Source organism: Pan troglodytes, chromosome 8 (genome assembly GCF_028858775.2).
Source record: "Pan troglodytes isolate AG18354 chromosome 8, NHGRI_mPanTro3-v2.0_pri, whole genome shotgun sequence".
Taxonomy (NCBI): domain Eukaryota; kingdom Metazoa; phylum Chordata; class Mammalia; order Primates; family Hominidae; genus Pan; species Pan troglodytes.
Genome location: NC_072406.2, coordinates 107,342,060 through 107,413,604, shown reverse-complemented (window position 1 = coordinate 107,413,604; position 71,545 = coordinate 107,342,060). Strand labels below are relative to the sequence as shown.

The 71,545-nt window shown below is 44.2% G+C and overlaps 1 protein-coding gene across 3 annotated transcripts; it reads left to right on the top strand.

Annotated features, from left to right (window-relative positions):
* The first annotated feature begins 11,787 nt into the window (after nt 1-11,787).
* PDLIM1 (PDZ and LIM domain 1) lies at nt 11,788-69,493 on the top strand. Of its 3 annotated transcripts, none has more exons than XM_063782029.1 (7): nt 11,788-12,385; nt 35,326-35,477; nt 38,245-38,329; nt 43,033-43,232; nt 59,681-59,832; nt 68,380-68,497; nt 68,954-69,493. In XM_063782029.1, the coding sequence occupies exons 1-7, from the start codon at nt 12,374-12,376 to the stop codon at nt 69,138-69,140; spliced, it is 906 nt and encodes a 301-aa protein (XP_063638099.1). In that variant the 5' UTR covers nt 11,788-12,373; the 3' UTR covers nt 69,141-69,493. The 3 variants fall into 3 exon arrangements, with proteins under 3 accessions (XP_063638099.1, XP_016774390.1, XP_063638100.1); XM_016918901.4 differs by lacking the exon at nt 11,788-12,385 and adding an exon at nt 15,897-16,312; XM_063782030.1 differs by lacking the exon at nt 11,788-12,385 and adding an exon at nt 18,400-18,622.
* Nucleotides 69,494-71,545: the final 2,052 nt, after the last annotated feature.

Sequence of the window (71,545 nt, the reverse complement as noted above, 5' to 3'; positions counted from 1 at the left end):
ACAGGTGAGGGAACTGAGACTCAAAGGAGTTCAGCCCCAGGGTATATGTGCAAGTACATGGCTTCAGTCTGACTCCAAAGCCAGTGTCCTTTCCATTGATCACACTCTAGTGCCTGCAAGGCATAGAGCTGGGACAAGACTGTGGACCAGTATACCTCTGGATCACCTAAAGTTTACCAAAAGACTATAACATCTTCAAAAGCAACCTCATTGAATAATAGTGATAACCATTAGATGAGCACCTACTACGTGCTTGAACATTGAAAGTTGCATTAAAGGTCTGTGTCCCTCCTTGGTCAGTCTTCTGCCAGAGCCGAGACAGCAGCAATGGCATAGAAGAAATCTGCCAATTTCATGTCATCTTATTCTCCAGCACTCACAAACCTCTCAGAAGTGTGGTCTGGCCTCGAACCTGTATTGCCTGACCACTAGTCTGAACCCTTTGTCACCTGCACTGTGGCTCCCATATGTGGTGTTATAGATCTGCAAAGCTAAAAGTGAACAAAAATTTGCACTCTTATTTTCTGTGTCAATTAAGACTAACTACAGCTGCAGTAACATATGGCCCAATAAATGCCAGCTTATGTGACGCAGATGTGTCTCATTATCTCGTGGAAAAGAAGACAGGGCTCTGGGTTAGTATGTCCCCTGGCCTTTCTCTCATAATGGCAATCTGGCTACTATGGCAGTTCCAAGCACCACATCCTCATACAACTGCTTTTGAAGGTTGGAAGCAGGGAGCAACAACACAGGACAGAGGTTTTATCTTTGCAAGTTTTCCCTCATCAGGGAAGAAAAATCTTTTCCAAAAGCACCCCCCACCAACCCACCCCGCATCTCATTGGCTAGAGGTGACCATGGGGCTACTCCTAACTACTAAGAAATTGCTTCGAGGAAGTGGACCAGGCAGAGAGGACTGGGAGTGGCTTTGAAGTAGCCAACCAGGGGTGGGTTTTGTAAGCAAGTCCTTTCTGTATCTTTTTCTTAGGTTTCTGTGAGATCTTCCTGCCTCTTCCCTCAGTTTCTTTGAGTTCTTTCCTGGCTTCTCACCTTCTTCTCACTCCCTAAATATGAATGTTTCCAAGTTTCTCTCTCTAATCTGTTAGCTGCGCAATCTTATCTATTCCCTTTGTTTCAAATATCACCTCTCTGCAAATTACTTGTTTCCACTTTTTAAATTAAACAAAACAAAGTTATTAGCTAAACTTTAAGAAGTAAAACAAACTGAAAACTTGTATAATCAGCCAGGCGCGGTGGCTCACGTCTGTAATCACAGCACTTTGGGAGGCCAAGGCGGGTGGATCACTTAAGGCCAGGAATTCCAGACCAGCCTGGCCAACATGGTGAAACCCTGTCTCTACTAAAAAATACAAAAATTAGCTGGGAGTGGTGGCACATGCCTGTAATCCCAGATATTCGGGAAGCTGAGGTAGGAGAATCACTTGAACCTGGGAGGCAGAGGCTGCGGTGAGCTGAGATGGTGCCACTGCATTCTAGCCTGGGTGGCAGTGAGACTCCATCTAAAAAATAAATAAATTGTATAATCACCACTGCTGAGACATAACCTTTTTAAAGTGCTCTACCAAACATATATATAGGTGATATGTGTATAAACTGCTTTTTTTACTTACTAGATTAAAAAGTCCTTTCTTGACAACATATACTCATGTCTGCATCATCATTGTAATGATTACATGATATTCTGTAGTATGAACATGACATGGTATATTTAGCAATCCTCTATTATTGATACTTGGGATGTTTTCAATATTTTGCCATTATGGAGAATTCTATAATGAACATCCTTTTCCATACTCTTGACACTTTGAATGGCTACTTTTTTTCCAGATAAATTCCTAGAGTGGAATTGCTAGATCAAAGAGTATGCTGTATTTAAGAATTTCGACACCTACATTTTTGTCATCTGACTGTTGACAAGACCTGTCGGTTCTTCCTTGAAAATTATCTTGGGTTTGTCCTGCCTCTCTGTCTCTGATAATCACCTTACACCCTCCCTCAACTGATACCATTGCCTGAAATCTCTTCTTCTATGATAAAATTCTTCCTACTCACAAAATGGTTGTGGATTTAGAGGTGCCCTTGTCACCTTCAGTTTGGGAGTCCAATTACAGGTGAACAAAACTTTAGTATTTTTGAAAAGTTTCCAGAGAATTGAAGAGCGGGTCCTTAACACAGGGCATTGGGAGTCAAGGAAGGCAGCTGTGGTAAAGGGGGCATGCTTAGCAAATTATGGGAGAAAAAGCCCAGATGGGACCAAGGAAAGAGGAGGAATCAAGGAAGAGAGAGAAGCTTTCCAGAAGAGCTGCAAAAAGAAACGTGACAGGTAGGAAGTTAAGCTTTAATCCTCTGGGCATTGTAAGGTCAACCCAGGGCAGGGTCAGGCCATAAAGGAGAGTAACAATAGTGCCCCATTTACCTAAGAACAATGAAGGGCCCTGTATACAATTACAGCAGCCTTTCTATGACCCTGCTGAGAAGGTCTACACCCCTCTTTTTCAGTTAAGGAAAAACCTCTCTCATTCCTTCTCCTCCTCCAGCTCCTGCCTCATTTCTCTCATTCCCTTTAAGGTAAAACACCTCAGAAAAGCTGTCGATGCTGGCTATCTCCAATTCTGGTCCTCTCATCCTCTCTTGAACCACTCTGTTTAGGATTTTGACCTCTTGCCTTAACAAAACCATTCTCTTAGGACACTCAATGACCTTCCCAGTATTAAACCCCGTGCTTGACTTTCAGTTCTCAACTTCCTTGACTTTTCAGCAGCATTTAGGACACTTGACTTTTCCTGCCTCCTGCAGAGGCTTTCTTCACCTGCTTGCAGATGCACCCTCTCTAGGTTCTCCCTGCTCCTTCTCAGTGTCCTTTGTTAGTTCCTCCTCATTTCCCAGGCTCCACCCTTGGCCTCCACCTTTTTTCCCTACTCCCTGGTGCCCTCATCCACTCTTGTGTCTGAATGTCCTCTATATGCTGATCTCTTGCCTGGACTCTCCCCTGGAATCCAGACTCCTATATACAACTGCCTGCTCTACATCTCCACTGAAATATCTCATGGGTGCCTGAAACTTAAATATATCCAAAACTAAATTCCTAAACTCAGCAGTATCCCCAAAAGCTGCTGCTTCCCCCTTTCAGTTAATGGCAATTCCATCCTGTAGCTGCTGTTCAGGCCAAAAAACATGACTCATCCTCAAACATCCCTCCTATACCTTACCTCCTATCCCTCAGCAGATGCTTTAAAATATAGCCAGGATCCGAGCACTGCTGCAAACTCCTTGACTCCCACCCTGGGCCCAAGCCAGTCATCAGCTCTTGCCTGGACGATGACAACAGCCGGTTACTGCTCCCCTGCTTCTGCGGCTTGCCTCCTCCATCTGTTTTCAACACAGCAATCAGAGTGCTGAAAATGTAAGTCAGGCCATGTTCATCTTCTGCACAAAGCCCTCATGACCTTCCCTCCTACTCCTGGTGCTTCTCAAATGCCCACGAGGCGCTGCCCATTCAGACTCTCTGTTATTTCTCTGACTTCATCTTCCCCACTCTTTCCCTCACTCCCTCAGCTCCTGCCCCACTGGCCATCTTGCTGGTGAATGCTCCAGGCTTGTTCCTGTCTTTGAGCTTATTATTTCCTGCACATGGACTGCTCGTCTTCCAGATATCTCCATGGATTGCTCATTCACCTTATTCAGTCTTTCCTTAAATCACTTTCCTGGAGAAGTCTTCTTTCATTACTCTTATTGTTGGCATTTGCTTTATTTTTGACCCTGCTTCCATAGAACATAACAGCATCTGTTGTACCATATATATATGTACATAGTTTTATACACACACACACATATATATACACACACACACATATATAGAGAGAGAGAGTTTTTTCTTTTCTTTTTTTTTTTAGAAAACATTTTATTTGAGCCAGGCATGGTGGCATGCACCTGCAGTCCTACCTGAGGCAGGAGGATCACTTGAGCCTAGGAGGTTGAGGCTGCAGCTGCAGTGAGCCAAGATTGTGCCAATGCACTCCAGCCTGGGTGACACAGCTAGATTCTGTCTCTAATAATTATATATGATAACATTATATATGTTTTATATATAATATATATATATAATCGACCAAGTGTGGTGGCTCATGCCTGTAATCCCAGCACTTTGGGAGGCCGAGGTGGGTGGATCACCTGAGGTCAGGAGTTCGAGAGCAGCCTGACCAATATGGTGAAACCCTGTCTCTACTAAAATTACAAAAATTAGCCAGGCGTGGTGGTACGTGCCTGTAATCCCAGCTACTTGGGAGGCTGAGGCGGGAGAATTGCTTGAACCCGGGAGGCGGAGGTTGCAGTGAACCAAGATTGTACCACTGCACTCCAGCCTGGGCAACACAGAGAGACTCGGTCTCAAAAAAAAAAATATATATATATATTTATTTATATATACATAAAATATATATTTATATATTTATAATATATATTTATATATTTTATATATGTTTATATATTTTATATATGTATATATATGCCCAGACTATTTATTTATTATCTGTATGGATTGCGGATTTTTATTTTCTCCAGTGGGTTATAATTCCTTTCATAATTATATATAATTCCTTTCATAACTATATTATATAATGTATATAATATATTATATTGTATATATAACATATATTATATATAATGCATATTATATGAATATATAAAATATATACTATATAATACATAAATATATATTATATATTATATACTTAATATATATTATATATATAAAATATATCATGGTTGCAAAATGATATTTTTGAAACTCTTGCACTTCCCCTACATTTATCAGTTGGTATTTATAGTTCTACTGTAAGCAAGAATCCTTGCTTCCCATCCATCCAACCACCCACTCATGCATCCATCCATTTATTTATTTATTTATATTTTTTGAGACAGAGTCTTGCCCTGTCGCCCAGGCTGGAGTGCGGTGGCATGATCTTGGCTCACTACAACCTCTGCCTCAGAGGTTCAAGTGATTCTCCTGCCTCATCCTCCCAAGTAGCTGGGACTACAGGCTCATACCACCACGTCTGGCTAATCTTTTGTATTTTTAGTAGAGACGGGGTTTCATCATGTTAGCCAGGATGGTCTTGATCTCCTGACTTCGTGATTCACCTGCTTCAGCCTCCCAAAGTGCTGGGATTACAGTCGTAAGCCACTGCGCCTGGCCTATTTATTTATTATCTGTATGCATTACGGATTTTTATTTTCTCCAGTGGGTTATAATTCCTTTTATAATTATATATATGTATATAAATAATGGGCTGGGCGCAGTGTCTATGAGGCAGGTGGATCACTTGAGGTCAGGGGTACGATACCAGCCTGGCCAACATGGCAAAACCTTATCTCTACTAAAAATACAAAAATTAGCCAGGCATTGTGGTGTACACCTGTAGGTCCCAGCTACTTGGGAGGCTGAGGCACGAGAATTGCTTGAACCTGGGAGGTGGAGGTTGCAGTAAGCCAAGATTGTACCACTGTACTCCAGCATGGGAGAGAGTGAGACTCTGCCTCAAAAAAATAAAAAATAATAAAAAACATTTTGTTTGGGAATAAATTCAAGACTACAGAAAAGTTACAAGAATAAGGACGGTACAAAGAGCATCCATATGTCCTTTACCAAGATCCCCCTTTTGTTAACATTTTATCCCATTTGCTTCATTTACTCCCTATGCCCATCCTGACCTCAACACACACACTCGCATACACAAACATTTTTCTGAACCATTTGAGAATAAATTATACATATTGTGGCACTTTATCTCTAAATACTTCAGTGTGAATTTCCTAAGGATAGAGATACTATCTTACATAACCACAGTCCAGTTATCAACCAGTAAATTTAACATTGATACAATACTTTTATCTAATCCTCCATCTGTTTCCAATTTCATCAATTGATCCAATAACGTCTGTTTTTTTGTTTTTTGAGATGGAGTCTTGCTCTGTCACCCAGGCTGGAGTGTAGTTGGGAGATCTCAGCTCACTGCAACCTCCGTCTCCCAGGTTCAAGCAATTCTCCTGCCTCAGCCTCCTAAGTAGCCAGGACTACAGCCCCTGCTACCACTCCTGACTAATTTTCGTATTTTCAGTAGAGACAGGGTTTCACCATGCTGGCCAGGCTGGTCTCGAACTCCTGAACTTAAGCAATGCTTGGCACGATTTCTGCTCATTGCTGCCTCAACCTCCTAGGCTCAAGTGATCCTCCCACCTCAGCCTCCTGAGTAGCTGGGACTACAGGTATGTGCCACCACATCCAGCTCATTTTTGTATTTTTAGTGGAGACAGGGTTTTGCCAAGTTGGTCAGGCTGGCCTTGAACTCCTGGGCTCAAGTGATCTGCCTGCCTTGGCCTCCCAAAGTGCTGGGATCACAGGACTAAGCCACTGTGCCCAGCCTATTCTCCTTTAATCTGAAACATAGCTACAGCCTTTCTTTGTCTCAGGACATTGTCTTTTTGAAGACTATAGTTCCACCCACACTCAGTTTTATTAATAGGGGGTTGTCTGATATTTCCCTATGATTAGATTCAGGTTATGCATTCCTTCCTGGAAGGTAACGTATGAGGTGTGTCCTTATCAAAGTATCATATCTGAGTTACACGATGTTCTTCTGCCCCTCACTGGGGATGTTAATTTTGATCTCCTGGTAAGGTACTGTTGGAATTTGCCATGTATCATACTATAGTCCATGCTATGGTTTGAATGTGTCCCCTCCCAAACTCAGGTGTTGAAACTTAATGGCCAGTGTGACAGTATTAAGAGATGGGGCCTTTAATAAGTGATTAGGTTATGAGGCGCCTTCCCTCATGAATGAGATTAAGGCCCTTATAAAAGAGGCTTCACACAGAGTGTGGTTCTCTTGGCCTTCTGCCATGTAAGGACATAGTGTTTCTCCCCCTCAGCCTTCAGAACTGTGAGAAAATAAATTTCTGTTCTTTATAAATTACCTAGTCTCAGGTATTGTGCTATAGCAGTACAAACAGACTAAGACAGAAAGAATGTTGTGTCCCCCCTCAAAGTTCATATGTTGAAATCTAACCCCCCAAGTGGGGCCTTTGGGAGATGATTAGATCATAAAGGCTCCATCCATTTTTTTTTCTTTTTTCTTTTTTTTTTTTTTTTTTGAGATGGAGTCTCGCTCTGTCACCCAGGTTGGAGTGCAGTGACGTGATCTCAGCTCACTGCAACCTCCATCTCCCGGGTTCAAGCGATTCTCCTGCCTCAGCCTCCTGAGCTGGGATTACAGGTGTGCACCACCATGCCTGGCAAATTTTTGGATTTTTAGTAGAGATGGGGTTTCAACATGTTGGTCAGGTTGGTCTCGAACTCCTGACCTCGTGATCCGCCTGCCTCAGCCTCCCAAAGTGGTGGAATTACAGGTGTGAGCCACCACGCCTGGCAGCTCCATCCTTATCATGGAATTAGTGCCCTTGTAAAAGAGGCCCAAGGGAGCTTGTTCGCCTCTTCCACCATTTGAGGACACGGCAAGAAGATGCTATGTATGAGAAAGTGGACCCTTACATGATAATCCCCTAGTGCCTTGATCTTGGACTACTCAGCCTCCAGAACTGTGAAAAATAAATTTCCTTTGTTTATAAGCTAAACAGTCTATGGTATTTTTGTTAGAGCAGCCCCAACAGACTAAGACACATCATTGTTGTTTTTTCCTTTGCATCAAATAAGCAATCTGTAGGGAGATATTTAAGACCATACAAGAATCCAGCTCATCATCAAACTCACCCTAGATTTTGCATCCAGTGATGATTCCTGCCTAAATAATCTTTACTACTATGGTTGCAAAATGATGTTTTTGAAACTCCTGCACTCCCCCTACATTTATTAGTTGGCATATTGGTTCTACTGTAATCAAGAACCTTTGCTTTTCACTCATCCACCCATCCATTCATCAATTTATTATCTGTGTGGACTTGTGGATTCTTATTTTCTCTAATGGGTTATAATTTCTTCTTGTTCTTATTATTATTTGAGATGGAGTCTCGCTCTGTTGCCCAGGCTGGAGTGCAGTGGCATGATTTCGGCTCACTGCAACCTCTGCCGACCGGGGTTCAAGCAATTCTCCTGCCTCAGCTTCCCAAGTAGCTGGGATTACAGACATGTGCTACCATACCCGGCTAATTTTTGAATTTTTGGTAGAGACAGGGTTTCACCATGTTGGCCAAGCTGGTCTCAAACTCCTGACCTCAGGTGATCTGCCTGCCTTGGCCTCCCAAAGTGCTGGGATTACAGGTGTGAGCCACCGCGCCTGGCCAATTCTTTATTATTTTAGTGCTCAAATTGCTGCGCGTGTCGCCAGTGGGAGCCCCCTGAAGCAGGCTTCTGTGTCCTTTAACATGCCCCCATCACTTTTTACTTTTCTAAGTTATGTTTTACTTTATGCATAATAAGTTATTTCAGGTGCATCTTATACCTATCCTGCCACAGCTACCTATTCTGGAATTTATCTGAGGGGTCATGGTTCCTTTTCATTTAGAAACCAAGGTATGGGTACTGGGTGTGTATATTGCTCTGGAGTATTTTTCCTTTTAGGCCTTTGGGGCAGAAAAACATATGCATGCAAATACACATACCTATACATATGTATATTCATGTACATACTTATATAAACACATACGCGCCTACATAAACATACATATACAAAACATACCATATAGTTTACTTATTTATTTTATTGTTTGCCCTTTACACTAAAATGTAAGCTCCACAAGGGAGGACATTTTTGTCAGTTTTGTTTGCTGTTGATTTTCTAATACATAGAACAGTGTATAGCCAATGGAAAGCATTCAATAAAGAGTTGTTGACTAAAAGACAATCAAGAAATACCTCTAGTAGGCTAAAGGACTTGTCAAATCCTCATAGCTGACAAATGGAAGAACTCTTTTTTTTTTTTAACCATGCTTTGAAGACTCCAAATAGGAGCTAAGTTTGACTAGGATAGTATTAATGGATATCTTCATTGTGATTTTCCCACCTTTATTGTTTTTTCTGTCCTCTTCTATCTCCAGACCTCTGTCATTTGTATCTCTTCTCTTTCTACCCTCTGGGATTCACAACTTCAGGCGGTCAGTAGGTAGGAGTTGAAGGCAGAGGCTAGGTGGGAGGGCCTGGGGGTAGAAGAGGACCCCAGGCCCACATTACCCAGTAGTGATGGCTGAGCCCCAGCCTGGTATGTGCCCTAATGTGAAGATGGGAGGACAGGGGGAAATGGTGGTGGTACCTGGAGCCAGCATTGTCACTGCTAGCTGGTCTCCTGCTGTGTTCTCACCTAGCAGCAGCCCTGATGCTACCCAAGGAATAACACTGGAAGCAGTGTTGGAGATAACTGGAGAGAAGGTGGACCCAGAGGAGATGGGTGGGGACCCAGCAGAGAGGAAGTCACCCTCTAGGAGCCCTGCTGTCATGGAAACTGGCCCTGCCATTCTATCTGTCCTCAAATGCTATAAATAGTCAGCTTCAGTATCAGTTATGGCCAGACCAGGCCAGCAGCACAGGCAAACCCTGAGAGGAAATGGATTGGTGGGGGAGGATGGAGTTATAGAGACAGAGTGTATGGGTGGAATGAGAGGGGCTGACGGGAAGCCTTTGCCTGTCCCTACCGCATCCACATCAGATCACTGACATTCAAAGCCCTCCCGAACAAAATTTCCAGCCTGCGTATCATCAATAATGTTATTCCACCAGGCCATCCCGCTTCCCTCCCACTACCTTGTTCATTCTGTCCCTGCTGCCTGTATGGCCTTTCTGCCTCCACAGTTGCTTGTACTTTTAAAGTATGTTTCAAATTCCACTTCTTCCATGGAGGAAACTGAAAAAGCCATTCCTGAAAGGATCTAGTCTAGTTCCTAGATGGTGACACTTGGGCTGTGGGCATCCGTGTTAGTATAGGAGGAAGATTTAGCCCTTTGGATTTCCATGAATTGTGGACCTAAAGGGTCTCCTGGGGTCCTAGGAACCTCTGAATAACCTTCTGCTCTGTTACAAGGCCCTTCACATCCAAGAGCTCTTCCCTTGCCTCTCTAGCCCTTTTCCTGCCTCCTTTGCCCTGTTCCTTGGTTACTGAGTGATTTTAGGGAAGTCTCTTAGTCTCTCTGGACCTGTTGCAGGCTGAATTCCCTGGTCCCAGAGACAGTTTATCATGCAGGATGTTAATTAAAGAAGGTCCTCAGGCTCAACACCTGTGGAAGAAAGCAGGGAGGGGGATGGATTGGGCAGAGGAAGAAGAGCCGCCATGTCGGCCTGACAGCCTTCACTGATTCCATGGGGAGCTCTGGAGTCAAAATGTCCCATCAGAGTTGTCCCATGTTAGGCCCAAATGGCCAGTCTTTCACCCCTACCTAGATGATGTGTGACCCTGGGCAGGCAGCGTAGGGAAGGTGTGCTTTTGGGAAAAGCTGCTCTGTAGTAGAGATAGTCCCTAAAATAACTAAATGCTGAAGGGTGTCCACCTCCTGGCACCTGGGACAGGTCCTTTCATGAAGGGGTTCTGGATGGTGCCTCAGTGCCTCAGCCTTCTCCTTTGTGAAAAGTGCATGATGACACTTCACTGGACTCTTGTTCCGCTATAGAACTATATGTATATACATACATATATGGTCTCGCTCTATAGTCCAAGCTGGAGTGCAGTGGCACAGGAACTGCTCACTGCAGCCTCAACTTCCTGGGCTCAAGCAATCCCCCTACCTCGACTCCTGAGTAGCCCTGACGACAGTCATGTGCCACCACACCCAGCTACTTTTGTATTTTTTGTAGGAACAGGGTCTTGCTATGTTGTGCAGGCTGGTCTCGAACTCTAGAACTCAAGCGATCCTCCTGCCTCGGCCTCCCAAAGTGCTGGGATTACAGGTGTAAGCCACCGTGCCTGGCCTAATTCATTAGTACTAATATAATACATTGTCTTTTTGTTTTAATTTTTCAATATAAGCATTTAATATGAGCCACGCTATCTATTACCCTGTTTTGGAATTTCTTCTTCTCCTTTTGATATTCAAGGATGCTTGAGACATTATCGCCCAAGTTTCTCTCTGCTTTTGAGAACACCAGTGCCATCTGTCCAGGTGGAATGGGAACCAGGAGGCAGGTGGGTGACATAGCTGTGGTCCTTGGGCTCGCCCCTCAGTTCTTTGTCTACTAGGCACTCGGCAGGCCTCAGATCTGGCAGTTCATCTACTCACACCTCACCAGCCCTGAGGGAACGCCAGCCAGTTCTGTGCCCAGGTAGGTAGGTGTCTTTATATCCAGACGCCCACGAAGCATGCTTTGTGCAACTGGAATCCGAGAGGCACCCAATCCCCAGTGGACACTTCTAGATTTCCCGAGCTGGAGCAGAAAGCAGGAGAAAAGGATTGGGAGCTCAATTCCCTGCCCAGTCGCTAGCGCGGCCGGGAGAACGTCTCCCCGCCGGGTCTCGCATGCAGCCAGCTGCCTGGAGCGGCGCCGCCACGAGTTGCGCGTGGGGCTCCATCAAAGACGCGCAGACCCTGGGAGGGGGGTGACACAGGATAGCACTGGGCGGGTAAAGATGTCTTTGTTTTGCGAGGCTCTGAGCCTGAGTTTCGGTTCTTTTCACAGCAAAGGGAAGCAAGTTGCTTGTTTGATCAGGGCGCCCGCGGCAGGCAGTTGCACGTTTGCAGACGTGAGAACCGGTGCGCGATCTGCGCTCAGCCGCGGTGAAACCAGAGCTTCCGGCGGTTCTTTGCTTGGCTGCGCAGAGCCTGGCCTCACTTAGATAGCAGAGCGGACCTCCCAGTCAGGAGTCACACGCTTTCGCTTGGTCCCAGCTAGAAGCCTAGCCCCACAGAGGGCTCTTGAGTTACCTGGGCAAGTCCAGGACTTGTTCTGCAGAGTCAACGAGACTTATTGTAAAGCTGAGCACAATCCTAGACTTACTGTCTTTAGGAAATGGGGCTGTTGTTCCAGGAAGTAGTCTCCACACAGTGGCTCTAAAAGGTCCTGGTAATTGCACCCTGGGTGTGGGAGTTGCCAGCTCTGCAGAGGCCAAGCTGGGGGAGCCAGGGCATCAACCATTTCCCACCCAGGTCACATTGTAAAACTGGACTGAGAGCTGGAGAGAGCACTGTCCCACCCCTTGCACTTTCCACCCTCCTTGCTTCCTCTTCTCATTCTCCCCGCTTGCCCTAGAACACCCAGATGTTGAATTTAGGCTGTTTAGGTTAACAAACTTTCATGGAATGTGTTATAATAATAAAAATAAGGCAAACTGAAGTTTGGAGAGGTTGCTTAAGGCCATTCAACTAGCACTGGGCAGGAGTCGAGGGTCTGAGGGAACTGGAAAGCATGAATAAATAAGTAATGGTGTTTAAGGTAAGAGAAGATTGTTTATGTTTTGGGGTGAGGGCCGTCAATCTGTTTCTGGGTATTTTCTGAGTATATATGCTGTGTGCCCAGTTCAGAGCTAGCTGGTTGGGGGAGAGAAGAGGAGATAAAAAAGATAAATGGAGGCCGGGCACGGTGGCTCACGCTGTAATTCCAGCACTTTGGGAGGCCGAGGTGGGTGTATCACTTGAGGTCAGGAGTTCGAGACCAGCCTGGCCAACATGGTGAAACCCCATCTCTACTAAAAAGACAAAAATTAGCCAGGCGTGGTGGCAGGTGCCTGTAATCCCAGCTACTTGGAAGGCTGAGGCAGGAGAATCACTTGAACCTGGGAGGCAGAGGTTGCGGTGAGCGGAGATCGTGCCACTACACTCCAGCCTGGGAAACAGAGTGAGACTCTGTCTCAAAAAAAAAAAAAAAAAAAAAAAAAAAGGATAAATGATCAGGTCTCTATCCTGAGAAAGACTAGCATTTAGTCTCCATCCAAGGAGCTGGGACCATTTTGATGTTTATTATGAAAATTTTACATCATCATTAGAGGCAATTATTAAAAAAAATTCTCATTCTGTCTGCCAGTAGTTTTCCTACTTTCTCTTAATTTCAATAGGTAGATAAGCTTTTATTTTTTAACATGGTATACGAATAATTTTGTTGCACTCTTTTTACATATTTTGAAAACACATTTCCCTGTCTCTTCACAGTCTTCATGGTTATTTTCATGCTGCATACTCTTCCCTCTTACGGCCATACCATATTTAGCCACTTTTCTGTTACTGGTTGATTCCAGTTTTTTGTCATTATAAATAATGCAGCTATAAATATCTGTATACATACAGCATTTTTCTTTTTAAAAATTATGTCCTTGGAATGGTTGCCCAGAAAGTGGATGACTGGGTCAAAGGGCTGACTGCTTTATAGCTCTTGCTATGTAGAGCCAGACTACAACCGAGGACATTTAAAAACAAAGCAACTGAGGACTCAAGTCTCACAGACATTTTGCTAACACATTAGTGCACTATGTCTGTATAGACTATTGTACGGAATAAACACTTATTGACACCTACCGTGATTGAGGTCCATGCTAGCAGGGCACTTGGAATGAATGAAAGGCAGTCTCTGCCCTCAGAAGCACAGAAGCTGTGACTTTTCAACCCTTTTCTCCTTCTAGGACAGAAAATATTCAAGATGGTTACACATCTAGGGACAGATTCAGAATTCGGTGATTCCTGCAAATTCTGCAGGGACTTGAAACACAGTCATGCTTTCTAATCAACAGAATCTTAAACAAAGAGAATGTATTTTTGGTGTTCATAAAGCAGGTGGCTGGTTACTGGCTATAACACCATTCTTTTTCTCAGGTTCAGGAAAGAATATCAGGTTGCAAGAGGTTGAGAGGGATGTATAATCATATGACTCCACTTTCATTTCCTTTTTTTTTTTTTTTTTTTAAGACCGAGTTTCGCTCTTGTTGCCCAGGCTGGGGTGCAATGGTGTGATCTCGGCTCACCACAACCTCCACCTCCCGGGTTCAAGTGATTCTCCTGCCTCAGACTCCTGAGCAGCTGGGATTACAGGCATGCGCCACCACGCCCGGCTAATTTTTGGTATTTTCAGTAGAGATGGGTTTCTCTATGTTGGTCAGGCTGGTCTCGAACTCCAGACCTCAGGTGATCTGCCCACCTTGGCCTCCCAAAGTGTTGGGATTACAGGTGTGAGCCACCGTGCCCGGCCCTCCACTTGGATTTCTAAAAGCAAACAAACTATTCCCAAACATAGGCATTTGTGCTGTCACACAATTGGACAAGCAAGATAATCTTTTTATGTGTAAATCTGTGCACAGGGCTCCTCAGTAGGTAGGCCAGGATCACAGGGAGACAGAGCTGTGCAGGGAACAAACTCATTGAGCATGGGCTCTATGCCAAGCACTGTGCTGGGGCCTGGGTACCAGGATGAATGGGTGCCAAGAAAACTGCGAAGAAACTGGGCCCAGAGAGGGTAAGTGGTCCTGAGGATGGCCAATGTGTTATATACATTAAGTACTATGTGCCAGGCACTATTCTAGGCACTGGGGCACAGCAGTGATCTAAACAGATAAAAAACCCCTGTCCTTATGGAATTAATGCTTAAGAGTGGGGGTGGAACAAATAAGTATACAAAATATAGAGAATGCCAGATGGTGATACATACAAAGGAAAAAAATAAGGCAGGGGAAGGTAATAGAGCATTCTAGAGAGGATATCTTAAATGATGCTCAGAGATGACCTCAGAAAATGACATTTGCATTTTTTTTATTTTTTAGTTTTTTGAGATAGGGTCTCACTCTGTCACCCAGGCTGGAGTACAGTTGCACGACCACAGCTCACTGCAGCCTTGACCTCTCCGGCTCAAGCCATCCTCCCACCTCAGTCTCCCTAGAAGCTGGGACAGGCGTGCCCCACCAATCCCGGTTAATTTTTATTTTTTTAAATTTTTTTGTAGAGACAGGGTCTTGCCGTGTTGCTGGGGCTGGTCTAGAATTCCTGGGCTCAACTGATCCTCCTGACTCAGCCTCCCAAAGTGCCGGGATTCCAGGCGTGAGCCACGTGTCCGGCCCCTAGAAAATGACAGAGAGTGGTGGGGATGTCTGGGAGAACAGCATTGCAGACAGGGCCCTGAGGCAAGGCCCTGAGTTAGGAGCAAGGAGCACAGCCTGGCAGACTGGGGGGCAGGTGAGGAAAGGGCAGGAGGAGTTGGGGTCAGAGAGGGAGTTGGGGCCATTCTAGGGGTGGCCTTGTAGGCATTGTAAGGATCTGGGTTTTCACTGGTGGTGAGGTGGGGACGCCATGGACAGCATGAGAAATGGTCTGGTCCGGTGTGGAGAATGCACTCCACCGGGAGGGCGTCAGGGGGAGCCTGGCTAGGAAGCTGGTGGGAGGCTGGGAATCCAGGTCTCCGGACTCAGCTCTTTTTTTGCATTGACTTGGCCCTTGGCCCGCCCCAAACTTGAGGTTTGAACTGTTGAGGTCAGAACCTACCATGAACTCCAGCCTGGAGGAAAGATTTCTAGGAAGGCCTTGAAGTTCAGTTATAACCTGAGTGATGGTCTCATTAGCATTATAAAAGTTCCAGGATGGGGTTCTGTAGCACTGGGCCCGGGCAGTGGTCCAGATGCTGACGAGTGGTGTAGCCTCGGGCAAGTCTTCTCACCTACTGAGCAGACTCAGTTACTTCATCTGTAAAATGGGACTAAACGTCCCGGTTGCCTCAGCATCAAATGAGATCGTTCGAAAGCACCTTTTAAACATCATTACCGATTACAAAAAGCAAATGGGAAGTCGGAGCCGACCTCAGAGGGCTGACTTGGCACAGCACTTCAAATTTCTCGTTTTACAAAGCACGAGGCGCGAGTTTGTCTCGCTGTCGGGACCTGCTTCCCTCTCACCTAGCACCCGCCCCGGGCCCGAGAGCCGCGGTGCGGCCGTGCGTACAGGAGGGAGGGAGGCGGTGTGGGGTCCCGGGCAGAGCTGCTGAGAGACCCGGCCCCGCATCTGACTCGCGCTCTCTCGGCGGGACTCCGGGCCGGGGCCCCCAGGCCGGCGCGCAGGGCGGGGAGCGGCTGCGGGCGGGAGGACGGGCGGGGCGGCGGGCGGCGACGCAGCCTGGGCGGAGCCGCCCCCGCCCTGGCCATCGCGGTTGCCCTGCCCCCGCCAGCCCCAGGCTCCCCGGGCCCGCGCCGCGCCGCGCCGCTCTTTCTCCGACAGCCGCCGGGGGTGCCCTGCAAGCTGTTCCGCGCGTCCTGCCCGTCTGTCCCCGCGGGTCGTCGCCCGCCACAGCCGCGCCATGACCACCCAGCAGATAGTCCTCCAGGGCCCGGGGCCGTGGGGCTTCCGCCTCGTGGGCGGCAAGGACTTCGAGCAGCCTCTCGCCATTTCCCGGGTAAGAGCAGCTGGGACGTGCGTGGAAGCGGGGCGCTATGGGAGGTGATACGCGGAGACTGGGGCCCCGCGGGCGCGGTCGGGGACGGAGTCGGAACCGCAGCCGGGCGCGTCCAGGTGCGCTGTTAGTTGAGCGCTCTCCGCGCGCCCGGGCCCCGCCGCTCCCCGCCGCCCCTTCGCGGAGGCTGCGCTCCCGGGCTGGCCGGCCCGCCGCGGGCGCGCTCCGTGTCCGCCAGAAAAAAAGAAGGCAGTTTTCGTTCTTTGGCCCCGGAAGCGCGGCGGGGCGGGTGTTAGTTCTTTGTCAACCAGCGAGGGGACGAGGGTCCCCGCAGATCCCGCGCGCTGGGAGATGGCACTTCTCCCTTCTTCCCAGATCGCAGTGCAGCCGAACGCAACAGGAAAGACCTGGAAAGTGAGGTGGGGTGGGTGGGAAGTTTACTGGGGTGGGGGGCAAGTGGGATTAACCTAAAAAAACAACCGAAACACGCTCTTTGGACTTGACCCACGGCCGAGGCTCCCCCCTCGAATGCCTTTTGGAGAATGTGCTGGATTCGGGAAATAAACACAACAAACTCAAGTAAACCCTCTTGGTCATTCTTCTCCCCTCTGCAGAACGTGGCCCCGCCGTCATTCTTCCTAGCATTCCCAGATTATCTCTTTCCCCTCCCCGCACCAGCCCTTTTTTCTCAGGGCATGAGTAGATACTGCGATGGGGTGTCCACCTGGGGTGGGGTTGAGGTGCTTGAAATCTTAGAGGGGCTTCGGATCTTTAGAAGGACTCACGTTGAATCAGGGGCCACCAGAACCATTGCCCCCCTAATAAAGTGAAACCCCCAGGGAGACCCAGACTCAGTGTTCAGAGGTCTGGGCTTTGGCCATTTAATCTGGCCAAACACAGGTTGATGTCCCACTAAGAGATGTCACGTTCAGTGCTTGGGCACCAAGAAGAGACTCAGTAAGTACCTCGAATGAGGAAAGGGAGAAAAAGAAGTCCCCTTTCTCCCCACCCATGGCCACTCCTTGCCTGTAGGCGGCACATTCCATTCTTGGGCTCATCTGCCTGCTGAAGCTGCCCTTCAGCTTGTCTCCCAGACTTTCTAAACATCCTTCTTTTTCACTTGGGGTTGGGGGAAGGGTGGAGAAGAAAGGGAAATATCCTTATGGATCCTTTTGACTCAAGCTCCTGCGTCCAGCAGCTGAAGGAGTTTGGTGGGAGGGGCAGGAGAAGAATTGGTGGCCTCCTCTTGACTTGTCTGCCAGCCACAGTCCTACCCATGCTTCTTTCCCGGTTGGCCTGGCCCAGTGAGGAGGTCTTCTCTATCTCACCCCCCTAAAAGAGTAGGCGGGCCAGTTTTTGGGCCTTATCTTCCACCTGTTTGCCTCGTCCCACAGAGACCTCTGATTATTCTCAAAGGTACACACTGCCTTTCCAGCCACCAGCCTAATTCCTCAAGCGCAGGAACTGTGCCTTCCCCAGAATCGTCCCCGAGCTTGGTAGCAGACCTGTACCTGGCCGGGCTGGGTAAATCCTTGCAGGCTTATTAATAAATGCTTGTCCAGGGAGGACATTGTGTCTGCACATTTCAACTCGCTTACCTCATAGTCCATTTGTCCCTGTTCTTTGTGTCTATAATTAACCTGTCAGCCCTCTCCACTTCTGAGATTTATATATGACATGAAACCCTTTTTTAAGTAGTGGAGGATGTATTGGCAATCTGTTAAAAGGGCAGTTACTGCCTTTCACTTTAGCTGCTTTTAAAAGTCTTAATGCATGAGTGAATGATGGAATGGGGTGGAAAACACCACACTGTGAATTCATTGGTTTTTACCTTCATGTATTCACTCATTTATTATTTATATTATTTATTTATGGCGTGTGCACGTGTTTAATGAGCACGTATCATATTCCAGAAACTGTGCAAACGCCTCAGAAATGAGAGGGCACAGCTCCATTCTCAAGGTGTTCATGGTCTAGTGAGGGAAGCTAATCTTTATAATGCCCTTGGCAGGTGCTTTAATTGAAAAGTGGAAGTGACTCAGAAGAGGTAACATTTTCATGCTGACAATAATTTATTTGTTTCTCTTCAGCTCCTTATTAATACATGGAAAAATTGTGAGCCTGTTCACCTCATGGGAATGGGAAAGTCATTGTCATAAAAGGACCCTGGTGTGGCCATCTGAGATCTGGTGCTGGTCCAGTGTCTTCTTGCTTGAGCTGTACCTGGGGTGAATCTTCCATTGTCTGAGGCTACTTAAAAAAAAAAAAAACCTCTGCAGTGGGGATAGCACCAGCCCTTGGCTGTGAGTTAAGGTATGTGAGAGTGCTCCGTAAATAGTGATAGTGAGGAAATGTGAGCACTGACAAAGAGCTGTACACACTTTCTGATTGGTAGGTATGCTACATTATTTATCATCCTGGGCAATTTGCTGGTATAGTTTTGTATATGATAGACTTTGAGTCTCCACACCAAAGCAAACCATAAAATTAGGCTGGGAGAGGAGTGCCTTTTATTTAAATAACCATGTTTGCTTTCTCTTGCATGAATTATTGTGGTATTGGCTCCAGTCTTTTGCTAAACTGCTAAAGCTTCTTAATATAATGCTAATCTTATGTACTTGCAATTTTTTTTATTTTTTAACTTATTTTTTATTGTGGAATAAAAAATCATAAAATACAAATGCACAGCAAATGATTGTAAAGCAAGCATCTGTATAATCACTACCCAAGTCAAGAAATAGAATATTGCAGCACCCAAAAGTTCCCTAAATGTAACGCTATCCTGACCTATGGTAATCCCTTCCTTGCTTTTCTTCATAGTTTTACCACCTAAATTAGGTATCCCAAATACCATAGCTTAATTTTGCCTGTTTCTGAACAGACTCATACAGAACACGTGTGTGTGTGTGTGAACAGCCTCTTTAGCTCCTTAATGTTTTCATCTAGTATCGTTATCAACTTAAAATTTCAACCCAGGTTTCCAACTTTAAGTGGACATAGGCTAGCTTCTTTTACCCACATTCTCGTTTAGTGCTCTTGCCTTGTGTTCCCTGATGATCCAGCCACACATTTGCCACTGTTCTCTGATATTTTTTTCTGTCAGTTCCTGCTTCAAATCAACACTTGCCCATTTCCTTGAGGTATTTTTTTAATTAAAAAAATTTTCCATGTTAATTTCTCATTCCCTCTAGTTACTTTCAAGGGAAGCCTTCAGAGAAATACCCAGGCCAACATTGCAACTCAGTTTATGTTGACTGTTTTTCTCTCCCAGCAACTGATAAAAGACAGGAAAGGGTGAGGCCAAGATCAAGGGATGCCCTTAGTTGGAGGAGTTGCTCATTTGTCTCTGGAGTCCTGGGGAACCCTTTGCTAAGAGCTGAGCGGTTTTGTGGCAGATGCTTATGCTTTTTCTCAAGTATCCCAAGGGATGCTTAATAATGGTTACTGTGGCCAGAGGGTCATTTCTGATTTTTAAGAGTGGTATTTCCGGATTCAGATAGATTTTACATCATGTCGTAAAGATTGAAAGAGAAGGGTTTGTCTGTCAGATTATGAAAAGCAGGAAATGTCCAAAAAGGGTCATTATGTTTTAATGGCCATTGTGCTGCATGCCCTTGGTCTGTGAAATTGATACCTGGGAAATATTAGCGACTTCAGCTGCTCACAGCTGACTTAAGGAGAGAGGGGGAAGAGGACAAACCAAAGAGAATGACATGTAAGTGAATGCCTGAGCCCATACTACATTATCACCCTCTGACCAGATAGTCTCCCCTCCCTAAACTCCTGATGCCAACCTTGCTGGTTTGTTTGAGGAGGCAAGAGGGAAGAACAATGGCTTTAGGGTATTGCAGCCAGGTAGATGACTGAGAGGAGAGTGTCATCGAAGCATCTGGGTCATATTCTCCTAGGCTGACCAGGACTGGGAAAAGCACCAAGGAATTGCTGTGTACTGGGATCAGGATAGGACTGGCACATTCTTAGGCCATGCCTTAACTCTTGCTCCACAGAGGAGAGGAAAGCTAGCATTCTTTGCCTTTTGCAAACAGAAAAGCTCAGGTGCTCACAGGTTAGGTAATTTGGTTGAATTTACATAATTTCTCACTGGCTGACTTACTACTCAACTTCCTTGTAAAGGATAGGGTAGAGACTGGAGCAAAAGTGGTTGTGTCAGAAAACTAACTTTTAAAGGATTATTTCGCTTCCAGTAGGTCTCAGAGGAAAGCCTGGGGGAAGCTTCCAGGACTTTAATTGAGGGCCTGGTACAATGTCCAGGGCAGGGACTCAAGCTGAGCTCTAGTCCGGAGCACCTTGGTGGGTGATCCTGGGAAAATCATATGTCTTCTCCTGGGTTCAGTTCCCTGTAAAGATAAAATAAAATAATATTCCCTGTAAAGATAAAATAAAATAATAAGCAAGCAAACCCAGAGGTTTTCATACCCTTTGAATATGAGAGCTACTTTTTTTTTTTTTGAGACAGGGTGTCGCTCTGTTGCCCAGGCTAGAGTTCAGTGGCATGATCTCGGCTCACTGCAACCTCCACCCCCTGGGTTCAAGCGATTCTTGTGCCTCAGCCTCCTGAGTAGCTGGGATCACAGGCATGAGCCACCACATGTGGCTAATTTTTGTATTTTTAGTAGAGATGGGGTTTCGCCATGTTGGCCAGGCTTGTCTCAAACTCCTGGCCTCAAGTGACCTGCCCACCTTAGCCTCCCAAAGTGCTGGGATTACAGGCATGAGCCAAGAGCCCACTTTTTTATTGTTAGAGTGTCCTAGTCTCTCATGGCATTAGTTGTACCTTCAAGCATAAGTTGATTTAGAAAACACTGTGAATTCAGGAATGTTTCAGATGTATTTGTCTTCTGTTAATCACAGCAGCATCCATTTACATTTGAAAGATTTGTGTGAGAAATATTTATTTGATCTGCTTGCAGTAATAACCATAGTTAAAACATATATAGGACTTTTAATATGCCAGGCACCATTCTAAGACCATAATATATTCAGTGATCTTCACACGTATTTTGTGAGGTAGGATTAAGATCCCCATTTTACAGATGAGGGAACTGAGGCATGGAGACCTTAAGTACACTGCCTGCATCGTATAGCAGTGCGTGGTAGAGCTGGAGTTTGGCTGGGGAGTCCGGCTTCCAAGCCTGTAGTCTTAATCTCTATGCCATAGTAATATATTAATAGCAGCTAACATTTTTTGAGTGCCTGCTCTGTGCTAAGCGTGCACTTACATTATCTTCTTCTGTATTCCCCACAACCCATGACAGAGGGACACAGAACACAAAGTCAGACAATTGCAGAGCTGGGAAGTGAAGCCAGGCAGACTCACTTCCAGGCCAGCTTTAACCACTATATTCTGCCTCCTAATAAGCCATAACTGTCAATATTTCATTGCTAATGGTGTTAACCCAGCACACAGCTCTGAAAAGTGCTAAGGGTGGTGCAGGCTTCAACATGAGGGATAAGACACTCCTGGGCTCCACACCCTGGAGCCTCTCATTCTCCTGAGGTTGGTTGGGGTGGCTCTCCAGTTGCCTTGTGGCCTCAGCTCAGAGCACCTCAGAAAGCAGCACCTCCCTTCCCTGTCCCTCCTGAAAAACTGAAAGTCATGGCCCCACCTGGGAGAATTTACAGTCCAGTTATGAGGTTCCATGCCCACTTGGACAGTGAAGAACAAGAGCAGAGGAGTGGAAGGACTGGCTAGAGAAAGACCTGCTTGTGGGGGATAGGAGGGCATTTGGGAATGGTTCTTGTGGTAGATGAAGATGACCAGGCAGTGAACAGTTCCACCTTGCGGTAGCCAAGCTAAGTCCAAAACCGAATATACCCATGAAACCTAAGACAAAAAAGGTAATTCCTGTATGGCTGTTAGCACCCTGTGTGATTATTGATACTCTTGTTAGCCACATCCTGGGCAAATTGGGCTGCTCATCTGTGGCTGAGTTCTGTGGTGCACTTTCCCATATGTAATACACTGTCTCCTTGGTAAATGCCATAAATACTAAAAATGATTTTCTGAGGAACACAGCGGTCTTGTAGGAGGCCAGATTCCTTACTGAACACTCAGGGACTAATTTTTATAGACACGACCATTCATATCAAGTAAGACAATAAGAACATAGATAGGACCTAGTTTAGATAAAGATATTGAAAATGCATACAGAGGCTGGGCTTGGTGGCTTATGTCTGTAATCCCAGCACTTTGGGAGGCCAAGGTGGGTGAATCACCTGAGGTCAGGAGTTTGAGGCCAGCCTGGCCAACATGGTGAAACCCTGTCTCTACTAAAAATTCAAAAATTAGCCGGGCGTAGTGGCAGGCACCTGTAATCCCAGCTACTCAAGAGGCTGAGGCAGGAGAATTGCTCTAACTTGGGAGGCGGAGGTTGCAGTGAGTTGAAATCACACCGCTGTACTCCAGCCTGAGCAACAAGAGCGAAACTCCATCTAAAAAAAAAAAAAAAATGCATACAGATAGATGAAATATGGTTGATGCAGCAAATAGTTTGCACCCATTTCTTTAAAAAAATATAAAAAATACTTATGCTTCTGAAGCTGAGCATACCCATACCATATAACCCAACAGTTCTCCTAGTTAAATAGTCAATAGAAACTGGGTCCACATGAGTGCTAAAGGACAAGTTTGAGAATTTTCCAAGCAACACTATTCATAATAGCCCCAAATTTGAAACGATTCACATGTCTAACAGCAATAGAATAGATAAGTAGTGGGTGTAATTATATGGTATAAAACATCACAGCAACAAGAATGAAGAAATTACAACTATGCACAGTGACATGGAGGAGACACACACACACACACACTGAGAGAAAAAGGCCATACCTAAGAGTAAAGAGTAAATACTGTGTGATTCCGGTTACATAAAATTAGACAGAATTAATCTACAGTGTTAGCAGTCAGGATCATGGCAGACCTTTGCCAGAAGGTCAGTGACGGAAGGCGGGCACAGGGAGGTTTAGCAGTTCAGGTAATGTCCTCTTCTTTATCCCATGCTGTTTCCTTGGGTGTGCTCTGTATGTGAGAATTCAATCAGCTGTATCGTTACCATTTGTGCTGTGTACATGTCATCCTTCAGTAAAGGTTACGTAGAAGCCCGCGTAATTGTTTAAAAGATCGGACAATATAAACCTACAGAAAGCATAAGGTAAAAGGCTTCCCCAGTCTTACTTTACAGAGGTAAACACAGTGCACAGCTGGCTGCAAACCTTTCCAGACTTTTTCCGTGCACGTAGCATTTCTAAAACCAAATTACTATATCTCAGTGAACTATTGGGACTTCATTGCTTTGTGCTTTCTGCCTTATTTTTACTGTAACAAATCAAGAATTAAAGACATCTTAATGTCAAGGGAAAAATACATTTTTGATATCTGCTAGATCTAGTTCAAACCTTATCTTGTCCATTTACTAGCTTGTATGTTCTTGGACAGGTTAACCCCTGAAAATTCAGTGTCCTCATTTGCCATGTGGGAATAATAGCGCTTGTCTTCAAAGGTTGTGGTGAGGATTAAGATGATATATAGAGAGAGCCCAGTGGTACTATTAAACTATTAAATATTAAAAATATTAATGGTAGCTACTATATATTGAGTGTTTATTACGTGCCAGGCATTGTTCTGAACTCTTTACAAATGCAGTCTCATTTAAGCCTTCCAGCAACCTGATGAGGTTGATGCATTATAAATTTCATTTGATAAATGAAGATAACTGAGTCAGAGAGAGTAATTCCCTCAAGGTTTAGTGAGTGTTTAGGCTTTGGGTTATGGGTGGTAGCTGTTGGAGCTATTTAAAAGCACGTAGGGTTCATAGGAGCTTGTTTGGAAACTTTTGAGGAACTCGACGACTTCTTGACGGAGTCTCGCTCTGTCGCCTGGGCTGGAGTGCAGTGGCATGATCTCGGCTCATTGCAACCTCCATCTCCTGGGTTCAAGTGATCCTCCCACCTCAGCCTCCCAAGTAGCTGGGATTACAAGCGTGCGCCATCACACCTGGCTAATTTTTGTATTTTTAGTAGAGATGGGGTTTCACCATGTTGGTGAACAGGCTGGCCTTGAACTCCTGACTTCAAGTGATCCACCCATCTCGGCCTCCCAAAGTGCTGGGATTACCGGCATGAGCCACCACGCCTGGCCTCGATGACTTCTTAAGAATTTAGTCAGGGTATTCTATTCGGCTACCTGTTTTGTTATATTCCTGTCTGAGAAATGGTGGTCGGTCTTTCAGACTGAGAGAGCAGCACGTCTCTTTGAACTGTCACCCCTTAGCACTAATAACTTCTTTTTGCACCATGCATAGTGTGAAGCTGGATTAAGGTGCAATTTATCTACAAGCATCTACCCTATTTTATTGCCTCATTTCCCTGAGAAAATGGTTATAGACTAACCAAGAACATTTTAAAACAGTGTTATGTTTTCAGGTCACCCTGTGTAAATGCATACAGCTTCTGCAGCCATAATGTGGCTGTGAAGTCTGTGCCACAGCCTCGGCTCACAAACATACTGAGTCAGAAGATTCTGACTAAAGAGAGTTCAAATTCCACATCTAAATGGCATCCTACAGAGCTGGGTCCTGCTTTATCCCCAGTTTAGAATCTGTTAAATTTGTACCCAAATACCTTGACACAACTGTTAAATCAGCGGAGATTATGCTTAAAGGCATGTAGCATTGCGATTGAACTTGAATCTCACATTTCTTTATCCCAGTTGTATATAATTATTACTATCGTTATTTAGGCTGTCTCTTTCACTTACTTGCAGGCTTGTCTTAGGCTTGTCTTTCACTTACTTACACATTTACAATATTTAAAACACAAGAACACATATAAGATTTAACAAAAAATTGGAACATGGAAGAGGAAAGAGAGAGAAGTGCCAGGAACTTTAAATCAGTTGGTTCTGTAATTGCACACTACATTTAGCTGTGAGTTTTCTGGCCAAGGGAAAATAGGACCCACGTCGAGTTATTTAGATATCTTGTTTGGAGTTATTATACTTCTACTGGTTGGACGCAGTGGCTCATGCCTGTGAAACTAGCACTTTGGAAGGCCGAGGTGTGAGGATTGCTTGAGGCCAGGAGTTCAACACCACCTTGGCCAACACAGTGAGACCCCATCTCTATTTAAAAAAAACAACAAAATTACTTATGCAATGCTTCATTTGCATAGCATTTTCAGGGGTGTTAACCAACATTACAGGGGCTGTATTTTTTTGTTTGTTTTTTGTTTGAGACGGCATCCTGCTGTATTGCCCAAGCTGGAGTGTAGTGGTGCTATCATAGCTAACTGCAGCCTCCACTTCCTCCCAGTTTAAGCGATCCTTCCACCTCAGTCTCCTTGAGTAGCTGGGACTACATGCCTGGCTAATTTTAAATTTCTTGTTCAGACAGGGTCCCACTATGTTGCCCGGACTAGTTTCAAGATCCTGGGCTTAAGCAGTCTTCCTGCTGTGGCCTCCCAAAGTACTGGGATTATAGGCATGAGCCATCCCTGCCTGGCCTATTTTTTTTTTTTAAGTCTGTTTTGGTAAGAGATAGAGAAATACTATTCTAATGGATATTCCTTTCAAGGGCTTTCTATGTATTTTATAGGAGTATAAGTTCTGCCCTTGAAGGTGTTTCTGGAGGAGCTGAGATTTTAGGGTCTAATTACTTTTTGTCTACCTGATGACTTTAACTTCATTCAGGGAGAGAGTTTAAGGGGAAAAGATAGTCATAGTCATCATCTCTCTTGGTGTTTCCAAACCTGATGAGCATTAACATTTTCTGGGAAGCTTTAAAAAGGTATGGGTTCTTGGGTTTCACTGTATAGGCTGTCTTTGGTGGATCTGAGATGGGTTGTGGAGCTCTATCTATATTTTGAATCCCTGCCCCCATGGGATCTGATGACCAACCTGTTTGAAAACCATTGCCTCATCCTTGCAAATATCACAGTTGGCTGAGTATTGGTGAGTGGGGTTGATTTCTGGCCTGAGGTTTAGAGCCAACTCCAAGGGGCAAGGTTAACAATGTTCCATAAAGAGTCAGGAAATTGACCTGTAGTCCTGTCCACAAATAAACCTTCTGAATAGACACGGTTTTTCCCTCAAGAAAAAGAAAAAAATAAAACAAAGCAAAAACCTCTGCCTGAGAACCATTTAAACCATTTGACAAATATTTGGTTAAAACCCCCACCTCTGTCAAAAAGGCAACAGTACTGTTTATTATCCAGGCTGGAGTACTTCTGAGAATGAAATGGGGTGGTCTTGATAGTTAAGCTGTTTTGGGCAAATCAGGGCATTTGGTAAACCTAGTCATAAAGTATTTCTACATATAATCATGCTTTCCATAACTTTTAAACTGAGCCAGTGGTCACAAACTCATTTGTATCAAGGGGCTAGGAGGCAACACAAGAGTTTTTAAATTTTTTTTATTTTCTTGGAGATGGAATCTTGCTCTGTTGCCCAGGCTGGAGTGCAGTGGGGTGATCTTGGCTCATTGCAACCTCTGCCTCCCCGGTTCAAGTGATTCTCCTGCCTCAGCCTCCTGAGTAGCTGGGATTACAGGCACCTGCCACCACCTGGCTAATTTTTTGTATTTTTAGTAGAGACGGGGTTTTGCCATGTTGGCCAGGCTGGTCTTGAACTCCTGACCTCTAGTGATCCACCCGCCCTGGCCTCCCAGAGAGCTGGGATTACAGGTGTGAGCCACCATGCCTGGCCTAAAATTTGTTTTTTTAAAAAGAAAATTTACTAAAAAGGACTAATATGCTCATACTTACTCATTTTTGTTAAATTCTGTATGTTATATATGTAAAAGAACATTTTAAAAAATGCAACTTTTAAGAACTTGGCATTGGGTTTATGTTGCCTAGAATTGAAGCATATGGCCTGTTTGCAGCAGGAAGTTGCCTGGTAAATAATATTTTTCCTCATCGCTGAATCCCAGTGGGTCCCCAATGGGATCTCTGCTATCTTTTCTTTCTTTGCCCACCAAAACTGTTTCTTTGCCTATGAGAATTAAATAAGAATGTTGCTTGGCTTGTTTGAGAATCACATTTTCTTGCTGCATTCATTTCTGCTTTAGTAATTTTACAGAAGGCAAATTATAATCCCTAGTCCAAACCATTTCTAGCACAGGGACAACGTTTTGCTCCCCTGAGTAATCACAGTAAACTCTGACTCAGCCCAGTGTGTAGCATGCAGAGCTCAGCGTGTTGGTTGAATCAACAAATGATGTGTACCAGACCTCCAAAATGATTTCCCCTAAAAACTGGCACCCTTTAAGGCAGTAGAGAGGAAAAGCGTTAGAGTTGGGGTTTGAATTGCCTCACCCAGTAAGCTCTGCTCAATTATTTTTTCCCCATACTGTATTAGAAGAGTCAAGAAGGTAGTTATATTGTGGTATAAAGTATAATTATATGTGTATATTAGAATGGGAAAAAATGGCTAGAAACTTATATACCATAATAAATGAGTTTTGAGTAGGTGAGATAGTCAGAAAATTAATAGCTGCAAGAATGATCATAAATGGTAACAGGTACTGGGTTTCTGTGGCTGGGGCAGTAGAGCATGGTAGAGCCTGTGGCTAAATGGAGAGCATGTGTCTCATATAGAGGATCAGAGGCTCCTCATTTGGTGCTGATTGTTGCCATATGGGAATCTAGGCCCAGAATTGCCAGATTTTCTGATTTTTCTAAAGAAGCTGCGAATCTAGGGGTTTGAGTGATTTCGTTGATATATAAATATTGGCATGTAATTTAAATGTAAGAAAAAAAACAAGACTGTTGGCTGGGTCCATTTCACAGGCCTCTAGCTTTCAATCTTGAGCCAGAGAGTTAAAGGAACCCCCTCTAGCTGTCAGTAGAACATGTGATTTTTAAGTAGGACTGCCTTCTGAAAGACCTGCTAGGGAAAGCCAGCCACAGAATGGCTGACCTAGAGGCCCAAAACGGGTGACCCCTTGAATGGGTTTGCTTCTTTGAGTGTCGGTTAGAGTATCTGTCAAATGCAGTCACCTTAATCTCAGCAGAGCTAAGGCTCAGTGGTTGTTTCTTGGCAGTTGACTGGGCAGTCAATGTCAGACGCTATGTTTCAATTTCTTTGTTGGTCTCCTAGTCTGTGTTTACATCTACAGCCTCATCCTCTTCCTCTCCCTTCGCTTGCTAAATTTCTTTCTTTTCTTTTCTTTTTTTTTTTGAGACTTGGCATGCTCTTTCCTTTTGCTTTTTTCCTTTTGTGGCTTTGCACAGTTTTAAGCAGCACCTCCTCCAGGGAGTGTTCCATGATTCCACCTTTAGGCCCCTACTACCTTGTTGGTTCTAGCACAACACTCATCATCTGTTGTACATGCTTGTCTCCCCCCAGGAGACTGTGAGCTTCTTGATGGCAGGCACCACCCTTTTCACAGCTGAGTTCCAGTGCCTTGTGTGGTTCCTGGAATCTACAAACAATAGCTCACATTTCTGGAGCCCTGACAGTGGGGGCTCTGCCTGAATTGCCTAATGTAATCCTCGCAACAGCCTTCTGATGTCAAAGCTGTTCTTTTCATCCTTGGTGCATCCTTGTTTACACAGAGGTGAAATACCCTGCCCAAGGACACTTAGCTCACAAGCCAGGCAGGACTTGAACCCTGGCCATCTGACTCCAGAAACCACATCTTAATGAACAAGTTACACTGTCTTTCAGAATGTACATAAGGATGTCTGATAAGTGAATGAACAGAGAGAGAAGGAAGGAACAGGGGAGGGATGAAGCAGAAACATGCCATTATCACTGAGGAGGAGGGTTATCTTTTTATTTGTCATGGGTATGCATCCAGTTCTGTATGATGGTAGTGTCATTTAGGTATGTAGTTATTTAAATGTAAGTTGAAGAAAGTGGGAGAGCTACATCATCATCCTATTTTATTTACACCAGTTAGAAGTGCAGTTAAACTTCAAACACCTTCTTATGTGCTCAGGACTGGCAGCAGTGGACAGGTCTTAAAGATGCATTATGAACTTGGAGTGGAGAACATGTTGGCCTCTAAGCAAGCAGTGTCTGCCTGGGGTGCTGGTGGCGACAAAGAGTGAGGGACACAAGAATGAATTGAGCAGAAAATGATAGATTGTTCATTAGTGGAGATTGTTGTGCCTAAACCCGTTTACTGTTTTATTTTATTTTATTTTATTTTTAGACATTCTTACTCTGTTGCCCAGGCTGGAGTGCAGTGGTGTGATCTCGGCTCACTGCAACCTCCACCTCCTGGGTTCAAGCAATTCTCCTGTCTCAGCCCCCTGAGTAATTGGGATTACAGGCAGTGTGCATCACCACAGCTGGCTAATTTTTGTATTTTTAGTAGAGATAGGGTTTCACCATGTTGGCCAGGCTGGTCTTGAACTCCTCAGCTCATGTGATCTGCCTGCCATCTGACCTCCCAAAAGTGCTTGGCCTCTCGAAGTGCTGGGATTACAGGCATGAGCTACTGTGCCTGTCCCCATTTATTCTTATGCAGCAAGAGTTGTGTGATCTAGTTGTATGGTCTCTGGGGAAAAAGGCTGGCAATGGCATGTTCATTGAACTAATGGGAGTGAGTATATAATTTTTTTTTTTCTTGTTCTGAGACAAGTCTCACTGTATCACCCAGGCTGGAGTTCAGTGGCACAGTCTCAGCTCACTGCAGCCTCTACCTCCTGGGTACAAGCTATCCTCCCACCTCAGCCTCCTGAGTAGCTGGGACTACAGGCGTGTGCCACCACACCTGGCAAATTTTTTTTGTATTTTGTAGAGACAGGGTTACGCCATGTTGCCCAGGTTGGTCTCGAACTCCTGAGCTCAAGGTGAGCCACTTACCTTGGTCCCCCACAGTGCTGGGATTACAGGCGTAAGCCACCATGCCTGGCCCAGAAGTTTTTTTTTTTTTTTTTTAGGAAACTGAAGCTGACTCTATTATGAGCTGGTTCTGATGGAACTTGATGGTCAGGAGGAAATTAGAGCAGATAGTGTGGCCTAGTTGGTTAAGTGGGTGGACTCTGGAGCCTGCTGTGGCCTGCCGCTCACCAGCTGTGCAACCTCAGGCAAACTGCTTAACCCCTGTTCCTCCATTTCCTCATCTGTAATGATGCAGATAACATTGCCTGTCTGGTAGCATCACGTGAATATTGGTGAGTTAACCCTTGCTAAAGACTTTGTCATGCTTGGTACCTAAACGCTCATTAACTGATGGCTGTCATTTTGATTTTGATTGTGATAAATAGTGTTTGGCAAGCATTGGAATCCACCATTCAAGACAGGAACTATCCAGTGTTGGAGGCACAGGCCTTCTCTCCTGTAACCCTTGTCACTTCTGTGTTATGGTTTGTAAATTTTATAATGGGTGGGGTTACTGGGCCCCAGATCAGTACAGGGCAGGGGAGTGACTGTCCTGTGGTAGGGAGGCACTCAGCCAGCATCAGGACTTTGTGACACTCCAGGTCCTATGTAGAAGGCCACTGCAGATGAGTCTCCTGGATTTTTTTTTTGGCTTTGACAGTTGAGTTTGGAGCCTCTGCTTGTGGCAATGTGCTAAAGCAAAAAGGAATGGAATTTGCAATGAGAGAGCCTTTCAAGTTCAGGCTCAGCCTTTAGCTGTGTGAACTTGAACCACTCACAATTTTTCTGAATCTCAATTTCCTCATCTGTAAAGTTTATCTAATATGTTGGTGGTGAGGTAATCATATTATTATCTCAAATAGGAGATTGTATATGAAAAGGCTTTGGAAAGGCAAATCTCATTATTTGTTTAAATCAATTTTTTCCCCTAAAAAAGATAGCTCATAAAAGAATGTGAACTTAATCTGTATGTGTAATTTCTTTCAAGTCCTATCTGATGTTGCTTGTGACTTTCTGAGATTTCCTTTGGCTTCTTACCAGTTTGGCTTTAAAAAAAAAACAAAGAAATTATACTGAAAGATAGGATGACCAGACCTCAATTACTCAGGCTTGGGGCTCCTAAGACTGGTTCTAGCTTGTCCAGGACCTGTTGGGATATACTTAGCAGAAATGTCTCTCCCACAAAACAGTTGGAACCAAATGCTGGACATTCTGGACTTCTCAGCAGTTCACCGTAAAAAAGTGAAAGGAAACTTCTTTTTCATCTTCTCAACCTCTCCAGTTCCAATCTCATTTGAGTTTTGTGAGTGGTCATGCTTCAGGATAGCAGTGTAGAGGGAAATGATTATTTCATTTTTGAAATAAAAATATTTTTGATGTTTTTGAAATAATTCATTTTAAAGGATAAAATGAAGCAGGCTGATTACATATTTAACAACACTAGGTGTTTTAGAGCCAATCATTTATTATACAGATATTTATTGAGCACCTACTATGTTCCAGTTATTGGGTGTTGAGGATACTGTAACTGCCCAGTGGGTTCTTGCCCATTGCCCAGATAGAGCTGATTTATCAAGACAGGGGATTTGCAATACAGAAAGTTTAATACACGTAGAGCTGGCTAAATGGAAGACTAGAGTTTTATTATTACTCAAATCAGCCTCCATGAAAGTTGAAGGCTAGGGGTTTTCAAAGATAGTTCGGCAGGCAGGGGGCTAGGGAAGGTGAATGCTGATTGGTTGGGCATGCCATCACAGGGGTGTGGAAAACAGTGTGTTGAGTTCGCATCTTGGTCGGGGGGCATCCAGTAGGTAGTCAGAAATGCAAAAGCCTGAAAGGACATCGCAAAAGGCCAATCTTAGGTTCTACAATAGGGGTATTATTTACAGGAGTAACTGGGAAAGTTGCAAATATTGTGAGCTCTGGAATAATGGCTGGTAATCATTTAACTATGCCTACATCTTAGCAGAATTCAGGCCCCTCTCATCCTCCTAACCTGGTGGTCTTTCGTTAGTTTTTCAGACAGTTTAGTTTTGGAAAGTGCTACCATCATTTAAACTATACACTAAAATTTCTCCAGAAGTTAGCTTTGCTGATGTCCAGGAATGACCAAAGACGGTTTGGAGGTTAAAGGCAAGATGAAACTGGTTAGGCCAGATCTTTAACTGTCATAATTTTCTCACTGTTAAAATTTTTGCAATATCACAGCACAGAAGGCAGACAAAATCCTGCCCTCATGCACCTTACTGCTGAGTAGGCCTTTCAACATTAAACAAACTAACCCACCAAGGAGGTTTGCAAACATAAAGTGACCAGTGCCATGAAGAAGAACCAAGTGTATTAAAAGGATGACTGGGCTGGGCATGGTGGCTCACGCCTGTAATCCCAGCACTTTGGGAGGCCGAGGTGGGTGGATCACCTGAGGTCAGGAGTTCGAGACCAGCCTGGCCAACATGGTGAAAAAACCCCATCTCTTCTAAAAATACAAAAAATTAGCTGGGCATGGTGGTGCAGCCTGTAATCCCAGCTACTCAGGAGGCTGAGACAGGAGAATCGCTTGAACCCGGGAGGTGGAGGTTGCAGTGAGCCGAGACTGCGCCACTGTACACCAACCTGGTCAACAAGAGCGAAACTCCGTCTCAAAAAAAAAAAAAAAAAAGGATGACTGTGGGGGTATAGCTTAGATTGGAGGTGAGGGAAGGCCTCTTTGAGAAGAAGGGTTGTTTACACAGACACTTGGAAGATGAGAAGTTAATCAGGCAGAGGTAAAGGCAGGTGTGAAAGTCCTGAGGCCCTGTAGCTGGAGCCCAGTGGGGAAGAGGCATGATGTGGGTGGGGAGGGAGGCACTGGCTTTAGCGGCCTTGTTAAAGATTTTGGATTTCATCCTAAGGGGACTGCTCTTTGAAACTGCTAGATTTAGCTATGATAAATGAGTTCCATAAGGCATTATTCTCCTTGATTCAGGCTGCTCTCCTTGGAGTTAGAGTTTGTCAGTCAAGAACGCTTGCCAATCCCAAATAAAATGATGCTTAGAGCCATTTAAAAACTGAGCCTGCGTTGTCCTTTAGTAACAGTGAAGTGTGTATGAAGATGCACCAGATCAGTCTTCTCAGGACAACAGGTCGGAAAACGGAGGAATTTTTTTTTATTGCATGCACTGGATGACTCAGAAGCTAACTCTCATTGTTGACTGAAATGAGAGCGGCCTGTGCTTGCCTGGATAAAAAGTCCTGTCCCAGTGGCTGGATGAGGGGACGATCTGAACCTTGAATCAGGAGGCTGCTTTCGTTTCCTAAAACCCAGATCTCTGGTAAACAAATGATGGGAGAGCCAGAAAGGAAGGTTAGGAGGTCAGGATCTCGGTACTGGTTTCCACATCCTGCCACATTCCAGGAGAGTTTTGCCTGATAAAGTCATAGCATGTGCGGGCCAGAAGGGACCTCAAGGATCAACTTGTCCTCATTTTATGGGGTCAGGGTGCTGATGGGGAATGCACCATAATAGCGGCACCACACTAGCTGCGCTGAGGGCTAATCGGAAACTGTAGCTGCTGAAAACTGCATCAGATACTGAGGTTTAGGACCCAACTTGTGTGTCCTGGTTTGGTGCCTTGAAGAACCTGTTACCTGTGGTTCAGCCATAAGGAGACACCCAGGTGTTCATAAGATCTTCCTCAATCGGATCCCGAGAGTCAAGGGCCTTCTCCAAAGGGTGGCCAGAGCCCTGTGGGCACTGGGAGCCTGGGGGTGTTACTGCCACCCTGATCCTGCGGACTTGGAATTCCCATCCAGGAAGGTCTTGTAATGTGGAAAAAAAAAAGTTGTGAACTTACCCTGGGATGATGACAGTAATATTTTTAGAATACCTTAGTTTAGAAAATCTAACCAGATACCTTGGTTAGAGATAGTACTCTGAGGTGAGTACTATTTCAAAATGAGTTTGGATCTTGTTCATTCTAATAGCATCTGTATTCACTTGAAAAATGGTTGTACATCAGTGTAGGAGATGTGATATGTATTGAGTCCGCATGTATTGCTCTGTAGGCAGGTGAATTTAAGGACCTATTGCAGTAATTGATTGGCTTCCCCCAAGCATCAGTGATCTGTCAATTTGGAACCACTGGTTTTAGAAGCATCAGTCTGCAGAAAACCAGCCGTCTATAGGGAATGACCCTAGTCATTTTGGGAGATTAAACCAGTATAAACCTATACTACCATACTTTAGGATATCCTTGATTGCTTTTAACAATTATTTTTTAATTTTTATTTTATTATTATTATTATTTTTTGAGACAAAATCTTACTCTGTTGCCCAGGCTGGAGTACAGAGGCATGATCTTGGCTCACTGCAACCTCCACCTTCTGGGTTCAAGTGATCCTCCTGCCTCAGCCTCCTGAGTAGCTGAGATCACACCCGGCTAATTTTTTTGTATTTTTGGTAGAGACAGGGTTTCACCATGCTGGCCAGGCTGGTCTCAAACTCGTGGCCTCAGGTGATCCGCCTGCCTTGGCCTCCCAAAGTGCTGGGATTACAGGCATGAGCCACCATGCCTGGTCAACAATTTTTTAAATTAAAAAGTAATTCAATATTATTGTAAAAAACATTGCAAAACTGTGTAACTGTGAACAATTTAGTGTGCAGTGTTTCCACTTTCTTTTGTATATATAACATTATTAAGATTTTTAAAGAAATAGGGTGTTATAGTATATAATGTTCTCTAAATGTGTGTGTGTTTTTAAATGTAATTGTTAACTAATTTTAAGGAAGCAAATGTGGTTCAGTGGGAAGGACATCAGATCTGTTCGGGGTTTGTTTCCTGGCTCAGTAATACACTAGTTGGAGGACCAGTAATATAATAATATACTAGTTGGGTGATCCTGGGTAAGTCATAGGTCTTTCTAAGCCTCAGATCCTGGTCTTGGAAATGGGGACTGCTATTTGTCCTCCTTTCTCATAAGGTTGCTATAGGGATACAATGAGATCATATTAGAAAAGCCCTCTTTGTCAATGATAACATAATATAAATGATTGTTATTATTTAAGCTATGATTTCAGCCCTCTTTTCTTTTTCAGGGCTTTGCTCCATATCAGTGAATACTTAACTTGGTGGTAACTTAGTGGTTTGGAGACAAATAGTAACTAGCCTGCTGTCCCCTTTTTTTCTAGGTCACTCCTGGAAGCAAGGCGGCTCTAGCTAATTTATGTATCGGAGATGTAATCACAGCCATTGATGGGGAAAATACTAGCAATATGACACACTTGGAAGCTCAGAACAGAATCAAAGGCTGCACAGACAACTTGACTCTCACTGTAGCCAGGTGAAGCCTATGGAAACGTTTTGTTCATTTCTGATTGACTAGAAGCTGTTTGTGGGCAGGGACTGCCTTCCCTATCTCAGAATCCCCCAGACCTCCTAGCTCAGTGCCATGTATATACTATAGGCATGCCAAAAGGTCTGTGGAATTTGAACTTCAGATTGCTTATTTCCCCTCTATTTTTTTTTTTTTTTAGACGGAGTCTCACTCTGTTGCCCAGGCTGGAGTGCAGTGGTGCAATCTCAGCTCACTGCAACCTCTGCCTCCCGGGTTCAAGTGACTCTCCTGCCTTAGCCTCCTGAGTAGCTGGGATTACAGATGTGCACCACCACACCCAGCAAATTTTTGTATTTTTAGTAGAGATGGGGTTTCACCATGTTGGCCAGGCTGGCCTCGAACTCCTGACCTCAGGTGATCCACCTGCCTTGGCCTCCCAAAGTGCTAGGATTACAGGTGTGAGCCACCGTGCCCAGCCCCCCTCTGATTTTCATGGTGCTTATGATGTGGGCTTCTTTCAGTAAGATACTTGCATTTTCACTTGATCCAACTCAACCAAAATTTTGAGTAAGTAAAATGTCCTGGCCAGGTGCGGTGGCTCTCTTTGTAATCCCAGCACTTTGGGAGGCCGAGGCAGACAAATCACTTGAGGTCTGGAGTTTGAGACCAGCCTGGCCAACATGGTGAAACCCTATCTCCACTAAAAATTAAAAAATTAGCCAGGTGTGGTAGCGTGCACCTGTAGTTCCAGCTACTCGGGAGGCCGAGGCAGGAGAATCACTTGAACCCAGGAGGCAGAGTTTGCAGTGAGCTGAGATGGCGTCACTGCACTCCAGCCTGGGCGACAGAGCGAAACTCCATCTCAAAAAAAAAAGATGTCCTTAGGATGCTGCTGCTACTGCATTGTGCTGAGCAGTGGGTACCATGCCAGGAGATTGCAATAACAGAGAAAAACTTGAACACATTAGCAGCAGAGTACTGAGTGTAACTTTAAGTACATGACAAGCAGGGAGCGCTGGGGATAAAAGAATGAATGAGGGTAGCACCTTGGGAGCTGTAATTAGGGTAGAATTTCCATTCTTCTTTCATTTAGCCTTGGAAGGGGTCCTGCAAAGGCAGGATTTCGGAAGTGATTTGGTTCAACCCTCAGTTGGCTCCCTGTTTCCTACTGCATCAAATTCAGATGTTTCATTCTGATCACCTGTTATCTCACTAACCTTAGCTGCCACAGCTCTTTGTCATGAAGCCTTTGGTTAGATTCTCATCTGTGAAGTATGTTTTTTGCTTTTTTTTTTCGCTTTGTGGCACAGGACTGGCAGGTGGATCGAGTGTGGGGGAGTATATAAAAATATTTTGTACACTTCAGAGACCTACCCCATGAGAGGTACACTGTGTTATTACTACCCCCTCAAAAGCACATCTGCCCTTCATTCTCATCTCCATTTCTATCTTTGTCCAAATCCTCTCCTTCAAGCCCGAGTTCAGGACATTCATTCATTCATTGATTAATTGATTTTTTATTTGTTTACCGGCATGTTGAAAAGGGACATCTTGTATATCTGGCATAGACATTGTGACAAATATAAAGTTAAGTATGGCCAGGTATGGTGGCTCTAGTCTGTAATCCCAGCACTTTGGGAGGCCGAGGTGGGTAGATCACCTGAGGTTAGGAATTCAAGACCAGCCTGGCCAACATGATGAAACCCTGTTTCTACAAAAACACAAAAAAATTAGCTAGGGATGATGGCAGGTGCCTGTAATCTCAGCTACTCGGGAGACTGGGGTGGGAGAATCGCTTGAGCCTGGGAGGCGGAGGTTGCAGTGAGCCAAGATCACGCCATTCATTGCACTCCAGCCTGGGCGACAGAGCGGGACTCTGTCTCAAAAAATAAATAAATAAAATAAATAAAGATAAGTATAAATATTTTCTACCTGCAAGAGAGGAAACAACGACACTAATGAAAACTGAGACTAAAGTAAAATCATTGCTCTGTGGTTGGTACAAAGAAAATAGTTTATAAGAGCAAAAGAGGGGCGTTCTTCTCTTTTTTTTTTTTTTTTTTTGAGATGGAGTCTCACTCTGTCACCCAGGCTGAAGTGCAGTGGCGCTATCTCAGCTCACTGCAACCTCTGCCTCCTGGGTTTAAGCAAGTCTCCTGCCTCAGCCTCCCGAGTAGCTGGGATTATAGGCGTATGCCACCACACCCGGCTAATTTTTGTATTTTTAGTGGAGATGGGGTTTCACCATGTTGGCCAGGCTGATGTCAAACTCCAGACCTCAAGTGATTTCCCCACCTCAGCCTCCCAAAGTGCTGGGATTACAGGCGTGAGCCACCACGCCCGGCCAAGAGGCATTATTTTCATTTGGGTCAAACAGGCTTCACAGATAAGTTGGTTATTTGGTCTGGACCAAACACACTGGGTTGAGATAGAGGAGAAGCCCATTCTATCCTGAGCAGAGATAGGGCAGTGTGAGTCATGCTTAGGAACATGGAGGAGACCACACTGCTGGTGTCAGCTACCCAGAGTGTGGTGAGGGAGGATGAAGTGCTTGGGAAGCCCCCTGGGGCTATGCTGGGGAGCCATCAGCCATGGATGTTATCAGATTGGGGTGTTTAAAAGATCAACCTGGTGGCAAATGGAAGGTAGAGCTGATGGGAGGGTGCTAGTTCAGTGCCTAGTCCAGGAAAGAGGGGGCATTTTTCCAGTTTGTCTTTGGTATATATTATTTATTTTACATGAGTGAAACAGCAGCTTTGTTAATCTGTTGCAGATCTGAACATAAAGTCTGGTCTCCTCTGGTGACGGAGGAAGGGAAGCGTCATCCATACAAGATGAATTTAGCCTCTGAACCCCAGGTAAGTTCTTGCTCATCGTTGCCGCTGCTCTCACCACCCAGCACTTTGCCGTTTCTGACACTGCTCAGCACATTCCTGTTTTTCCTGCCCTGGAGGCCTGGGGATAAGACCCTTCACTGTCACTGCTGGTATCTGGCTCTTGTTCAGTTCTTCCCGTAAGGGAACTGCAGGAGGATAGGGCTGGAAAACCCCAGGGCAGTGACGCTGTGTCCTGGGCTGGAAGCAGGGGGTCGGAAGGCGATAAGGGAAGCCGGTGGAAGCCTTCCTGCGTGGGAAGAGTTGGCAGGATCACAGTGAAGTCAAGGAGCTATTCAGCTCGTTATGGATTTCAGCAACAAATGAATCATGACAGGGATGAAAATAAGTTTAGGTCTGGAGGCCTAGAGCCTAGAAGAAATCGGGGAATATGTAATAGGAAGCCCTGCTTCTCCCCACTGTATGCCCCTGTCTGGTTTCCATGAGCCATGGAGTGGAAATCTCTATTTTTGTTACAGTGAAACTTCTAGTGAGACTTTAAAATTACTAAAATAAAGCAGCAATTAATATAAAAAAAGCAGTACATAGTGTACAATTTGTCACCCAGATAGAATTTCTCAGGACAGTAGACTGCCCTAAGATCCCATATTTGTGAATAAATCTCTCAGTAGTTGGATTATTGGATTGTAGGTGATTTTATTTCTTTCTGCCTTATGTGCCTCTTCTAAATAATCTACAATGCATGGGTATTGTTTTTGAAATAAGGGACAAACTTAGAGATGTTTAGAACATCTTTTGTAAAATTCCTCACACCCAACATGCTACTTGTCTCAAAGTATGTGTCTGTTGGATACATTAATGAATTAGTAATGATAAACTAGGTATGTTGATAATGCCTTTTGAAAATTTTACACTGATTTGTGATGGTTATGCATTTGACCCAAGTTGAAGATTTGAAATTTAACTTATTTTTCTAAATTTGGGATACTATTTAGTTTTTATGGTGAATTAAGATGTAATTAAAATGCAATATATAGCTAGCTATCTTTTATACATAAAACAGAAACTTGTATGAAGTTGAACTCACTTGGTATATTAGTGTGTGTTAATTGGGTGGTTGGATATAAGTCATATTTTCTCAAATAGAATCCATTAAAATTTCAAAAACGAAGTCACATAAAATTTTTGCCATTAAGATAGTAAAAATAATTATTAAAAATCCCAAGAGTCATTTTAAGGATCATTTTGCATCATTTCAAAACTGATGTGAACATATTCTTCTATACAACTCCTCTCAGGAAAGTTCGTAAAATGGCACTTGGTCTATACACTGGCAGTTGTGCAAACTAATTTAAAACATGCCACAGTTAGTTTCAGTTTCCTTGGGAGTTCTCAGCTACTTCATTAAATTTACCATAAATGTTAAATTTTAATTGTTAAATTTTAATTTTTACATATTTTATAACACACAAGGAATGATTTCGTTTTAACTTGGTCTATCTGAAATCCTCATTTTCATGTAAATAAGGTAATTATGTAAATTTCAGTTATAGTTTTCATTTGTAATATATTTGAATTTTCATTTTAAATCTATAGTTACCTGTATTAATCTTTTGAAGGTAGTTCTCTTCAGATTACAAAAATTCTCAAATACTTTAAACCCTTGTATTTTTCTTGTGATTCTAGTAATGCTTTATTACTGTAAGAAAAACTTCTCACCCATCATTTTTCCAGTCTTTTACTTCCAGCCATTCTAAAGTAGAGGATAAATGAGTAAGAGCAGAGTTCATCTATAATAAAAAGATCTGTTGGTTCATGTAATGCCAACCAACACCCCAGCTTATCTGAGGTCAGCATAGTTACACACCTAGTTTGTACTTCCTCATTATTGAGTTTCCTTGGAGACTGATAAATACAAAGCCCAAACAATTACATCATCCCTTCTAAAAGGCAAGCCCTGAATCTGCCTGCTTTCTGGAAAGACCAGTCAGTATTCAGATGAGGGTAGAGATATTCCTTTTATGTACAAACCAGATGCATTCTTGAAAGATTCTTTAGAAAGTGAAATCATCCGAATTTTCAACCTGAATTTTCCATTGACTTCCATTCTAATTGGAAATGTGTTTCACCGGAGGGAGAAGGGAACAGACCCTGGTTGAATATGTGCCACGAGCCAGGCACTGTACTTGACACTCTAGTAACTCACACAAATCCTTGTAAAGAAGGCTTTATCTTCTTCATTTTAAAGATGAAAAATGGGCTTAGAGGGGTATTCCTTGCCAAACAGGAAATTGCAGGGAAAAATTGAGCCAAGGCGGAAAAATAAAGACCCTTCCTTGGGGCTCTGCATCCTCTGCTGCTCCTAGGAATTGCCATGGTGATGGAGAGAAGAAGAAAGAATGACCATCCTGGCTGCGGCACATGTAGGCAAGGGTACCAGGCCACCCATCTGTAAATCTCTGTCTTCATGACCATAGCCTTTAATTACTATATATTATTTATTTGGGTAGCTGTGCCATAAAATTTACTTAACTACTCTTTGATAACTGCTGAAGTTTTGTGTTGTTTTTTATTTTTTGTTATTTATTTTTATTTTTTATTTTTGAGATGGAGTCTTGCTCTGTCACCCAGGCTGGAGTGCAATGGTGCAGTCTTGGCTCACTGCAACCTCTGCCTCCTGAGTTCAAGTGATTTTCTTGCCTCAGCCTCTGAGTAACTGGGATTACAGGCAGGTGCCACCACGCCTAGCTAATTTTTATATTTTAGTAGAAACGAGGTTTCACCATGTTGGCCAGGCTGGTCTTGAATTCCTGACCTCAGGTGATCCTCTTGCGTTGGCTTTCCAAAGTGCTGCGATTACGGGAATGAGCCACCGTGCCTGGCCTGTTTTGTTTTTTTAGGGATGAGAGTCTTGCTCTGTCACCCAGGCTGATGTGCAGTGGCACGATATGGCACACTGCATCCTCCATCTCATGGGCTTACATGATCCTCCTGCCTCAGCCCTCTCAAGTAGCTGGGACTACAGACTACTTGACTGTCTAACTTTTTTTTACAGATGGGGTCTTACTATGTTGCCCAGGCTGGTTTCGAACTCCTGGGCTCAAGCAATCCTCCTGATTTGGACTCCCAAAGTGTTGGGATTACAGGCGTGAGCCACTGCACCCAGCCAAAAGAGAAATCTTTTTTTTTTTTTTTTGAGACAGAGTTCCACTCTCGTTGCCCAGGCTGGGGTGCAATGGTACAATCTCGGCTCACCGCAACCTCTGCCTCCTGGGTTCAAGAGATTCTCCTGCCTCAGCCTCCCGAGTAGCTGGGATTACAGGCATGCGCCACCATGTCTGGCTAATTTTTGTATTTTTAGTAGAGATGAGGTTTCTCCATGTTGGTCAGGCAGGTCTTGAACTCCGGACCTCAGGTGATCCGCCCGCCTCGGCCTCCCAAAGTGCTGGGATTACAGGCGTGAGCCACCACGCTCGGCCCAAAAGAGAAGTCTTAAACATAAAAATATTTTCAGGTTGTTTTCTTTTATTTTAAATTAGGTACTCAATAAAGCTTTTAGTTTTCATGATTTTTTTTTTTAAGAAAGCATAAAAGACTTGAAGATTTAACAAAAAAGGAGAGAAAAAAGGAAGTGCAACAGATGACAGGAACTCTTTTGGAGGCAGCTGTTCTGGGCCTGGGTGTTTTAAGAAAGAGACTAGAGTTCAGGAAGATTTTTCTGGAAAACACAGACACTAAGACACATTTTGAGTTCAGCTGGCTGCACAGAGCATGCATCACCTAGAAGCCATGGGTTGTCCAGACACCCATATAGAAAGGACCTTGCTGATTGGGCTATCAGAAAAGCTGTGATGCTGGCAGGAGGGAAAGAAAAAGTAGAAAAGCTGTAGTTTTAGAAAACAGGAATGTTAATTTCCAAAGTGGCTTTGCGGGTTTGTAAAGGAGCTCTGAGATGTTGTAGCTGTAGTAATTATTCACCTGACTCTTAACAAGTCTAGGGTGGGGGTGGAGGGAACTTTCTCAAATTACAGAAAGAGGGGAATGAGAACACAAGGAACTCAAAAGTCCTTTTCTGCAGCTCTGCTGGGTACCGCCCCTGTAACAGGTATCCCCGACCTTCTATCTGATTAGCCTTGTCTTTCTCCCAGAAGAAACAATAGATCCTTAATTTCCTTTACCCTTGCTCTGCAGGAGACTGAGACCATCTCTGCCTAGTCAGCAGCTGCTTCCCCTGTGACACCACACCCTCTTACCTTGCTTGTCTAACTTGCTCACTTCTGGAGAATTTATCTCCACCTTTTATCATCTCCTGCTTTTGCACTGACCAAAGTGACTGCATATTTCTCTTCACCTAGTGCTTTAATCTCTTTGGTATGTGCCCTGAAAGCGTGTTTTAGCTCTGACTTGAATCTTACAGCCCAAAGCATCAAGGGCTGTCCTGCCCGAGGGTGCCTTAGAGGGCAGGATTTGCTGGGCCTCAAGGAAGAATCAGAAGGTAGAGATGATTCAGGGGGTGTGAACTCGCACAGGTGCCCATTGTGGGAAACTTCCCCAGTCATTGCCCACGTGTCTCAGTGGGTGTGTCAGTGTCCCTCAGCTAAAGTTTGGGTTGAACTAGGGCCATCTTAGCAGCTGGAACACCTCTCCCTGGCGCTCAGCCTGCACTGCCCATCAAGGGGTTTGCATTGGATGCCCCCCTTGATTTCTCCTCTGATCACTGCCTGCAGGAGGTCCTGCACATAGGAAGCGCCCACAACCGAAGTGCCATGCCCTTTACCGCCTCGCCTGCCTCCAGCACTACTGCCAGGGTCATCACAAACCAGTACAACAACCCAGCTGGCCTCTACTCTTCTGAAAATATCTCCAACTTCAACAATGCCCTGGAGTCAAAGACTGCTGCCAGCGGGGTGGAGGCGAACAGCAGACCGTAAGTAGGCCAGGAGTCCTCCTCTGAGCCGCTCCTGGGAGGGGCTTTTCACATCAGGACCAGGGCTGCCCAGGCAGGTACAAGAGCCACTACTCCAGGGAGAAAAATGACTACATTAGCAGAACACTTCTGTGTTCATTTTCTTCATCTACACAAAGGGGACAATACCTCCTGCTTTATAGGGTGTCTGTAAAAGTATGAATTAACACGTAAAATGCCCAGCATTGTGTTAAGCACAAACAAATCACTTAATCCTCCAGAACTGTTTTTATTTGTGTTTTGATTTCTGTGGTCATCATCTTCTAATTGAACATAGTCCTTCCTTGACAGGCCTGCTGCTTCCCGAGAAATTCTTCAGTATTATTAGTCAGGGAGTGTTTGAGGGAATCTAGAGTAGCCTGTGCTTATGTTCACCATCTGAACTAAGCAAGGGAGAAATACTTCATGCTGCATAGTTTTGGTGAAGCAGTGTTTGCTTTTTCCCTAGAGTGGACCAGAGGTCATGAAAGAAGAGAGGTCCCTGAGGATATAAATGCTTGTCCTAGGAATAGGTTCTGATCTGGGGACAGAGGCAGGCTTAACTGGGGGAGAGGTAGGGCTGCAGGTGGAAAGGGGAGAGGTGTCTGAGGAAGTGCCTTGCTGGGGACTGAGGAGGCATGTCCTCTTCTGTCACAGATCATCTGGCTGCAGCTGCCTTTGAGTCTTTTTTTTTTTTTTTTGAGACAAGCTTTCGCTCTGTCACCCAGGCTGGAGTACAGTGGTTTGATCACAGCTCACTGCAGCCTCGACCTCCTGGGTTCAAGTGATCCTCCCACCTCAGCCTCCTGAGTAGCTGGTACTACAGGTGTGTGCCACCACACTTGGCTAAGTTTTACTTTTTTTTGTAGAGATTGGGGTCTCACTGTGTTGCCCAGGCTGGTCTCGAACTCCTGGGCCCAAGTGATCCTCCCACCTCAGACTCCCAAAGTTCCGGGATTACAGGCATGAGCCACCAAGCCCTTTGAGTCTTTATTGGAGTCTCCTGGATCTTGCCAGCAGAGGGGCCCAGTGTCTGCTCCATCTCAGGCTCTTTGAGGATGAATCCAGAAACACTGGGAATCCCAGCAAAGGAACTGGGTTTGAGGATGGGTTAAAGATGGGGCCAATTCTCTGTAGGTGTAAAGGGGGTGGACTAGGTTAGGAATTGCCCACTCAAATACCCAAAAGTGGCAGGCAGGATGAGGAACTGAGGCAGAGCTCTGAGTAAACAAGGGTGCTGGGTGGGGGTGGGGGTGGCAGCTGGAGCGTGCATTCCTGGTCCAGAGGGGACGCTGCTCCTTGGCTCCAGCCACGTGCCTCATGCAGGTCTCATTTCTGCTGATTATTTCCATTAAAACAGAAGTTGGAAAGCCTCTTTTTTTCGGAAATCTCCTGATTTTTAATTATTGGTGACATTTAAATTTTGTTGGAAAACACTGTGTGGTCCAAACTTGCCTTAGCTCTGAGAACCTTTCCCACTTGGAATCATCAATTTTTGTATTGCCTCTGAAGCCCGCTTTGCCATTCAGTTTCTCCCCAATTCACCTTTAACAAGAACCTGCTCAACTCTTAGGGTAATTAAATTGCAAACCAATGGCTTCAAATGCAGGTTGAGAGAGGTTAAGATACTAGAGGTTCCAAACTACTTAAATGTTTGGAAAGGGCTGTTGTAGCAACACCTCTCAAGGGCTCCTTGGCCATTCCGTGCGTATAGTCACCCCTCCCCTCCCCAGAGAGAGACAGATGTCATTGGACACCCATGACATGTGCATCCCTGTTCCCTGTGCCTGACACTGAGAGGACACTAAGATTTCTTTCTTTCTTTCTTTCTTTTTTTTTTTTGAGACGGAGTTTCACTCTTGTTGCCTAGGCTAGAGTGCGATGGAGTGATCTCTGCTCACCACAACCTCCGCCTCCCGGGTTCAAGCGATTCTTCTGCATCAGCCTCCCGAGTAGCTGGGATTACAGGCATGCGCCACCACACCCGGATAATTTTGTGTTTTTAGTAGAGATGGGGTTTCTCCATGTTGATCAGGCTGGTCTCAAACTCCCGACCTCAGGTGATCTGCCTGCCTCGGCCTCCCAAAGTGCTGGGCTTACAGACGTGAGCCACTGCGCCCAGCTGACACTAAGATTTCTTTTAACATTTCTTTGAGTCTAGTAGGGCAGACTTTTTTCTGTGTGACTTTGGCTTTAGAAGATGTTAAAGGTTACTGGCCATTTATCATAGTAACCAAGGCAGTCTCCACCAATGTTTCTTCTTCCCTCAAATTCTGGTTCTTGCAAGGGCTTACTGGCTTGAGATGATGATGCTCTTCTAGGTGGCTGTGGGGACATTTGAGATACCTGAGAAACGGTGTCATACTGGGCCCCCTAGGCTTTCCACAGACACACCCTGAGAGGAAGCTTCCAAGCAGCCCAGGAGTGGTGGAAACACTGGGGGCTGTGATCCCTGTTTTTAGCTGCTTTGGTGCTGGGGAGGCTGAGAACATGACCCTCTTTTACTGTCCCAGAGTGGAATATTCCATGATCTGGACTTAGTAACCCAGGAAATGACACATCCTTAATTGAAAGAGCTGCTATGCATTGGGAGAAATATGTGCCTGGGAAATATTTTTAGTATGGCCTTGGCTATTTTTCCTTCATTAATGTCTTTCTTCTTCTCTCATGTTCCCTGCCTGCTCCCTCCTCCGAGTCTGAAACTACCAGGTGGCTGTGTAAGCCTTTCCTCTAGCCCCTGGCCCAGACTCTTTGGCTGCAGTAGTTGCCGAGTATCAAAATTTGTCTCTTTGCAGATTTTCTCAGCAGAGAGGGTCCTGTTTCTGTTCCATCCCGCACTCTTTGAGGCTGAACCCAGAAACAGTGGGAAAACCAATAGCCTAAGGCAGAGGAGCTGCCTAACTGGCCATGCTGCTTGTATGGGGGGATCTCAGCTTGCTGGTGTATTTCTAGTGCATTCCCACAAAGAAAGATTCTCCTGTGAGCCCAGCAGTCACCCGGTAACTTTGCTTGCTCAGTCAGCACAAGTCCCAAGTGCTCGCTCCCTCCCACTGTTTAGTCTGTGAAATTCGCTGAAGTTCCAGAATTGGCTGACTACATACTTTGCATCTGAGGTCATCACCCATTCTCTGGGGCTTGCCCTGGATTTCTTTGTCCTATGCACTTGAAAGCATCGTGGTGTGTCTGTTGCTATCTGTCTTGTAGGTCTTTACAGAGCTGTGTCCCAGTCAGATAAGAACAGAGATAGCCTTGCCAACTGGTAAGGCAGGTGAGGGGGTTTCTCTGCTGCCCTTCCTCCCAGTGCACACAGTGGAGGGGGAGGTCCTCAGTGGCCTTTTTCCTCTAGGTCAGTTCAGCATAATAATCATTTATTGAGTGCCTACTGTGTACCAGGTGGGCGAAGAAAATGTCAGTTCAGCAGAAAGCTAGCACCTTTCCTCTGTTCTCTTTTAATTGAGTTGAGGGGACCCTGGTCAAAATCAGAAAATTCAGAGCCCAGATTTCATTGTTTATATGATACTGCCTGATACTTCCTAAAGGCTTGGTAGATAGAGGGGCCTGAGCCTTGAATTCCAGCTCTGCCTCTCACTAGCTGTGTGACCTTGGGAAAACCATGTAACATCTCTGAAACTCAGTCTCCTGAGATTTAAGGTGGAAATAATACTAACTTCTTTACCACCAGGTTGTTGAGACAATGCAATGGGATGTGCACAGAGCACTCAGCACAGTGCCTCGCCCCTGGTAGGTGCTCAGTAAATGCTAATTATTGCTAACTTTAGTTTCCATGAGGAACTCCATCCCCATCACTTCTGAGAACTGGGGGCTACAGAAGTGTGGAAGCACATAGACAAGTGTAATGGAGAAGACTTTGCTGTGGCTTATGGTACACTTCTTTCTTTCCCATTAAATTCAGCCAGCCCACACAGCTAATCAGCTTACTGATGGGGTGGTGGTGTTCTCTTCAAGGAATGATTGGAGAGCTCCTGTAACCAACATACTAGGCCCTAGATAATAGCTCTTCCAAATTGTGTTGTAAGGTGTTGCCCCCAAACATTCATGAGGGAGATTTCTAAGCAGCTGCCCTGGAAATAAAGGGATGCATCATTTTCTATTCAAATATTATCACAAGGATGATGTTAACCCTGGCTTCTTCAGAGCTGAATCAGAAGTACACCTCTATCATGAAGGCTGCTTGCCCCTCTAGCTAAACTTGCCTGCCACCCACAGAAAACTGGCTCTGGTGTGTGGGCATTCCTCTCTCTTCTCCTGGTGCCCACAATTACCCCTCTGGTTTCTTATTGCAGGACCAATATGTGTGCCTTTGAAGACCAAAACTTAGGAAGCACACAGGCCAGGCTTCCCTTCTGAAAATGATTACATAGAGTTTCCCTGAATGGCGTTTTTGGGTGAACATTGGGGTAATCAGGCTGGGACATCTCATTTCTTGGGATATGAGATAGGAAAGATTTTTCTGGGTCCGTCTACCTCCTTTCCCCCACCTACATAAAAAACAAGTATTCCTCTACATTATTTCCAGCTAGCACTTAACTTCCACCATTTGGGGAAAATATTTCTTAAAATTAATTAAAATTTTTATTTTGAGATAATTGTAGATTCACTTGCAGTTATAGGAAATAATACAGAGATCCCCTATACCCTTTACCAATTTCCCTCAATGGTAACATCTTGAAAACACAATAGTAACAAAACCAGGATATTGACATCAATACACTCAAGATACTGAACATTTCCATCTCTGCAAGGGTTTCTCATTTCGCTCTTTTATAGCCACACTCGCTTCCCTCCTTTTTCCTCACCCTCCTTAACCCCTGGCAACTTACTCATCTACTCTTTATATTTTTATTATTTCGAAAATGTTATATTAATGGAATCATACAGTATGTAACCTGGGATTAGCTTTTCTACTCAGTATATTGTCTGGAGATTTATTTAGGTTTTTGTATCGATAGGTTTATGTATCAATAGTTTGTTCCTTTTTTTTCTGTTCTATGGGTTTGTCTTTTTTTATTGTGTTAAAAAACATGAAATTTATGATCTTAAACGTTTTTAAGTGTATTGTAATGTTTACTATGTGTACATTGTTGTGCAACACATCTCTAGAACTTTTTTATCCTGAAAAACTGAAATTCTATACCCATTGAAAAACAACCTCACCTTAAAGTCCCCATCTCTCAAGCCCCTAGCAACCACTATAATACTTTCTAAGTTTGATTACTTTAGATATCTCATATAATTGGAGTCATGCATTTGTCTTTTTTCAATTACCATAATGTCCTCAAGGTTTTCCCATGTTGTAATATATGACAGGATTTCCTTCTTCTTTTCTTTTTTTTGAGACGGAGTCTCGCTCTGTCCCCCAGGCTGGAGTGCAGTGGCGCGATCTTGGCTTACTACAAACTCTGCCCCTCCAGGTTTAAGCAATTCTCTGCCTCAGCCTCCCGAGTAGCTGGGATTACAGGCGTGTGCCACCATGCCCGGCTAATTTTTTTGGTATTTTTTTAGTAGAGATGGGGCCTTCTTTTTTTAAGGCTGAATAATATCCCATTTTTTTTTCACATTTTCTTTATTCATGTTGATATGGTTTGTCTGTGTCCCCACCGAGATCCCATCTTGAATTCCACGTGTTGTGGGAGGGACGAAGTGTGAGGTAATTGAATCATGGGGTCAAATCTTTCCCATGTTGTTCTCATGATAGTGATTAAGTCTCACAGGATCTGATGGTTTTAAAAAGAGGAGCTCCCTTCACCAGCTCTCTCTCTCTTTGCCTGCTCCATCCATGTAAGATGTGACTTGCTCCTCCTTCCACCATGATTGTGAGGCCACCCCAGCCATGTGGAACTGTAAGTCCAGTTAAACCTCTTTCTTTGTAAATTGCCCAGTCTTGGGTATATCTTTATCTGTGGCATGAAAACACACGAATACACATGTTTTTATGGATGTTTAGGTTGCTTGCACCTCCTGGCTATTGTGAGTAATGCTGTAATGAACATGGGTGAGCAAATATCTCTTTGAGATCCTTCTTCATTTCTTTTGTTTATAATCAAAAGTGGGATTGCTGAATCATATGGTAAATTTTTAATTTTTTGAGTAATCTCCATACTGTTTTCCACAGCAGCTGCACCATTTTACATTCCCATCATCAATATGCAAGGGCTCCATTTTCTCCACAACCTTACCAACATTTGTTTTATGTCTTTTTGATAGTGGCCATCTTAACAGATGTGAGGTGATATCTCATTTTGGTTTTGATTTGCATTTCTTTAATGATTAGTGATGTTGAGTATCTTTTCATATGCTTGTTAATCATTTTTGGCTAAATGTCTATTCAAATCCTTTGATCATTTTTTAATCGAGCTATTTGTTTTTTGTTGAGTTGTAGGAGTTTTTTAATATATTCTGGATATTAATTATATGTATGTTTTGCAAATATTTTTTCTATTTCATAAGTTGCCTTTTCACTCTGTTGTTTCCTTTGTGGTGCAGAAGTTTTAAAGTTTGATGTAGTTCTATTTGTTTATTTTTGCTTTTGTTGCTTGTGTTTTTGTGTCATATTCAAGAAATCATCACCAAATTCAATGTTAGGAAGCTTTTTTTATTTTTATTTTTATTTTTTAATAGAGACAGGGTCTCAGGCTGATCTCGAACTTCTGGGCTCAAGTGATTCTCCTACCTTGGCCTCCCAAAGTGCTGGGATTACAGGTGTCAGCCACAGCACCTGACCCCCTATGTTTTCTTTTAGAAGTTTTATATTTATAGTTTCTGGTCTTATGTTGGTCTTTAATCTATTTTGAATTATTTTTTTCTTTCTTTCTTTTTTTTTTTTTTTTTTTAAAAGATGAAGTCTCATTCTGTTGCCTGGGCTGGAGTGCAATGGCATGATCTTGGCTCACTGCAACTTCTACCTCCTGGGTTCAAGTGATTCTTTGGTCTCAGCCTCCTGAGTATCTAGAACTACAGGCTTGTGTTGCCACTCCTGGCTAATTTTTTTGTAGTTTTTGGTAGAGATGGAGTTTCACTGTGTTGGCCAGGCTGGTCTTGAACTCCTGACCTCAAGTGATCTGCCTGCCTCAGCCTCCCAAAGTGCTGGGATTACAGGCATGAGCCACTGTCCCTGGCCAAATTATTTTTTTATGTGGTGTTAGGTAAGGGTCCAACTTCATTCTTTTACATGTGAATATCCAGTTTTTCCAACACCATTGAAGAAATTATTCTTTAACCATTGTGTAGCTGTGGCACCCTTGTTGAAGATCATTTGACAGTGTATGCAAAGGTTTATTTGTGGGCTCTCTATTCTATTTCATTGGTCTCTATATCTGTCTTATGCTAGTACCATACTGTTCTGATTACTGTAGCTTTGTAAAATGTTTTGAAATAAGGACGTATGAGGCCTCCATTTTTGTTTTTCCTTCTCAAGGTTGTTTTGGCTATTTAGGATCCTTCGAGATTTTATATAATTTTACAATGGTGTTTTTTTATTTGCAAAAAATGCCATTAGGGTTTTGATAGTGATTGCATTGAAGATGTAGATTGCTTTGGGTAGTACAGATATTTTAACAGTCTTAGGTCTTCCAGTCCATGAACATGAGATGTCTTTTTGTTTATTTGTGCATTCTTTGGTTTCTTTCAACAATGTTTTATATTTTTAAACATTTTAAAATGTTTTATAATTTTAAAATGTACTCTATTCAGTGTACAAGTCTTTCACCTCTTTGGTTAAGTTTATTAGGTGTTTTGTTCTTTTTGATGATTACACGAGATTGTTTTCTTAGTTTTCTTTTTGGATTATTCATTGGTAGTGTATAGAAACAACTGTTTTTTGTTTGTTGATTTTGTATTTTGCAACTATGCTGAATTCATTTATTAGTTCCAATTGTGTGTGTGTGTGTGTGTGTGTGTGTGTAGTTGGGGGGGATCTTTAGGGTTTTCTGTGTATTCGATCATCGCATCTTTGAACAGATACAATTTTACTTCTTCCTTCCCAATTTGGATGCCTTTTATTTCTTTGACTTGCCTAAGGTCTCTGATTAGGACCTCCAATGCTATGTTGAAAAGAGGTGGTAAAAGTTGACATTCTTGCCTTGCTGCTGATCTTAAAGGAACAGCTTTTGGTTTTTCATTTTGAGTGAGATGTTAGCTATGGGTTTTTCATACATGAACTTTATTATGTGGAGGTAATTTCCTTTCATTCCTGTTTTGTTGAGTATTTTTATCATGAAAGTTTGTTAAATTTTGTCAAATGCTTTTTCTGCGTTCAGATGACTAGTTTTTGTCCTTCATTCTGTTAATGTGATGTGTTACACTGATTGATTGTTATATGTTAAAACATCCTTGCATTACAGGATTAAATTCCACTTGGTCATGGTGTTTAATCCTTTTAATATGCTGTTGAATTTGGTTTGCTAGTATTTTGTTGAGTATTTTTGCATCAATATTCATTAGTAGTATCAGTCTGTAGCTTTTTTTTTTTTTTTGTAGTATCTTTGGTTTTGGTATCAGGGTAATACTGGCCTCATAGAATGAGTTTGGAAGCATTCTCTCCTCTTCAGTTTTTTGGAAGAGTTTGAGAAGGATTAGTTTTAATTCTTTTAAAATTGTTTGATAGAATTCACCAGTGAAGCCATCTGGTTCTGGGCTTTTCTTTGTTGGGATGTTTTTGATTACTGATTGAACCTCCTTACTAGTTATAGGTCTGTTTAGATATTTTTAATTTTTGTATGACTCAGTCTTGGTAGGTTGTGTTTTTGGGAATTTATCTATTTCTTCTAGGTTTTCTAATTTGTTAATATATAATTGTTCATAGTAGTCTGTTATTATCCTTATTTCTGTGGTATTAGTTGTAATGTCTCTTTCATTTCTGATTTATTTATTTACTTACTTACTTAGAGGCAGTCTCTCTCTCTTGCCCAGGTTGGAGTGCAGTGGCTCACTGCAACCTCTGCCTCCTGGGCTCAAGTGATCTTCTTACCTCAGCTTCCTGAGTAGCTGAGACTACAAGTATGTGTCACTATGTCTGGTTAATTTTTTTTGTAATTTTTGTAGAGACAGGGTTTCACCATGTTTCCCAGGCTGGTCTTGAACTTCTGAGCTGAGCTCAAGCAATCCTCCTGCACTGACCTCCCAAAGTACTGGGATTATAGTTGTGAGCCACCGTGCCTGGCATGATAGTATTGTTGAATTTTTCTCTATCCTCTCTGATTATCTGTCTAGTTGATCTATCAGTTGTTAAGAGAGGGGTATAGAAGTCTTCAACTAAAATTGTGAATGTGTCTCTTTTCCTTTCAGTTCTATCAGTTTTTGCTTTACATATTTTGAAGCTCTGTTGTTTGATGCACACACATTTAACATTGCTATAGCTGTTGGTGAGTTAACCCTTTTGTGATTATATAATGTCCATTTCCATCTCTGGTAAATTTACTTGTTCAGAGGTATACTTATCAGATATTATTAATAATATAGCCACTCCTGTTTTCTTTTGATTAATATTGGCATGATATATTGTTCTCTACCATTTTACTTTTAGCCTGCTTATATATTAATATTGGAAATGAGTTTTATGTTGATAGCATATATTTGGGTCATGTTTTAAAATGTACTGTTTTGTATCTACCCTGTTCGTTTCTGTCTTTCAGTCGGTTTATTTAGATGATGAACATTAATGCGATGATTGATATGTTAGGGCTTAAGTCTGGTATTTTATTTTGTTTTCTGTTTTCCATTTCTCTGTTTTCTTTTTCCTGTTTTCCTGTGGGTTATTTGACATCATTTTTTTTAGAATAACATTTTTATTTGTAGTGTTTTTTATTCTATGTCTTTGTATAACCTTTTCAGTAGTTATCTGGGTATTACATTGTATATATATAACTTATCACAGTTTACTGGTGTCATCATTTCAGGAGTTCAAAGAAGTATAGAAACTTTGCTTCTCTTTGTGAACCTTTGCCCTCCCCTGCTTACAATATAGTTAAAATAGATCCTTTTATACACTTAGAACCACATCAGACAGTGTTATAATTTTTGCTTTACTTGTCAACAAGAGTTAGAATATATTGAGAGGGAAAGTATTTTTTAAACCCATATTTTTGCTTATGGGTTCTTTTTTCATTCTCGATATTCCAAGATTCCTTCTTTTTTTTTTTTTAAGACAGAGTCTCGCTCTTGTCACCCAGGTTGGACTACTGTGGTGCGATCTCCGCTTACTGCCACCTCCACCTCCCGGGTTCAGGTGATTCTCATGCCTCAGCTTCTTGAGTAGCTGGAATTAACGGGCATCCGCCACTACGCCCAGCTAATTTTTGTATTTTTAGTAGTGACAGGTTTTTGCCATGTTGGCCAGGCTGCTTTTGAACTCCTCACCTCAGGTGAGCCACCATGCCTGGCCGGTTCCTTCTTTTATTTTTTTTCGTCTATTTAGAGAACTTCCTTTAAACATTATTAGGGTAGCTTTGCTAGAGATAAATGCTCTCAGTTTCCCTGTATCTGAGAATGTCTTGATTTCTCCTTCATTCTTGAAGGATATTTCCACTGGATACAGAATGCTAGGCTGGCAGTTTTTTTTCCTTTCAGCAGCTGAAAGCATTGTGCTACTTCCTTGTTTTCTTTATGGATTCTGATAAGAAATCTGCTGTCTTTTGAATTGGTTTTCCCCTCTAGATAAGGCGTCATTTTTCTCCTACTGCTTTGGAAATTCTTTCTTTGTTGTAGTTTTCAGAAATTTACTATGATGTGTTTTGGTATGGATTTTTTTAGGTTTATCCTGTTTCCTGTTCACTTCACTTCTTTATGTCTTTTGCCAAATTTAGGACACCTTTAGACATGATTTCTTCTAGTATTTTTCTAGTTCCACCTTTTTTCTCTTCTTCCAAGACTCCATTGACATGAATTTTTGATCTTTTATATATTCCCATAGGTTTGTGAGGCTCTTCATTTCTTTTTTTTCTCCTCATTCTATTTTTCTATGATCTTGAAATTGTATAATTTCTAATATTCACCTTCCAGTTCACTGATTCTTTCCTTTGTCTCCTTCATGCTGCTGCTGAGTGTATCCACTGTGGTTTTATTTCAGTTATTTTGTCAGTTCTAGAATTTCCATTTCATTCTTTGTATCTTCTGTTTGTTGAGACTTTATTTGTTTTAAATGTGCTCATAATTTTTCATTGAAACATTTTATGATGACTGTGTTACCATCTTTGTTAGATAATCCCAACATCTCTGTCATCTTGGTGTTGGCATCTCTTTATTGTCTTATTTACAGTGTGAGATCTTCCTCGTTCTTCTGAGAGATGTGATTTTTCAACTGAATCTTGAACATTCTTGTTACTATGTTATTAGATTCTGGATCGCATTAAAACCTTCTGTATTCACTGGCTTCCTCTCAGATATGGGGTTGGGGATGCTGCCTCATTACTGACAGGTGGGGGTAGAAAGTCCACTTTCCCTGTCACACCTGAGGTCATTGGGGCCACTCATTACTGCTGGATGGGGTGGGAGTTCTGGCTCCCCATATGGCTTCCACTGACACCTTATGGGTGAGTGGTGGCCTAGACACTGCTGAGCAGTGGTGAGAGTCCTGATTCTCTCCTAGGTTTTCTTCATTACAGCTGGGTAAGGATGAAATATGGACTCTCTATTGGGCTTTCTCGGAGTCTACCCCAGTGAGATAGTTGGGAAACCGCATCATAGCCTGGTGAGACTAGAAGTCTGGACCCCCCACTTGGCCTTTTCTGGCATTTGGCTGGAGAATAGTGTTGTTTCAACGTGTTGTGTTTTGCTGGGCTGCCCCTTTCTGGTTATTTGGTCAGATACAGCAGGCTCCTCTTGAGACTTCTTCTGTCTGTGCCCATTGCCCTTTCCAGGTTGCTGCCCTCAGCTCCATGTCTGGGATGTCCAAGGAAACAAGAACACCCTGGGAGCTCACCATCGTGGTCCTCAGGACGTGGGGTCCCTAGCCAGTGTGCCTTCCGTTGCCCTGTCAGAGTCTTCTCATGTTGTTTTATGTGTAATGTCCAGGGTTTTTGGTTTTACTGGGTGAAACAGGGAAAAATATGTCTACCTCATCTTCTCAGACAGGAAAAAGATTTTTATGAGGAGACCATCTTCTCCTGTCTGGATGCTTTCAATAATTCACATAATCCCCCTTTCTATTCCAATTTTTGTCTCACATACAGGTAGTTTTATTAAAGTATCAACATGTTCTTACTGTGTGAGAAAATGACCCTACTAAGGTTGTATCAGCAATGAGGATTTTTTTCTTATGGCTGTCTTGTTTTAGCAACTTCTGCCTCCTAGGTTCAAGCGATTCTACTGCCTCAGCCTTCCAAGTAGCTGGGATCACAGGCACACGCTGCAGCACCTGGCTAATTTTTTTTGGATTTTAGTAGAGATAGGAGTTTCACCGTGTTGCCTAGGCTGGTCTCGAACTCCTGAGCTCAGGCAATTCGCCTGCCTCGGCCTCCTAAAGGTGTGAGCCACCGCACCTGGCCTAGCTGAGATTTATATACAGATAATTAAGTTGCTGCCACAGATGATGGCCCAAGTTAAAAAAAAAAAAAAGCCCCTTATATCCTCACTCTGGGCACTTCATGGTTCTGATGGAGTAGACTTTCATCCCAGGGTTGCTGTGCTGACCCATGCTCCAGAGCCATGGGCGTACTGCTTTCCATCCTCCTCGTCCTTCTGACCCTCACCCCAGCTGCCCTTTTGGCTGGAGCAGGTGTGAGAATCACATAAGGTCTGCAGGCTCAGCCTCCAAAATCCTCCTCTGGGAGGTGGGCTCAAGGGGAGTTTCTGCTTATGTTCTAAAGACCACTATTATCCTCCTACGCCTGGCTGTGTCAGCCATCTTATTTGGCAGGAATGGGAGTGGCTTGGTTAGAATAACCCTGGGGCCCTCAGGTCACGTCCTAAAATAGTGGGAGAAAATATTAAACATTTAGGAAACAGATACACATAAGCTCCCAGGGAGAAACAAGAACTAGGAAACTTTGTGTAACGTATTGTTACTCCAAAGTAGTTGAATTTGCTTAAACTCGTTATTAAAACTGTATAGAGTGGGTTCAGAAGAAAGTGTTTATTTTCACTGTTCCGCCGTCAAAACTTTTTCTCCTGGAGACTGAGTGGTGTGTATTATATTTTCTGAAGCCATATCACTGTAATATTCTTTCATTGCTGTTTTTAATATAAAAACGAGAAATTTTTTGCTCCATTTCTCCTTCATATTTTTGTCATCATTTTTTAAGATATTGTGGTATCATGTCAATACCTGTAATCTAGTGTCTAAGACTTAGACGTTGGATCTTAGGATGTTATTTTGAGTCAGGTGTATCAATACCTTAAGTAAGGTAATAGATATTGAAAGTCCTTTATAAATTGTCCAGTGGTTTAAAGATACTATCATTATTTGAGAAAAATGGTAAGTTTTTTTTTTTTTTTTTTTAATTATAGAAATCCCTCACAAGGTGATTTGCTGGAAGAATATGTGATGGCCTTGTGGTCTGGGTTCTGTCATTTTTTTGGTGTGTTCCATTGGTGGCTTCCAGACATAACATACACCAAAGAAGAAGAAAAATCTTTCCCAAGAACATTCCATAGTCTGATCTCAATTTTAAAATAGTCCTAAGTGTAATAGAAAAAAGATTTATCCAAAAATAATGTAATATGCTTATTATGGGGCAAGTTCCAAACTCAGGACTCAAAGAGTCAGGCATATAACTCAAAGAAAGGGCTGGAAAGTGAGACAAAGAAAGACCCTTGGTTAAAACAACTCCCCCAGGTGGCCCCATTGCCTGCCCTGAGAGGCACCCACAGTTCCCTGCAGGTGGGGGAAGAGGCCAAGCAGGAGTGGGCAGGACAGGCAGGGATAGCTGCTTTCCCTTCCCCAAATGCAGCCAGCCGGAGTGACCAACCCATGAATCTTGCTACTTAAACTCTGACCTTCTTTGGTAGCCATGAAGCATATGCCACTCTTTGGGTGCCTTTTCCTTTATTGTGAGAACATGGTTGGAGTGGAAGGGAAACACCTGGACCTTGATTGCTATGATTGACTCTGCCTTTAGCTGGGGACCTGAGTACTGAACGTGCCCCAGAGGTTGTCTCAGAAAAGAGAAAGGAAGAAAGGAGAGGGAGAGAGGGAGAGGAAAAGGGAACTTGCGGAGAATTACCCAGGGAAAACATATACCCTGGAAATGAGTAAGCGTAACTGATAAAATTCATTTGCACCTGTGAAAGTGGCTCCAGCCCTAAAGAGAGTCTGTTTAGAGTTGCTGAATAAAACCACTCCTGGCCACTGCCTGCATCTGTAAAGCTGGGAGGCAGCCTGGTGGGCTGGAGACTTTATAGCTTTATTACTCAGGAAGCACAACTTGTTTATATACAAATCTATCCATCTGCATCAATAAATTGCCCCACCATCTGATATTTGCTCTTTGGTTCCACTGGGCACACTGGCCTTCCTCCTTAGCAGCTCAGCTGAGAGGAAGGTGGTGATCTGGGGCCAGGAGGTGGGGCTGCCCATGTCCCTGGCACAACCCTCAGAGGCTGGCTGCCCTGGAGGACCTCGTGAGCCTGCAGGAACAGGGGGAGCACAGCAAGGAGGAAGGAGGCCCTGGACCCATTCTGCAGTGTTCGTTCACTTGCCTGCTGCCTGCTGAACTGTGACCTGTGCCAGGCACTGAGCCGGGCCTGGGAATGTGATGGGGAGCAAGACAGGCCATGCTCCTGCCCTCCTGGGGCTTACTTTCCAGGGGGAGATAGACAACAAAGAAATAAGGGAATACACTGGAATCCATGGTGAGAGAGCAGGTAGGGAGTTAAGAGTGATAGTGGGGATGTGGCGGACTGTTTGGAGTCGGGGTCAGGAAGGCCTCTCTGAGGAGTGCACTTGAGCAGAGACCTGGATGAAGCATGGGAGCCATGACAACACCTGGGAAGGGCATTGCAGGCTGAGGGCACAGTAAGTGCATAGGCTGTGAAGCTAGTGTTTCCCAGGCACAGCGGGAAGCCTGGTCTCAGTAGAGCAGAGTGGGCCAGGGCTGGCAGGGGATGTGTGTGGAGGGAGAAGTTTGGGTCACATATGTGAGGGACTTTCTCCTCTGTGATAACATTTACTCCAAAAAAGTTGAATTTGATTAAACATATATTTTAGTATTAAAACTAAATATTTTGTGCTAAGTCAAATGAGAATACATTGAGCCACAGCATGACACAGTCTGATTCATGTTTTAAATATCATTCTAGGCCAGGCACTCTGGCCCATGCCTGTAATCCTAGCGCTTTGGGAGTCCGAGGCTGGAGGATCACTTGAGGCCGGGACTTTGAGACCAGCCTGGGCAACAAGCAAGACTCTGTCTCTACAAAATAATGACAAAATCAGCGGGGGATGGTGGCACACCTGTAGTCCTAGCCACTCAGGAGGCCGAGGCAGGAGGATTTATCTATTGAGGCCAGTAGTTCGAGGTTACAGTTACCTGTGATTGCACCACTGTACTCCAGCCTGGGTGACAGAGTGAGTCCCTGTCTCTAAAAAACAAAAAATATCACTCTGATATTTTGAATAGAGGCCATCACTTTGGCCTAAGCATGGCATGGCTTGGACCTGGGGGAGGTGGGGAGGTGAGAAGGGGTCAGATGGAGGATAGATTTACAGGTATAGCTGATGAGAGACTACCTCCCTGTCACCGTCCACTGCTTAGAAAGTGGAGCCCTCAGGGAAAGAGGCAGGCTCTGCCTGTCTTATCTTGTTCTGGGTCACCCAGAATGACAGGAGGAAGGTGGGGAAGACAAGGCCTGGCTTGCCCAGTCCCTGGGCCTGAACATCAACAGTTCACAAAGCACTTGCATGTCCCATCCTTACCACCAAACTGTGAACCAGGCAAGGAAAGTGCTGTTACCTCTGTGTTATAGGTGAGGAGACCCAAGTGCCTGGCCTTGAGAATCAGGAAGTATTTATAGACAAGGAAAGCACTGTGAGATCGTCGGGAATGAATAACACTATGATTCCTGCTTGTGCAAGCAATGTTTGTGGCCCATACAAGGGGGACCCGGCTGAGTTCTTCATGGTTGGGTTGTGGTTGACATTTTTTTTTTCTAAATTTTCTCTGGACATAATGCTGCTGATGGAATTTATAAAGAGATAGAGCATTCTCATTCCACTGGATTAGGCCAAAAAGTAATTGAGCTACTGAAGCTATTTAGAAGAAGAGCCTCTGATTGCATTGAAGCAGCAGCCAGCTCTGACTACAAAGACATCTCAGTTTCACTGTGCTGGCAGCAGGTCTGTGGCTGATTTAGGAGAGGGCTTTGAGATCATTTCTATCCATCCTTCAAATCAACAGTGTCTGCCTGGAGGAGGTTCCTGGTGAAGTTATTTTTAACTTCTGTCATGTCCTAATCAATTTTTCAAACATTCTTTACAGCTTAGACCATGCTCAGCCTCCAAGCAGCCTTGTCATCGACAAAGAATCTGAAGTTTACAAGATGCTTCAGGAGAAACAGGAGTTGAATGAGCCCCCGAAACAGTCCACGTCTTTCTTGGTTTTGCAGGAAATCCTGGAGTCTGAAGAAAAAGGTAATCAGCTCCATCTGCAGTCAGAGGCACTTGTTCAAGGTCAGATGTGAGAGTCAGTCATTGCGGAAGCACAGGTGAACACACTCTGGAGCCTGCTTTGGAGGGCATGGGCTTTTAAAATGCTAAAATTCTTTAAAAGAGATAGAGGGAGAGGGAGAGAGAGAGAGGAAGAGAGTGCTGACCACACTTTCCCATCTGGGTCTGTATTTAAGAAACTCCAGGCCTGGCCAACTGTGTCCTGTCACATGTGCAAGAGGATGCTAAGGTTGGGGTGAGCCTGACTGCTGTGGGAGCCTGTTGGTCTGTCCCTTGGCCATTTATTTGCTTTGAGCCCAGAAACAATACCTTGGTAGTGGCTGAGGAACTTCAGTGATGAAGGCCATGGGCAATGAGCAGCAGAATGAGAATGAATTAGTGTTCAGTGAAGCCAGGGGCTGGCTTTGCTTGGGGGCATGTGTTTGCATTTGCTCTAGGGTGGGTGGCCTCTTGAGGGCCCAAGAGCTCCCCCTTGTGGCCATGTTCTTATTCTGTGACCTTTGGCAAATCTCAGCCTTCCCAGGTCTGTTTTCTCATCTGTCCATCAGGGATAAAACTCCTTTCCTCTAAGATTATCATGGTCATGAAATGGCATAAGTTGTGTAAAACATCCATTATCGTAACTGAGTACTCGCTTCATAGTTATTGTGGTGTTTGAAATGTCATGAAGAGGCTTTCTTGTCCTTGGGGTGAGCTTTGATGTTGAGTCACCCAGGGTCACCCCGTAGGGTTCTGCAGGTCTCAGGAGACATGCTTCTCACTGAAGACATTATGTAATGTACACTTATTATGATCATGTTTAAGTGGACAGTGGTAAAAGTATCTTCACTTAATAACAATGCTATACGTCGAGAAATTGTGACAGGTGGATGTATTGAAGAAGGGATGCTTTATTCCCCTCACAAAGATGATCAGCAGCCCTCACACCCGCTTCTTCCCTGGTAGTTCCTCATCAGCACCTCCTGTGATGCTCATGGGCAGTCTTTTCCAGAGAGCTGGGTTTTGTACCCTTTCCTGGTCCCTGTGATGCCCAGTCCTCCACACTCTCTCTTCCTTTCTTGAGGCTTGGGCACTTCAGTGGGGTCTTGTTTTCTATGCCCTCTATCTCTCTCATGGACCCATCTGCAAAGAGACAGTGGATGCTCCAGTGAGGGGACACCTTGTGATGGTGAGTGTGAGACCTGCCTCAGCCAGGCTGCAAAGGGATTGGCATGTTGGCTGAGAGGCATGTGCCCTCTGGAAGATGAACCTCCCTCCTCAAAGTCCGCAGCCGAAGATTCAGCTTCCTGGGGAGCCCTTTCTGATAAGAAAGTTCTCTTCTGAACACACCCGACACCTGGGCTTCCTCCCCATTTGTGTGATTTCTTTAGAGAGAGCGGCAGTTTACAACCATAGGAAATTAGGAAACCATGGGCCATGTGTTTGCATGTGCTTCTTTTATGCTAAAATGATACTGTTCTACCACTGCTTTCCTCTTTTGCTTGGAGTAGCTGAGCAGCTGGGAAGTAATGAGCCATACTTCGTATCAAGTTCCAGTATTAGCTTTGCCTGACAAACAACTTGGGGGCCAACCCTTGAGGATGATAGCTTTGTAAAAACATGTGAGAAACCACAACTTATTTCACTCTTACGTGGATGTGAAACCCTTCAATGAGAGGCAAGGTCAAGTTCATCCGTGCCCAACTAGACATGCTGCAGAGCTCATCTCAGCTCACAGAGAAGGACCTGAGCATGGATTTGGAAGCTCCATGCTCTTCAAGATCTGGACTCCTATCCGGCACTCCAGCACCCAAATTTGTGGCTTCTATTCCCAAGGTTACTTCGTGGTCCTGGTTAGCAGCTGGTGTTCCAACCATCATGCTTACCTCCAGGTGACAGGGAGGAAGAAGGGAGATAATGCTAACTGGGGAGTTCCAATTTCAGATGAGCCAGCTTTCTCCTTCCCAGAAGTCCCATACTACTCTTCCATTTTATTGACCATGATTTAGTCACCTGGCTACACCTAGTTAGAAACGAGAGTCTGGGAATTAGGATTCTTTTTAAAAAAAATTTTAGCCCTTAATCTGGATGGTTCTTGCCCCAAAGAGAATCAAGATTCTGCTGGAAGGGAAGAGGGAGATAGCAAATCTTGTAGTTTCTCCTGTATCTCTTACTGTGTACCCACATTAAATCTTTACTGACAGTAACAGGATAAATTCCATTCTAAACATTCTTTACATGCAGAAGGCTCTTCGGGGAAGGAACCCAAATGCCTGTTTGTTTTTGTTTTTGTTTTTGTTTGAGACAGGGTCTTGCTCTGTTGCCCAGGCTGGAGTGCAGTGGCATGATCTCGGCTCACTGCTACCTCCGCTTTTCAGGTTGCAGCGATTCTCCTGCCTCAGCCTCCTAAATACCTGAGATTACAGATGTGTACCACCATGCCCAGATAATTTTTGTATTTTTAATAGAGATGGGGTTTCTCCATGTTGGCCAGGGTGGTCTTGAACTTGTGACCTCAGGTGATCTGCCCGCCTGGACCTCCCAAAGCGCTGGGATTACAGATGTGAGCCACTGCACCCGGCCCCAAATGCCTGTTTTTATTTGAGATAAAATGGTGAAAGGTTAAGGTAGTAAAAGCTGTTGATGAGAGATCCTGTCATTCAGAAACGCCTCTGGTTCAGAAAGCAGTGCTGCAGGGCAGAAAGAGCACTGGCATCCAGGATCTGCCTCTGACCTGCTGTGACATCTCCAGCAAGTTGCTTGCCTTTCTAAGCTCTAGTTTCTGCACAGATCCATTGAAGCTAATAGCCAGGACCTCATGGGATTGTTTACAGGGTTAAGTAAAGCCACATCTGTAAACTGCCAGGTGCACAGTGAGTAAGGCCCCTCCCTGAAGGAAGCTTGGCTACGGCAGTATTTGGTCATAAACCTTGAAGACCCAACACAAGCTGTCTCATTTTGGGTAAAATTCAGCTTCTAGACTAGGAGAAAGGGGCTCTTGGTTCCTCACCTTCATCTTGTTCTGGCTCAAATTCCAAAACTTGCAGGCAGAAGAAGCCGTTATATTAAAAAAAATGGTGAAATATACTTAATATAAAATTTACCATCTTAACAAATTTTAAGTGTACAATTTAGTGGTATTAAGTACATTTATGTGATTGTGCTACTATCACCACCATCCATCCATAGAACTCTTTTATTTTGCAAAACTGAAACTATTCCCATTAAAGAGTATTTCACCATTCCTCTCTCCTTCCAGCTCCTGGTAACCACCCTCCTGCTTGTCTCTATGAATTTGACTACTCTAAATACCTTGTATAAGTGGTGTCATGCAGTAGTTGTCCTTTTGGTCCTGGCTTAGTTCACTTAGCTTAATATCCTCAGGGTTCATCCATGTAGCATGTGTCAGAAATTCTTTCCATTTTAAGGCAGAGTATTATTCCATTGTTTGTGTATATTACATTTTATTTATCCATTCATCTGTCCATTGAAGGAGACTTTTAATGATACGAGGTTTGGAAGGAGCAGTCATGGGCTGAGAAAACACAGTGGTGGCCAGAGGCTCTGAGATGAGAAAACTGGAGACTTGTTCAGCAAGTACCGAGGCTCGTTTTGGCTGGTTACCCAGGGTTCCAGGTGAATCCTCGGGTAATCTTGAGTTAGATATGGGGGACCACCAGGTGCAAGGTTAAGAATCATGAGCTTTATTCTAAAGGTAGTGTGAAGCCATGCAAGGTTGTTGAGCAGTGAAGTGGACAGAAAAACAGCTGTGGTTTATTTAGCTAATTTTCACTTTTTTCCCAGAAATATTTGGGATACAGGGTTCACTGTAAGAAGAGAAATTTGGAAATTTTTGTAGTTGCCTGGAGTTCAAAGGAAGCTAGTATTTTCACTATAAGCTAGTTGAGAAGAAAGGAAGAGAGATTTCTCTGGATTAGCAGTGTTGGCTGGATATGCGAGAGAAAAAACCTTGAAGCCAACAGGTGGCACCGTAGGGCTGAACAGGCCACAGTGAGTCTTCTGTTGGGCAGGCAGCCTTCTCCCCCAAGCTGTGCCCAGTTTTATCCAGGTCAGGTCTCTTCATTCTAGAAACAGATGTGGATTCTCCTACCTAATGGAGATTTCATGTCCCTCCTGGCTTTTTCTCATTCTACCCTTTTGCAGCCTCTCTTCTTTCCTGGTGATTTTTCTATGGATTGAGTGGATTCCAGGTCTTTAAGTGTGAAATGTGAAAAAGCCCATTGCATAAGAGAGCCCAACCTCATTGAACTGGTTCTCAGCCCAATCAGTGCCTTTGCAAACTGCCCAGGTATGTAGAGATGCTGCCATTTCCTTCTTGTCATGGGCAGGCAGCCAGATGGCTTCATCAGCCAGAAAATGAGGGAATCCGTTTGGGATGCTTGAGGCATGATGCTTAGAGAAGATGCCCACCTAGGCCCTTCTGAGATCCCTCTAGGAAGGGCCAGGATCAGGGTGAGGTGAGGGAGGTACTGCTTTGAGGGCAGAATTTTTTTTTTTTTTTTGAGACCTCTGTCGCCTACGTTTGGAGTGCAGTGGCGTGATCTCATCTCACTGCAACCTCCGCCTCCCAGGTTCAAGCCATTCTCCTGCCTCAGCCTCCCAAGTAGCTGGGACTACAGGCACGTCCCACAATGCCCGGCTAGTTTCTGTATTGTTAGTAGAGATGGGGTTTCACCATGTTGGCCAGGCTGGTCTCGAACTCCTGACCTCAAGTGATCTGCCCGCCTTGGTCTTCCAAAGTGCTGGGGATTACAGGCATGAGCCACTGCGCCCGGCCTTGAGTGCAGAATTTAAGGGGGCACTGGAAAACTCAATAATCATGAAAAAAAATGACATTTAAATGCAATATTAAAAAAATTAATACAGGTAAAATATATGGTGAACAAAGTTGGAACTTTGGCCTCCTCCCAAAGGAAGGGAGGAAGGCTTGGGAAGGGCAAGAAGGTGCCTTAGGCTCGGGGAGAACAGAAGCACCAAGGTGGTTTCTCCTTATGCACCTGCTGGTGGGGCAGAACTGAGTCTTCCCCAAGCCCGTCTGTAGAGCTCACCACTTAAAACTATGGAGCCTCCTAATCTCAGCCCCATCTCATGTGCTGCCAGGTGGACATCTGTGTGCATCGGTTCCCAGCGATGAATAGTCCCAGCTCTGAGGGGGGAAGCCTAAGTCTGAGCCATGGCAGCATGATAGGGCTATTGAGAGTTCAGGCTGCATTCACATATACCCTCTTGTTGTTCCCCATAAGCCAGCCAAGTACCCCAAACCATCTCTCATATTGTATTATTCAGCAGTGGGTAACCTGTATTTATGAGGGCTACAGGATAGCTGTGGCTCTGCTGGGCTTGGCAGGGCTGGACCAGGCCCCCTGAGTCCTCTCATTCAAGCCCAGGGAAGGGAGAGGCGCTCTGGTGCTTGCTGTTTTCATGGCAGAGGCAATACCTCTGTGGGAACAGGGCCAAACCACACAAGTGCCCTTAGTGCTTTTGCCTGTGTAAGGCTCACATCTGCTCACGTTGGCTAAAGTCGGGATGGGGAAGTCTACTCCATTGAGAGCAGGGTTTCTCAGCCTTGGTGCTATTGACATTTTGGGCCATATGAGTCCTTGTTGTGGGGCTGCCCTGTGTATTTTGGGATGTTCAGCAGCATCCCTGACCTCTGCCCACTAGACGCCAGTGGCACCCCCTTTCACTGTGACAATCAAAACTGCTCTCTAGGAGACAAAATTGCCCCCAGTAGGGAACCACTGACTGGAGGTAAGCATGGCAAGAGAGGGGCGGGGTAATTGTGGTCAAAATACAGTCAACCATGTATTCTAAACGCCCCTTGTTGCTAGGCACAGTGGCTACTGGAGAAGCTCTGGTGGGAGGATCGCTGGAGGGCAGGACTTTGAGACACAACATAGCGAGATGCTATCTCTAATCAGTAAAAATAAACAATAAATGTCCATTGTGTGAACATGTGTCTCAGTTTTTGGTTCGGAAGGATTGGTCAGCATACAGGGACTCACTTTCTGAAAGAACAAGAGAGCTAAGGCCCTTGTCTGTCAGCCCCGCGATTGCCCGACGTGACTGCAGTCATGGGGTGACCCTCTCCTCATCCCCTCACCTGGCACAGGAAGCTGTTTCTTTGCTCTTGTCCAGTGGTTCTTGGATCAGTGGCACCTGGGAACTTGTTGGAAATGCAAAGTCTTAGGCCCCATCCTGGGCCTTCTGGCTCAGAAACTCTGGGGGTGGGGCCCAGCAATCTGTGTGTTAACAAGGCCTCCAGGTGATTTTTACCATTATTAATAGCTACCATGGTACAGGGCTTTGTTACCTAAGATGTGATGAGTGGGGCCTTAGGCAGCTCAGCATCTAGCTACTAGGGGCTTATTTTACACGCACTAGGCTGATTACAGAAAGGCTCCTTCCTCTGATCTGTAGGAGATGATTGTTATCTGCCTGCTGTTGCTTGCTGTATTCTGATGGTTTTGTGCTATCTGTGATGTGGATTTCTTTTCTTTTTTAAGAACTTTATTTTTAAATTTCCAACATTTAAGTTCAGGGGTACATGTGTAGGATGCACAGGTTTGTTACATAGGTAACGATGTGCCATGGTGGTTTGCTGCACAGATCATCCCATCACCTAGATATTAAGCCCAGCATCCATCAGCCATTCTTCCAGATGTTCTCCTTCCCCCACTCCCCACCATCTGACAGGCCCTAGTGTGTCTTGTCCCTCCACCATGTGTCCATGTGTTCTCATCATTCAGCTCCCACTTACAAGTGAGAATATGTGGTATTTGGTTTTGTGTTCCTGCATTAGTTTGCTGAGGGTAATGGCTTCCAGTTCCATCCATGTCCCTGCATAGGACAAGATCTCGTTCCTTTTTATGGCTGCATAGTATTCCCTGGTGTATATGTACCACATTTTCTTTATCCAGTCTATCATCGATGGGAATTTAGGTTGATTCCATGTCTTTGCTATCATGAATAGTGCTGTGATGAACGTAAGAGTGCATGTATTTTCATGATAGAATGATTTATATTCCTTTGGGTATACATCCAGTAATGGGATTGCTGGGTTGAATGGTATTTGTGCTTCTAGGTCTTTGAGGACTCACCACACTGTCTTCCACAATGTTTGAACTAATTTACATCCCAACAGTGTAAAAGCGTTCTTTTTTCTCCACAACCTTGCCAGCATCTGTTGTTTTTTTACTTTTTAATAATAGCCATTCAGACTGGCGTGAGTCGGTATCTCATTGTGGTTTTGATTTGTATTTCTCTAATGATCAGTGATGTCGAGCTTTTTTTCATGTTTGTTGGCCGCATGTATGTCTTTTGAAAACTGTCTGTTCATGTTCTTTGCCCACTTTTTAATGGGGTTATTTTTTTCTTTTATTGAGATGGAGTCTCGCTCTGTTGCCCAGGCTGGAGTGCAGTGGCACAATCTCAGCCCATTGCAACCTCTGCCTCCTGGGTTTAAGTGATTCTCTTGCCTCAGCCTCCTGAGTAGCTGGAACTATAGGTACATGCCACCACACCTGGCTAATTTTTGTAATTTTAGTAGAGAGGGGGTTTGGCTATGTTGGCCAGGCTATTCTCAAATTCCTGACCTCAGGTGATCCACCCACCTCGGCCTCCCAAAGTGTTGGGATTACAGAAGTGAGCTACTGTGCCCGGCTTATTTTTTTCTTGTAAATTTGTTTTAAGTTCCTTGCAGATGCTGGATATTAGACCTTTGTCAGATGGATAGATTGCAAAAATTTTCTCGCATTCTGTGGGTTGTCTCGTCATTTTGATGATAGTTTCTTTTGCTGTGCAGAAGCTCTTTAGTTTAATTAGATCCCATTTGTCAATTTTTGCTTTTGTTACAATTGCTTTTCGGGTTTTCATCATGAAATCTTTGCCCATGCCCATGTCCTGAATGGTATTGCCTAGATTTTCTTATAGTGTTTTTATAGTTTTGGGCTTTACATTTAAGTCTTTAATCCATCTTGAGCTGATTTTTATATATGGTGTAAAGAAGGGATCCAGTTTCAATTTTCTGCATATGGCTAGCCAGGTCTCCCAGCACCATTTATTAAATAGGGAATCCTTTCCTCATTGCTTGTTTTTGTCAGGTTTGTCAAAGATCAGATGGTTGTGGGTGTGTGGTCTCGTTTCTGGGTTCTCTGTTCTGTTCCATTGGTCTATGTGTCTGTTCTTCTACCAGTACCATGTCGTTTTGATTACTGTAGCCTTGTAATATAGTTTGAATTTGGGTGGCATGATGCTTCCAGCTTTATTGTTTTTGCTTAGGATTGTCTTGGCTTTTTGGGCTTTTCTTTGGCCAGGTGTTAATCTCCTGTTTTGTAGAAAAATAAACTGGGGACCAGAGAGGTTAAGTTACTTGCCCAGGATCACAGAGCAGAGTCACTCCAGTTCCCATGGCCTTGCTTGAACATATATTTATAAGTGGTTCTGAAGAGCTGAGTGATACTTATGCAATTCTGCCCTTCCTGGCCAATGACAGTGTTTTCCTCATTTCAGGGGATCCCAACAAGCCCTCAGGATTCAGAAGTGTTAAGGCTCCTGTCACTAAAGTGGCTGCGTCGATTGGAAATGCTCAGAAGTTGCCTATGTGTGACAAATGTGGCACTGGGATTGTGTGAGTATCTGCTTCCCACAGCCTTTGCAGACCCTGCAGGTTGGGTAAACCATGAAAATGTGGAAAGTGCTGGATGTTGCACATTTTGCTTGTGAGGGAGACAAATCCCTCCTGGAAAAATGCAACAGAGAGGCCAGAAAGGTCCTGTGTCCCAGAGCCAGGTTGTGAAGGTTTTCCTTCACTGCGGAGCCCTTAGGTTATGAACATGTAAAATGAGAAAAATCAGGGCTGCCCTGTTGAAGTAGGAGGGGTTTTTGGAAAAATGTCTCTGGACCCTGGGAAGGAGAAGCAAGTCCCTTATGATTGGAGGCCAGTTGGGAGGCCCTGGTTTCCCCTGTGATGGGTTCCTGGGGAGAAGCCCCAGGCCCCTGCTCAGGAAGGATGGTGCCATCTGCTCAGGTGCCACCTGCAGGTGCTTGTCACTGATGGAGTCCCTTCCCTCCCTTGCTTCTGTAGCGGTGTGTTCGTGAAGCTGCGGGACCGTCACCGCCACCCTGAGTGTTATGTGTGCACTGACTGTGGCACCAACCTGAAACAGAAGGGCCATTTCTTTGTGGAGGATCAAATCTACTGTGAGAAGCATGCCCGGGAGCGAGTCACACCACCTGAGGGTTATGAAGTGGTCACTGTGTTCCCCAAGTGAGCCAGCAGATCCGACCACTGTTCTCCAGCAGGCCTCTGCTGCAGCTTTTTCTCTCAGTGTTCTGGCCCTCTCCTCTCTTGAAAGTTCTCTGCTTACTTTGGTTTTCCCTCTGCTTGTAAAACATTGAGTCCCCTCCCTGCCTTGGTTAATTGACTCACACCAGCTGTGCGATGCCCGCTTTTACAATTAAAGGAAAACTGTTTTGTTCAGTGTCACCTTGTCAGCAACACCGTGTCCCTTCGCCCCGCCGTTCTTCTCTGCTGCATTTGGACATCAGCCAAATTTGAACCCAATCAAATATAACGTGTCTGACACTGATTTTGTTTTTACTCAATAAATGTATAGACTACAAAGCAGTGTGGTGTCTGTTATCTGATTATGTGTCCCATTTCCTACTCAAGCCTGATGAGATTTCTGAGGCCTGTCTTCTTGTTCTGGGTTTCTTGTTTCTCTCAGATTTACTGGCCTTTCCCCCGCAACTTGCATCTTAACAAGCTCTGTTCTTATATTTCTTCGAAGCTTGCTTGAAATCCTCTTTCTGTAATGCTAATATAAGATACCTAGCTCTGTTTTTTTTTTTGTTTTTGGAGACGGAGTCTCGCTATGTCGCCCAGGCTGAAGTGCAGTGGCGCTATCTCGGCTCACTGCAAGCTCCACCTCCTGGGTTCACGCCATCGTCCTGCCTCAGCTTCCCGAGTAGCTGGGATTACAGGCACCTGCCACCACGCCCGGCTAATTTTTTTGTATTTTTAGTAGAGACGGGGTTTCACCACATTAGCCAGCATGGTCTTGATCTCCCGACCTCGTGATCCGCCCGCCTTGGCCTCCCAAAGTGCTGGGATTACAGTCGTGAGCCACCGCGCCCGGCCCCTAGCTCTGTTTTAATGAAATGAAGTTTTCTTTGCATTGGGCTGTTCTGAGGCTTATCTGAGGAAATGAATGCTTCCCAAATAATAGGTGGGAGCATTAGCAGTCGGCTTGGAAACATTCCCTAGTAAGTCCCTCTTCAGGCTGGTTGCGGACATCACAGCTGCTCCCCTTCATGAGGGGCAGCAACCTCAGGAAAGTGTCCAGCAGCAGCAGAGAGCCCAGGACATGGCCACTGTGTCCTCCTCACAGAGGAGACTGAGGACCCTGGCTGCTAAGAACGAGTCCTGAGTCAAGATCTGAGGTCACCACAGTTTATCTCCTGGTGACTAATCCCTCATGGGCTCAAACAGTGGTGCCCCCATCCCTCCAGACACTGAGACTAAGTGATTGTTATGAGAGGTGGACAGGGTACCCCAAGCAACCCTCTTTCCTCCAAAGGAGCAACCATCTATTCTTGAGCAGTGCTCACCACCCTCGGTAATAGTTCATGACCTTTCATTATGAATGCACTAACATGGTACATACTCTAATAGTAAGAATTGTAATCAGTACCAGGATTTCATACCACAGACTCTGAAGCCAGAATGTACGATGGACAGTTTATGCACATGAGCTGTTGTAGTGCCACAACAAGCAGAACTGAAACTGTTCAGGCAGAAATCATGCCATGTTAAAGCTCTCAATTTCTTTTTTTTATTTTTTGGCAGTTAATGAGTTCTTACTTTAAACCCCATCTGTTTCTACGCTTATAAAAGTCAAGGTGGCTTAAACTATGCAGTTCTTAGAAATCAACATAAAATGAAAAGTCTCTGAACCACAGCAGGTCTGACTCATTTACAAAGACATTAACAGTTATGATTTGGATTTTGATTGTAAGGAATAGATGACTCCTAGATACTTAGAACTTTCTCTAATCCCTCTCCTCAGATAATGTGCCAATCAAATGTCTGACATTTGTCAGTATTACTTCTTAGGTGTGGGTCTTTCATACAGATATCTTGCTTCCAGGGGAGGCCAAACACCAACAGCTTCAGGTGACCATTATTACTATTCAATATAGCCTGTATGGGGAGTTCATTTCCTGACTGAATGAAACAGAATGTCAGCATTACCACCCCTAAGTGCCAGCTGTGTTATGTGGCAAAGAAGCCCTTCCCTTTTGCCCCCAGTATTTGGCACATACAAATATTTACTGCTCTGCCAGGCGTGGTGGCCCACGCCTGTAATCCCAGCACTTTGGGAGGCTGAAGTGGGTGGATCACTTGAGGTAAGGAGTTTCAGACCAGCCTGGCCAACATGGTGAAACCCTGTCTCTACTAAAAATACAAAAGTGTGCTGGGCATAGTGGTGCATGCCTGCAGTTCCAGCTACTCTGGAGGCTGAGGCAGGAGAATCACTTGAACCTGGGAGGTAGAGGTTGCAGTGAGCTGAGATTGTGTCACTGCACTCCAGCCTGGGTGACAGAGTGAGACTATGTCTCAAAAAAAAAAAAAAAAAAAATTACTGCTGAGAGCAATTTGAGATTTGGCCTATTT

Excerpts from the sequence above, each read along its gene's own strand:
- PDLIM1 (XM_016918901.4), top strand. The coding sequence starts at position 16,217 with ATGACCACCCAGCAGATAGTCCTCCAGGGCCCGGGGCCGTGGGGCTTC. Across the intron at positions 16,313-35,325 it reads AGCCTCTCGCCATTTCCCGG|GTCACTCCTGGAAGCAAGGC; the intron begins GTAAGAGCAGCT and ends CTTTTTTTCTAG. Across the intron at positions 68,498-68,953 it reads AAATGTGGCACTGGGATTGT|CGGTGTGTTCGTGAAGCTGC; the intron begins GTGAGTATCTGC and ends TTGCTTCTGTAG.